Here is a 72089-nt window from a genome sequence, read left to right as displayed (position 1 = left end):
ACATGAACTTTTGCATTTTTGACAAAAACAGACAGCTATCTGAAAATAACAAGCAGCTCCTCCCTCCATCCTCTCCTTGCTTGAGCATGCAAAGCCTGTTGTCTGCATTTGTTATTCTAAATATGTCAGCCATGAGATAGGAAAACCAAACACTAAAGACAATGAAGCAGAAATATGGAAAGAACAGTAAGTTATTGATCACATTGTTGAGAAACTGAACCAAAGGTAGAAACCACCTATTTGATCAAATACCTACATGAAAAAAAATGTGTGTTACTGCCAAAAGAAAAATATACTTCTATTGAAGTCACTCTTAGTCTTTTTTAAATATAAATTTCAGCCAAATACATTTTTTAAAAAATACCAGATAAAAGGATAATATATAGCAGAATTGCTGCTGCTTTGAAAGTTTAGGATAGCTAAATAGGAGGTGAAATATCATTGGCATGGAATCAATGGAAAAGGGGAAGGGGAAGTATTTCTTGAAAAGACCTTTATCTTGTAAGAACAAAATTTAGTTTAGCAAATAAAATTCTTACATAAGAAATGATAAGCATAAACAGCTGACAGTGGTATTTTATAGGAAACTCTTGAATTTTAATATTTGGAATACTCTAAAAGTAAACACATTAGGGAATAATTTTTAAAGGAGAAGGAAAATATAACAAACATATTTAAAAACATAAACCAAATTCTGTGTACATATGGCTATCTGATGGTGAAAGCTATAAGGGGAAAATTTAATAGTAAATATTGGTTATGTGATGTTGGCAATTAATACAGACATTTACCAGCTGCCTCCACTTTTACCAATATCATGTGTTAAGAGCCTTTAAAAAAAAGTAAGAATTAGTATATTCCATTTAAATTTTGAAAACATTTGGCTGAATTCTGATTTCAGATTTCTTATTTCTAATTAATCATCCCCCTTCTCCCTTTGTGAACTTGTGTAACTATGCTAATTTGATTGTTTTGGAGTGCTTCCCTTACTATTAATTTCTACTGACATTACTTTTCAGGATTAGTTCAGTAATCTTTACTTTCTTAATTTTATAAAACCCTAAGTTTTGCATTTTTCTTTCTTTTTCTTTTTTTTGAGAGAGAGAGAGAGAGAGAGAGAGAGAATTTTTCAATATTTATTTTTAGTTTTCGGCAAACACAACATCTTTGTATGTGGTGCTGAGGATCGAACCTGGGCCACACGCATGCCAGGCGAGCGCGCTACCACTTGAGCCACATCCCCAGCCCTGGTTTTGCATTTTTCAGCCTTTGAAAAAGCTTTAGTGAAAGCAAATCTTACACACAGTTTTGTTTTTTTTTTTAATGTAGGCATTTGATCATAGTTGGGTAGTTTATATACATTTCCTATTGACTGCTTTTTAAACTGGCCTTCCTATATTTTAATAGTTGTATAGTCCTCAATTTCTAATATTCCAATTCAAATAATATTTTGTGAGTTGCTGAGAGCTGAGAGGATTCAGAGCTACCTTCAGATATACCCAAAACATCCTTTATATGTTTAGTTAACAGTTTGGATTGTGCAACTAATTAATAGCAAAAGTGTTTGTCTATCTGAAATTTGTCAGACAGAATTCTGACATGTCTTAAATAAACAAACAACCATTTTGTGTATATTTATTTATTGGAGCTGAGATTTCAACCCAGGGCTATATGCATGCTAAGCACACACTGTAGAATTGAGCTCCACATCCAGCCCCCAAAAAGCAATTTTAACATTGATATAGATACATTTTATCAAGCATCTTTATCAGACATCTGTCAAGAAAATATTTTGCATATCTGTGAAAATACCCTACTAATTTCAGATAACATAAATTATGTTTTTAAAAAATAAATATCACTATATAACACTAAAGTAATTTTAAAAGAGTAATAGAATCTAAAATTATTCTTAAATAAAAATACTCTAAATTTATTTTTAAATTATTCTATAATAAAATGCTTATTTTAAAAAATAATAAGCTAGACATGCTGTTACATGCCTGTAATCCCAGCTACCCAGGAAGCTGAGGCAGGAAGATTGCAAGTTTCAGGCTAGCCTGGGCAACTTGGCAAGACTTTGTCTCAAAATAAATAAAATAAAGACTAGACTAAGACACATCAAGAAAAGAACACTACAGAAAAATATTCCTTATGAACATAGATGCAAAAATTCTTAATAAACTATTAGCAAACCACTTTCAAAAACACATTAAACCAATTGCAGTGGTACACGCCTGTAATCTCAGCAACTCTAGAGGCTGAGGCAGGAAGATCATGAGTTCAAAGCCAGCCTCAGCAAAAAAGCGAGGTGCTAAGCAACTCAGTGAGATCCTGACTCTAAATAAATACAAAATAGGGCTGGGGAGGTGACTCCGTGGTGGAGTGCCCCTGAATTCAATACCTGGTAAACCACTCCTCCCCCCAAAAAGAAAGAAAACAGTACACTCTAATCAAGTAGGTTTTATCTCAGGGGTGCAAGGTTGGTTCAACATATGTAAATCAGTAAATGCAATTTGCCGCATACATAGAAGTAAGGAAAATAATTATATGATTCCCTCAATAGATAAAGAAAAAAATCTGACAAAATCCATGATCCATTCATGGGATAGAAAAAAACTAGAGATAGAAAGAACTTACCTTAACATTATAAAGGCTATATATGACAAACCAAAGCCCATATCATACTGAATGGAGAAAAACTGAAAGCAATTTTGTAAAATCAGGATCAAGACAAAGATGTCCCCTCTCACCACTCCTATGCAATATAGTTCTTGAAACGTTAGCCATAGGAATCAGGAAACAGAAAGAAATCAAAGAGATACATAGGGAAAGAAGTCAAATTATCTCTGGTGATGACATAGCCCTATATCTAGAAAACTATAAAACTCTATCAGAAGACTTTTAGAGCTGATAAACAAATTCATCAAAGCAAGATATAATATCAATATGCAAAATCAGTAGCTTTCCTATATTCCAGTAATGTATTTGCTTGGAAAGAAATCAGAAAAACTATCCTATAAACTCAGAAAAAATAATTGGGGGAAACCCATCTAACCAAGGAGGTGAAAGGCCTTTACAATAAAAACTATGGAACACTGAGGAAAGAAACTGAAGAAGACCTTAGATGAAAAGACCTCCCATGTTTTTAGATAGTCAGACTTAATATTGTCAAAATGGCTATATTAGCCCAAAATACTATAAAGATATAATGCAATTCCTGTAAAAATACCAATGGCATTTTTTACAGAACTAGAAAATAAATCAATCTTAAAATTCACTTGTAATAATAAAAGACCCAGAATAGTCAAAGCAATATTGAGTGAGAAGAGTGATGCTGGAGGCATCAATACCTGATCTCAAATTATTCTACAGAGCTACAGTAACAAAAAATATAATAGTATTGGCATTAAAAAAATGTGAAGACCAATAGAATAGAAGACATAGGGCCAAACTCACATAGATGGAGCCTTCTGATACTTGAAAAGATGCCAAAAACATGTTGGAGAAAATATAGCCTTTTAAACAAATGGTGCTGGGAAAACTGGATATCCATATGTAGAAGATCCTTATCTCTCACCCTGCATAAAAGTTAAATCACAGTGGACCAAAGACCTAGGAATTAAACCAGAAACTCTGCAACTGCTAGAAGAAAGCATATGGTCATTACTCCAATATATTGTTGCAGAAACATTCATCCTTAACAAGACCCCTAAAACTCACAAAACAAAACCAAGAATCAATAAGTGGGATAACATCAAGTTAAAAGTCATCTGCACAGCAAAGGGATAATTAAAAGTGTGAAGAGAGAGCCTACAGAATGGGAGAAAATCTTTCCCAGCTGAGAAAGGGGATGAATACATAGAATATACAAAGAATTTTAAAAATTAGCATCAAAAAAATCAATAAATGGGTGAACAAACTAAGCAGACATTTCTAAAAAGAAGAAATACAAATGACCAACAAATATGTGAAAAAATATTCAACATCCCTATGGATCAAAACATAAATCAAAACAACATTGAGATTTCACCTTACTCTAGTAAGAATGGCAATCATCAAGATTACAAATAATAATCAATGCTGGACAAAACATGGGGGAAAAGTTATACTCATACATTATTAGAGTGACTGCAAAGTAGTAAAACCTCTTTGGAAAGCAGTATGGAAATTCCTCAAAAGACTAGAGATGGAACCATCCTGTGACCCAGCTATCTTACTCCCTAGTATTTATCCAAAAGCACTAAAATCTGCATACTATAGTGATACAGCCACATCAATATTTGTAGCAGTGCAATTCGCAATGGCCTAGTGTGGAACCAGCACTAGTTGAATGCATGATGGAATTTTGGCATATAAACACAATGAACTTTTATTCCACCATAAAGAAGAATAAAGGTATGACATTTTCTGGTAAATGGATGGAACCAAAGACTATCATGCTAAGTGAAATAAGCTAGACTCAGAAAGTCAAAGGTCAAATGTTTCCTCTCATATGTGGAAGCAAGAGCAAAATAAGGCTAATAAAGAAGGATCCCTTTATTTTATTTTATTATTTATTAATTTATATATTTGTGGTGGTGCTGAGGTTTGAACCCAGGGCCTTGTGCATGCAAGGCAAACACTCCACCAACTGAGCTACCACATGACTGCAGTTATCTTATATTAGGCAAAGGCACACACACACAAAAAAATGTACATCGGAGAAAAGATAAGCTCTTCAACAAACGGTGCTGGGAAAACTGGAAATCCACATGTAACAAAATGAAATTAAACCTCTATCTCTCACCATGCACAAAACTCAACTCAAGTGGATCAAGGACCTAGGAATTAAACCAGAGACCTTGTGCTTAATCGAAGAAAAAGTAGGTGCAAATCTCCATCATGTCGGATTAGACCCCAACTTACTTAAAAAGACTCGTGTAGCATAAGGATTAATATCAAGAATCAATAAATGGGATGGTCCCAAACTAAAATGCTACTTCTCAGCAAAAGAAACAATCACTGAGATAAATAGAGAACCTACAGAATGGGAGCAAAACTTTACCACAAGCACATCAGATAGAGCACTAATCTGTAGGATATATAAAGCACTCAAAAAACCTTAACACCAAAGTAATAATAATAACAACCCAATCGATAAGTGGGCTAATGAACTGAACACACACTTCTCAGAAGAACATATACAATCAATCAACAGATATATGAAAAAACATTCAACATCTCTAGCAATTAGAGAGACGCAAATCGAAACTACTCTAAGATTTCATCTCTCTCCAGTCAGAATGGCAGCTATTAAGAGTGCAAACAACAATAAGTGTTGGTGAGGATGTGGGGAAAAAGGCACAATCATATATTGCTGGTGGGACTCAAATTGGTTCAGTCAATCTGGAAAGCAGTATGAAGATTCCTTGGAAAACTTGGAATGGAACCAACATTTGACCCAACTATTGCCCTCCATGGTCTATACCCAAAGGACTTCAAAACTTAACTACTACAGGGACACAGCCACATCAATGTTTATAGCAGAACAATTCACAAGAGCTAAATTGTGGAACCAACCCAGATGCCCTTCAGTAGATGAATGGATAGGAAAACTTTGATATATATACACAATGGAACATTGCTCAGCATTAAAAGAGAATAAAATCATGGCATTTGCAGGTAAATGGATCAAGTTGGAGAAAATAATGCTAAGTGAAGTAAGCCAATCCCAAAAACACAGAGGCCGAATGTTTTCTTTGATATAAGGATTCTGACTCATAATGGCAATGGAAAGGGAGCATGGGAGGAATGGAGGAACTTTAGATAGGGCAAAGGGGAGGGAGGGGAAAGGAGGGGGCAAAGGGGTAGGAATGTACTGAAAGGGGTAGGAATGAGTTAGATGTCATTACACCAAGTACATGTAACATGTATGAAGACACGAATGGTGTGACAATACTTTGTGTATAGTGACTTGAAAAATTGTGCTCTATATGTGTAATATGAAATGGATTGCATTCTGTCATCATGTATAACAAATTAGAATATATAAATAATAAAAATGTTGTATGAAATACTATATATAATGGAAAATAAAATACTGGCTTTTGAATGCTGTGACCAAAAACAAAAGGAAGGATCCCATGAAAATAGAAGGGATATCAGCAGAGTAGAGAAAGGGGATAGAAGAGTATGGAGCAGGGATGGGAAAATGGAGAATCCGCAGAACAGAATGGACCAAATAATGCTATGTACATATATGAATATACCACAGTGAACTTCACGTATATGTATACCTATAAGTACCATTTTTTTAAAAGCAATAAATAAATGGAAGATCAGTAGAGTGGAGTTAGGGAAACATGGGGAGGGAAGAAAGGAGGGAAAGAGGAAGTGCTTAGGACTAAAGTGGAGTAAATTCCATGCATGTATAATTATATCAAAATGAACCCCATTGTAAAGTATAACTATAATGTGCTTGCTGAGAGCCACAGCCCAGTCGGAATGGCTCGCCTCTCAACCATTACTTCTTGCAAAATGCCAGGGGCCATTCCGACTCGGCTGTGGCTCTCAGCATGTGCTAATAAAAAAAAAATTAAATAAAAAATAAAATGAAAAGGGTTAGGGATGTAGTCCAGTGGTAGAGTGCTTGCCTAGCATGTGTGAAGCCCTTGTGCACAACCCCTGTAATACACACATGAAAAAAGTGATAGAAGAAACATAAAAGAAAGCAGCAAAGTCCCTTTCTACTCAGGTTTTGCTCTTGCTTCATAAACAACCATGACTTTCTCATTCATATTGAAAACTTCTTTTTCTCCTTCAGCTGGTAAGAGAAATGAGGAAAAGAAATAGACTGTTGTTCACTTAAATATTTCTAGCATCTATCACAGTTCCTGGCACACACTGATAACCCATAAATATTTGTTAAATAAATGATACCACTCCCTACTTCCAAGCCTACAGTGGTTCCCCACTGTCTAAATGGCAAGATTCTTGCCTCCAGAATCTAAGTTTTCATTATCCAAACCCTGTCCCAAACCAACTAGAACAAAACAGATCATGCCTGCAATACTTTATGCCTTTTGGCTGCAGATCATGGCCTCTGCAACATTCTGACTTTCCACTTCACTTTTTCCCCAAAGATTTATATCACCTTCTTTACAAAGACTCTTCTTGTTTCTCTAGACAACAGGACTTCTTTCCTTTGTACAGTGATACTGTATGTCTCTGATGGCACTTACCACATTTTGCTTTCAACTCTTTATATTTTTGTTCATGTATTATTCCCCACTCTACATTGTAAACTCCATGGGACAAAGGATAGAGACCAAATCCTGATATTACTTCCCATGGCACAGTACACAGAATAATGAGTATATATATCTAATGCTTAGTGTTTGGACTGTGAAACTTCATTGATGTGAGAAGGAAGGTACTAATAGAAGACACATTGGATTAGAGTTGCAAGGTGTAGTGAAGGACACAATCTTTTACATCAGTCTGCAGGGAATGACTGCTGCTCAATAGTTTTGCAATCTTGAGTAACTCACATAATCCTCTAAGCCTCAATCTTCTCATTTGTAACGTGTTAGTAAGATTACCTACCTCAAAAACCGTTTGTGAAAATTAATTAAGACTAGGCTTACAAAATGCTTAGGACCCATTACAATTATTCATAAATATTCACTTAATATCATTATCATTTGAGCTTAAAATGTTTGAATTTTTTTTAATGGCTGATATGTTTGTTTTGCAATACTAGGTTGTAGGTTAAAAGCCATCTCTGTTCTGAGTAGGTCTCCAACACAAAGTGAAAACAATAACCAAATAATTTAGAATAACCAGATAATTTACACTTGGCTTGGAAAACTCAAAAAATTTCTGTGATTTTCCATGTAATTTGTAGTAGAGTCTGCAATATGTTCTTTATCATATTATTTAATATCTAATAAATTCCTCCTTAGCATAATAGTAATAAGTACCTCTGGTTGCTTAGTATTTAAAAAGCATATTAGTAAAAGCACTGCCCCACTGAATTGAACATATGAAGAAATACTTAAGCCACTGCATCTTAATAACAACATAGAATTTTGCAGCTTTCTGATTCTAAAGTAGTATACCATCAGGGCACACACATGGGTCAGCAGAGCACAAGAGCTGGGGGTAACACTCAAGGAACGTTCAAGATAATATTAACATTTCTAATTTGGAGTTCTCATAACATTGGGAAGCTTTAAAAAGTAGTATGTTTACAGGAAGGGAGTATAATAGATTTTTTTGATTTATGCAAAATGTTTATTTAAAGAATGACACATTCTATGTGCCTGCACTGATTAAAAAAACTTTATTATATAAAAAATGAGAAGTATTTTGGTGGTATTGTACTCAGAGGATTTTAGTCAAGTGAAGTCTAAATCTATACAGTATTTAAAATATGCCTAGTTGGGCAGTTATGAGGTCTCCTGCAATTTAAAATTTATAATTATTACAAGAAAAAAATCCACCAAAAATAGTTATGGAGGAGATAAAAATATACTAAACTTTTCCAGTGTCCACATTCTGATGACTTTTAGGACTTATAGCTGAAGAAATACACTCCATTCCTGAAATTGGATTCTTGCACAATGCATTATTTTAAATGTCACCCATCAACCCTGGGACATCTTTAGAACAACCAAAATTAAAACTGGAGTGAATGACGATTTAGTCCCTAAAATAAAGACACCAACCATGTAATAGAAGGCAAGTGAAAGGTAAATACACTTGTTTTTCCATCTATTAAGACACATCTAAAACATTCTTCCCATTTTTTCCTTAATATTTTATTTCCTGGCAACAAATAACAAAAATTCCCAATCAACCACAACTCCCACAATCCTTGGATTTTTGAAAAAGCAGTACTAATAATGTCATTTAGATTTCTGGTATATAAAATTCCTTTCAGAAAAGGAAATGAGACACAATAGAACACCAAACATAAACACACACACACACACACATTCCCTCATTAATCTGTATATGTAATAGATTAATAAAGAGCTATGCCATTAAGACCATGAGAATGTGTTATATAACCACATTGGAAAACAATTGGGCAATATGGTAAATTTGCTATCCCTTTTCAATTTCACACCTAGGAATTCATCCAAGAAAAACTTTTTCGTATACTCTTTCACCAGAATACAAGTTTAAGAAAATGTTCTCATTTATTTATTTTTGTGGTACTGGGATTAAGCCCAGGGGTGCTTTAGCACTGAGCTACATCCCCAGTCCTTTCTGTTTCTTATTTTGAGAAAGGGCCTAACTAAGTTTCTGAGGCTGGCCTTGAACTTGCCATCCTCCTGCCTCAGCCTCCTAAATCGATGGGGTTGTAGGCATGCACAATTATACCGGGCTCAAGTGTGAGAAGATTCTGTTGGTAATCTCTCTCTCACACATTGCACTGAGAAATTTTTAAAGGTTCATGAAGAACAGAACGGGTAACCCTAATACAGTGTGCAAATTAACTAACTGGAGCTACATGTAACAAGATGTATAAATCATATGTACAAAATTTTGAGCAAAAAAGTCAAAGAGCAATATACTACACATACATCTATTAATATATAAATTTCAAAATTTACAAAGTTAATGATATTTTCTTTATACATATAAATGTATATGGCAAAATTCTAAAGCAAAGCAAGGGAAATGATAAACACAAATTCAGAATTTGGAGTTGGTAGGACTGAGAGTGTCTCATGGTAGATAACAAAATGATATTCTTTTTCTTTAAGTACATTTTAAGTTCTTAGTTTTTCACTGCATCATGATTCTTTGTATATTGCATTTATTTAACAACTGTTCCTTTGACACTGCTTGATATTCAGTCAAAACAATTTTTAAAAAGTGCTAAACAATTATTGTCACTATTATACCTAAGCAAAATATACTGAAAGTACCTCAACCTTTTAATGACCTGCAAGGTCATTTTCTGATTATGAGATTATGGCAATATTTACTTACTGTTAAGAAAAAAAAAATGAGAAGATGGCAAAACTGGTAAGTCCAGTTTATCCTGGTATGTGAAGCTGCAAAAGGTCAAATTCCATAAAACAAATGGACAGGTTGTCCCACGCCTTTTGTTTTTGAAATTTTTAGAAATGAAATATTATCTTGAAATATCTCTCTTGAAAAAAATTGCAAAATATATTTATATACAAGGATTCTTAATTTTGTCAAGAGATAATTTTTATATTACATAATTCTAGAATAATTCCCTAAATGCAATCTAGTCTCTGAAATTCTCTCTCTCTCTCTCTCTCTCTGTGTGTATATATATATATATATATATATATATATATATATATATAGTTTTTGTATGTGCTCCAGTATGATTAAATCATAAAGCTCAAAATTCCATTTTTATATAATAAACTTTACAGTATCTTCTCCTTTCACATTTTTGCTTCTGTCAAGAAATTAGTTAAGAATAATTGGTTCCAAAGTCATTCACTTTTAATAATAGTTTATCTATTATTTAAAAGACAAACCCTTATTTTTACATCAAAATGTCAATTTGAGTGTATTTTATTTATATTTTTCTAATTATAACTGAATGTCCAAATTATACCATTAAATATTGTAAAGCATTACTAAGGAGCATTTTGATGTATTTGAAAATCCTATTACAAAATTATACCAAAATTGTAGCAACCCATTTTAAAATTCTCATTATACTTAAGTTATATTAATTTTATTTTTATTTTATTTCATTTTTCAAGGCTGGGAATCAAACCCAAGACCTTGCACATGCTAGGCAAGTGTTCTACCACTGAGCCACATCTTCAGCCCTTAAGTTATATTTAAAGTAACCAAATGAAAAAACATGTTTTTATTGTTAAATGGAGCATGGAATCAATGGTTTTGTTGTACTCCCATTTATCTCTTTGAGATAATACAGTTTTCTGTTCATCTCTATATTCTTCCATGTTTTTATTGAAAAATTCGTGCTAAATTTACTGTTTTGATGTGACATTGTTTTATAGCATCATATACTTTAAGGAAACTTCGATACAAAATTAGTTATTTTGGTTTAATGCATTTAAAAATGCATTGTAAAATTTCTACGTGAAAACAAAATCTTATGTTACTTAACTTTTCTTCATGTTATCATTATATAAATGCAACTGTTCGTGAATGCCTAAGGACAAACTAAGGATGATAAGTCATCCACCTTGAGACTAGAGGTAAAATCACTTCACAATTCTTAGCATACAGTTTATAGAGTGTGAACTTAACTAATTTCTTTAACTAATTTTCTTTTGGATTTGACAGACCTGCTTTGAGGTTCCTGCTGTATTAGCTGTTCATATATATAAACTTCTCACTGAGGCTCCTCACCATGGGAATATTGCAGGGATTAAATGAGAAAATGTAGGGATAATTTCTGACAGACAGTTAATACTCAGTAAATGTTCTTCCTGCTTCCACACCTCAGTATGAAGTAGGAAGTAAAATTTTCTCAGAATATGAAGTCATGGCAAAGAATTAGGGGCCACTTCCTTCTCATCCTAAACACTTACCAGTCTTGTAACCACTCCCCTACTGCCTCCTCCCACTCACTTCTAGAAGTGCTTCTACCCACCAATCTCTTTTATACTTGGAGTTTAGGACAAGGGAGGGAAATAGTTGTCCCAGGAGGGAACAGTTGGAGGCAACAACAAGGAGCACTGCTGTAACCACTGGTAACATGAATTGCCAATAATATGCTTCCCACAGAAATGGGAATGCCATCCTGCAGTCTTGTAAGAGACCAGGGAAAAACTTTGAGGCAGAGCATTCAGCAAGTATTTGTTTTGCATTGATTTTGCATTTATCACTATGGAAGTCTCAAGGTACCTGCTAGTTACTGAGTAAGAAAATTAAGTAATATTATTTTTCTCTATCTATACCTAGAGTTAACTTTCCTCTCAAATCCCTGTTACACCATGTGATAATAACCCATTTTAGTAAAATCAGGGACTCTGCTGTTTCACTAAGGATATATTTACATTCCATAAATTCTCCCTAGTGCAAGAGAGGGGCTGACAGGGGTGGAATGGGTTTATGTAAGACTCTCTCCAGGCTGTCATACACTGGTACTCCATCCTGGTCCCAGTGTGTCTTTTGATCATGGTCAACATTTTTTATTTTTGTTTTGTGTTATCATGCATATTTAAGTTTTCTAGTTTTCTTTCTGTGCTTCATCTAAACAAAGTTGTTGTTGTTGTTGTTGTTGTGTGTTTCTACAAAGGGCCATATAGTAAATATCTTAGCTTTTTCAGACTGTGTGTCTCTGTCACAACCACTCAACACTGCCATTGTAGTGTCAAAGCAGCCATAGTCAATAGGTCAATGAATGAACATGTCTTGCTTCCACTAAAACTTAATTGATAAAAACATGTAAAAGACTAAAGTCTTTCATCTGCATGACATTTTGGGGACTTTCTAAATCTTTCTGAAGCACATGAAGATAGTTGGGCTATCCAAGACCTGTCAGCCTCAAGATCCCATTTAGAAATGTTTTCTGTTCTTAAACACGCTGGGTAAGGATCATGATGAGATCTTATTTCTCTGTAGTATAGGACCTATGAGACTAAATTTGAATTTCAGAGTTCCCTCAACAGGGTCATTTCAAGGATCAAAGTCACTTCATTGTACATCTTGTTCTATATGAATGGTGGCACATTCAAAACAGTAAGAGGTTACAAGGGATTTTCTTAGGCATACTGCCAGTGCCTACCCTCTCATCTATCCCCAATTCTCTTGTCTTTCTCCATTCTGCACACATTTTATCTAGAATTGACCTGGGAATACTACACTGACTCAGACTAAAAAGTATTCCAGATAAATGGCATACGGCATATGTTTGGTGCAGAATCTTTCAAAGCTTAGACTTCTAAAATTCCAATAGATCCAAGCATTTGCATCTCCAGAGTTTTCTCTGTGAATAGGTAGAGTATACAGGATACAGAAATGTAGCAAGTGCTTGTTTGTGTTATGATTCCAAACTTAAGTGAAATAGTTAAAAAGATCGCCCAAACTTAGTTGTTTAAAACAATGACACGGTAATATTTCTCATGATTTTGTGGGTTGAACAGGTCGTTCTTTTGCAGGTATTTTCCAAGTCTTTTTCATAAGATTGCATTCGGCTGGGAGCTGACTGGGATCTGAGCTCAAATAGAACATCAGGAAAGTGGATCTCTCTACATGCGCTTTTCACCCCGGGCTTCTTCGTGACATGACCACCTCAGGGCAGCATCCCAAGACAGGGAGAGAAAAAGGTGAAAAATCCAAGTCCAAGATTTGGAAGCCACACAGTCTCACTTCCACCATATTTTGTTGTTGAAAGCAAAAGCATAGCCAGTGTAGAGTTGAAAAGGGAAACAAACTTCACCTCTTACTGGAAAGAGCAGTGAAGTCTCACTGCCAAAGAACATGCTCACTGGAGTGAGAGGAATTTGTAGCTATTGTTTTATAATCTGCCTCTCACTCAAGAGCAAAGTTTTAGGTGGGGGCAGTGTTTTCATTTTTTTATCATGCGGTCATCTGAAGATAGCTGGCTATCAGGGGATGGGGGTTAGCCTATTTGGACATTGGGTTATATAGTTTGCACCCTAAAGAAGAGCATCTTACAAAAGAGAAAGAATGGCTGAAATGCAGCCCAGGTTCCATTCAGCTAGCCCGATGCCCTAGAGTAAGGAGGGGGTCTTCTATTTGCTAAGCCCTGTGCCTATAAGCTGTCTTTGCCCAGTGATGACATTTTCTAATTTACAAAAAGCTCTGTTTAGGATATAGAGTTCCTGTTGGACACCATCTTTCTAGGAATCAACTACATGCTGGATTGTGATAAAGGCCATGATCTTTATTACAATGCTTAGGTAATGACGTCTTTATAAAGTTTGCAGAAGTTGGGTGTTGCTCCTTGGTTTATCTCCTCTGCTCCATGTATGATCCCTGGAATGAAGCCACATTGCTCAGACCTTTATCCCATGGCAAGGGATGTGTCCAAAAAGTTCTCAATAGGCCTTCATAGGACTTCCCACATGGATGACTCCTTTGTGGTCAACTCTTCTCCTTCTTTATTATTTTCTAAGTCCTTTATCTCCTTTCCTTGTGTAATATCTCCATTCTCGTTCCCCCCCTTTTCATAACCTACCAACTCTGTCAACAGAAATACAGAAAATCATTATAAATGTTTCAAGAGATAAATCTGTGATTGTCACAGAACTATACACAATAGCAAAGTTTGGAAAGGATCTTCATTGTCCAACAGTAAGGACTGATTCAGTGTATGCATACAAAGGGATACCATGCAGCCGTTAAAAACACAATAAATGTTCACTGACAACAAAGTGTGTTAATTAGAAAACTGTGGCTACAGAACAAGTCTCCCACGTCATCTTTCTTTTATTTTACAAACATGTCTCCACTTCTCTGTATTCACTATTCCACTTCCCCAATTTCTTCAATTAAAAAACTATCTGGAAAGATACACAATAGAAAATATCCCAAGGGCTGTGGACATGGCTCAGTGGTAGATTGCTTGCCTGGATTTAATTTCCAGCACTGAAAAAAAAAAAAAAAAAGAAGTACTGGGAGACTTGGTGTTGTAGCTCCATGGTAGAGCACAGCATTCAATCCTGTGGATTGAATCCCCAGCTCTCTCCCTATCCCCAAACATACACACTCTCACACATTAAAATACTTGTCTAGAAAGGATCTGGTAGTGTTATTCAACTTGATATGAACAATTTTGATTACTTTAAAACTAGTTTATTTTATCTTTTTAAAAATCTGTAATGAGCATACATTTCTCTGAAATTAAAAAAAAATCATTTTACAGAAAAAGAAAGATCCATCTAGGAAAAGTGTGAGTCAGGAATACCCAGAGTACACCTCAGAGGTCAATATCATGCAAGACTATTACATATTTTCCCACAAAATATCCTTTGGTGCCACTGCAAAATTTAGAGCTAGCTAGATCGACTCTTAGTCTGACTCAGCATGGCATTTCTTTTTGCTTTTATGCTAATGCTTAAAAGCTTGAAACACTGTACTCTATTCAATATATTTCATCAAATATTTATTGAACACCTACTATGTGCCAAGCATTAAGTATACAAGATTAAAGAGACACAGTTCTGTTATATTTTTATGTCAATAAGTATTCTCACAGAAATATCTCCCTCTTTGAAACTCTGAGATGGTTGTGCTGATAATATTTTTCAAAAATATTCACACAAAACAGTGTCTAAAAAATGTCCAAACTTGAATAGTCTATTTATGTTTTCACTGCTTTAACTAACACAATGTAGGATTATACTGAGTTATTATTTTTAAAAACCCACATATTTGTGGCTCTTCACTAAGGCACCACTACCATTCTCTCCTTTTGAATCAATGGCCTTTCAATACTTTTGGTAAAAATTATTTCAATCTGCTGGTCTTTGAGCCAAATCTCTCAGTCTGACTTTGAGATCCTCATGAGGAAAACTGTTTTTAAAGTCTAAGGCAGGTCATATGTTTCAAAAAGTTGCTAAGCCCTGGGTAACCAACAATTAAACAATTAACAAACTGAAACATTTAAAGTTGGAGTTAGTGAATTTGCATGATTTTATTCATTGTGTGTCACAATTATTTTTATTAATTAGTATTTCATTTCAGTTAAGTAAGTTCACTTTCTTCTTCTTTGTTGTCTACTAATTATTATTGGTATATCTAGGAAGGGTTTTGTCATTGTCATTATTTTGCACAACAATTCTCTTAGTAAAACACAGTTAAAGTGTAAAACAGCTTGGAAATCACCCTGTACATACTGGCATTTTATTTTGTGGAAGAGAAAATTTAAACCTAGAAGTAAAGTAAATAGTAGGGATATAAACTACTTTGCATAGTGCCTTATGAAATATTGGTATGTAAGAACTGGTAGATACTAAAGGTCTATCCTTCAGATTTCCAATCCATTACTTTTTAAATTATTTTTATTTTTTTTTTGTAGTTGTATATCAACAAAATGTCTTTATTTTATTTTATGTGGTGCTAAGGATCAAACTCAGTGTGCCTCACATGTGCCAGGCAATTGCTCTGCCCCTAAGCTACAGCCCCAGCCCCCAATCCATTACTTTTATTTGTAATTTTTAAAATTTAGCTAGACTGCTATGTTAAGCCATTCTTTAGACTCATAGTTTTCTCCAGACACTATGCATGTTGAATTTTTCATAGTATTTGATGGATCAATTTATTCATTTACATATATTTGTTGTACACCTACTATGTACTGGCCAGTACTACTAAATACAAGGCCATGAACTGGCTTTAAAAGTTAGCTGGAATGATTAAATAGTGAGGATTAGGCCGGGTGCAGTGGCACAAGCCTGTAATCCCAGTGGCTCCAGAGGCTGAGACAGGAGGATTGCCAGTTCAAATCTAGCCTCAGCAATGACAAGGCATCAAGTACTCAGTGAAACCCTGTCTCTAATAAAATACAAAATAGGATTGGAAATGTGGCTCAGTGGTTGAGTGCCCCTGAGTTCAATCCCTGGTAACCCCCCACACCTCCTAAAAAATAGTGAGGATTGTTTTAAATCCATGTAAACAAGCATTTGGAATCAGTTATGTGTGTTTGTACACACATGTATCTAGGTATGGGGAATATGTTTGTCCTTCTTTTTCTTACTTAATTGTCATGATATGCCAAACATGTGCTATTAAAATAAGCTCATTTCTGGGATGCATATATACACTAAGTCTCCCGGATTTTATTTTATGATAAAATGCTTATTTTATAAAATAATGCTTCATTTCATAATTTTGAATAGAATAGCACTTTCAAATTTCTTTCATCTGATTAGATTTAGGGCATTAAATGTTTCAGTATAATGATATTTTTGAGTACCTGCAGCATTTTAACTTATTGTGAAGTAGAAAAACTGTCATTAATTTTAAGACTTTGCTTCCAGAAAGATATGACACAATAGTACAAGTAATGTATGAAATAGTACAAGTAATGCCAGATTCAGAAATACTGCTTTCCTTGGTTAAATAACCTGTTCTCCATTGTAAAACTGAAGATCCTTTTTTTTAAGTAATTTCTGATCATTTTTATATGTTTTTATATATTTTTCTGTTCACTTCTCATGCAGCAGTTTGGTCCTATTTGCTTGCTCTTTCTTTTTGTAGATCTGCCCTCGCCTCTCTTTTCAATTGTTGTTTGATGTTATTAGTCTTGCTGTCACTGCATCTCAGTCTTTTCATTCCAGATTGCTATTCTATATCCATCTGCTCTGTCCTGATTGTCAGTGAAAATTGTTGCTCTTTGCCTGTTGGGACATCAAAACTCTTGGCTTCTGCTTTATGCAGAGATGGGTGATATATGACAAGAGATTCAAACTTGCTAGTTATTCATTTAGGATTTTTCACAAATTCCCAAAAGATTAACATGAACCTCCATTTAACAGCAAACAGCAAAGAAATTTACAGAACTGACCGAGAGAAAGAGAGAGAGAGAGAGAGAGAGAGAGAGAGAGAGAGAGAGAGAGAGAGAATTTATGGAGCTAATGTTTTCAGCTCTCTAGACTTAAGGACAAACACTACCATACCAAGCTAGTTTTGCAAATATCTCCTGAATTTTTTTGGAAGGAGATTAAAAATTCCTATTTTGTACTGCTATTAAAAGGTTCCTTGATGCTTGCAAAATAAACATAACATACAAAACAAATAATTATCTAAAGTGTTAAGTCCAACTCAGGACTGTTATGGCATAAAATTGTACATTGGATTCTACAAACAGTGTCATAGGCCAGTCAAATTATCATACCCCTGCTGATTCTGTACTAATCAGTGGTTTAAACCTTATTTCTAGGTCATATATAACATGAATAAATCAGTCAATAAGCAGCATAAGAGGAAGTGTCCAAATGTAGGAGGAAGGCCACAGATAATCTTTATAGAAAAATCTGTCACCGTGTAATTATGTTACTCCAAAGATTTTGGACATTTTTCCATTTACATCCCTATATATTTTGAAATAAAGCCAAATAAATAAGTTGGTAGAAATGTAATTTTAATACCTGGTTTTGGGTGTGTAATTGTTACAGCAACATAAGGCTGAAACAGAAAGTTGTACATGTCATCAAAGGGAAAACTAAGTTAAAAAATAAACTTTTGTCTTACAAACAACAGCAAAACCTAGATTGTTTCTGGAGTCTGTATTCTCACCTTCCAGAATAGATGTTGAACTTCTAAACAAACCTACAGTAAAAGCAAGCCCTCTCCAGGAAACCACAGTCTCTTTCCAAACAAGGACAGCAGGATTCTCTACTGTCGCTGCTTTCCCTCTCATCTGGCAATTGGTTTGTCTTTAGATAGCAACCCAGGAAGGGGAGGTGCGCCCCAAATTGGCGAGGCTCTGCCAAATAGCAGAGACTCTTCTTTGGAAGAGGCAGGAGGCTCCTCCTTTGGACGTGAGGCGCCCCTACCAGAGCGCCGGGTTACAAAAACGGAAACCACTAGCTGCGCTGAAGTGAGTCAAGTGATGAAATCTAGACTACATGGAAGGAAGCTCACCAACCTAACTGGTAACAGAAGCTGCTGAACCCTGCCCGAGGAAACCACATGATCCAACAGTTGCAGCCCTCATGAAGTGGTCCTGGGGGTACCGCACCCCTGTATCTGGGCGAACCGAAGAAGAGTGGAGTGTTGGGAGAACCTAGTTTTGGTTCTCCAAGGGCCAGACTGTGTGTTCTGAAGGTGACCACTGCCACCAGGTCAGTACAGAATTTCTCAAATGTACACCGCCTGGTTGGCAAGACTTTCAGAAAACCAGCCTCGTGGACTGCGGAGAGAGAAGCTGCTCTGCTGCCGCTTTTGACTGGGACGACGCCCGCGCCCCGCGCGCGCTGGGTCTTCGGTCCTCACCTGGAGCGCTCAGGTAGGGTTTGGGCGGGGCAGAAGCCTGGCGCGCAGGCGCGGGACAGGGGCCTCGCCTCTGCAGACGTCGCAGACTAAAGCTCACCTGGGAGACTCCTAGAGGAAGCGGAGCCTCGGTTCGGCCTCTCCTGGCAACGCGGGAGGCCCAGCGGGAAGGCAGGAGGCGGAGGCGGAGGAGGAGCTCGACTGAGCGGCAACTGTAGCGACAGCAACCCGAGTCTCCGCCTGCCACCACCTGCACCTGGCTCCCGGCCCACGTCCAGCACTCGGCTGGTCGCCGCTTCCCGCCGTCCTGCCCTACCTACCCGCCAGGTAAGCCGACCCGCCAGCGTAGAGGCCGGAGCGGGGGACCGGTGGCCCCTGGGCAGCTACGGGGGATGGTGGGACGTCCGCGGATCTTCAGCTAGTGGGTAGAGGGCTAGGAGTCCCGCGGCCGGTTGGAGAAGGTCTCGAGAGCAAGGTTTCAGTTGCCCCGCGGGAGAGGCCGAAAGGGGCTCCTGAGGCCGTGGGGAGGTGGCATTCCGGTGGAAGACAGGCCACTCTCTTGCTCTAGGTGTCCCCTGTCAATCCCCGTAGGGAGGCTCCAGTCGGAGCCCGGTCAGGGCCAAAGTCCTGTGGCCCCGGACTCGTCCGTAGAAGGGTCTCGGAGTCGGGGACAGGAGCGGGTGTGCCAGGCGCGAAGCAGGCGTTTACACTTGGATTTGCAGGTTGCCTGTCTCCTACCTCCCGTGTGCCCGAGAGGGACAAACCCGCGACAGGGAAGGGCACAGCTTTGCTAGGCAACTTTCCCAGCCGGACACCAGACAGTCCTAGGCTGAAAACCGCGGCCGCCCCGAGCCATTTAAATGGTTTCCGACTGGTTTGGAAAGCGCTGTGTGGTCGGGACGCGGACATCCCTCTAGCTGTGGGTCGACTCTACACTTTTCCGGGTGCACTCTCCAAGCCAGAGCTGCGCCCACTTTCCGGTTTGATCAGGAAGACTTCAGTTCTTTTCTTCGTGGCAGGAGGAAATCCAGCTGCCATGCACCAACTGCGCACCATCTCGTTGGAGGACCTGTTGACTTAAGGACCTGTATATTGAGGTTATGATTTGCCAGTGGCATATGACTCAAAGGTTCAAAAAAAAAAAAACTTTGTTTCAGAATTCTGCCACGTCTGAACCTGGGTGTGCCAGGCCCAAATTCCTGTCCTGTCTAATTAGGCTTTTCTGAAGCCTAAGAATTAAGGGTGAAACACGCTTACCTTAGACTTATTTCCTTCTCTCACAAACTCATCAAATAACTATTTCTGCTTTTGGAACCATATCAAGTTACCCATTTTCCTGATTTTTGCAACATGGCATTAAGTTAATATAACTTGCTATGGGAGTTACACTACATAATGAAGACAAATCCAAGTTTTATAGCTAAAAATCAGAAGGTTACTACATTTTAATTTGAAAATTGCTGGTTGTGAGAAAATCTGTTGCTGTTTTATTGAATTAATTTTTCTTTGAGTTTTTGACTAAAATACATGAAGTTAAAGTCACACCCTGCAATTAGATTTCATTAAATTTATATTTCACTATTAATATCTGAAATCTGCCTACATGTTAATTTTAGAAGTCTGAGCCACTTATTTGTACCAAGCAACTTCCTTCTGATATTATTTTAACCATCATTTTTACATAGAAATTTCCAACAACAAATATCAATTCCACTCCCTTAGTGTTTAGTTCTATCCTTGCTAGTTATTAACATTTATTTAAATTGCACATTTAACTTAAAGTGCCTTAGGCGATACTTGTGGTTTAAAAAAGAAGGTCAATTAAAAGCTAAAACACCACACCAATCACAGCATAACAAGACAATTACTAATTCAACCAGGACATTCTTAGTTTTCTTAAAAGAACCTTAGCTGCCTTCTTAATCTTGTTTTCTTACAAGAAATAAATCTGTTAAATACTCAATAAAAATTAGGGTAGGTATTAAAATTTGAATATTGACCTAATATTCATTGTTTATAGGCCAGGTGTTGTCAGACTGTTTTTGTTCTTATTTCCAAGGAGTAATATAATATGTTCTTGTGAGCTAGAGTACCAGTGTGCCTCTATCTAAGTCTGTAAAATGGAGTTGGTGGGGGAGGGTTGCTTCCCTACATTAAGATAATGTAGGGAATGTCTTGTAGCCCTACATTCTCAGGCTCCTCATCTTGCTTTGGATATCCAGTCCACCCATCCAGCATGTGATAGATAACCTGAAACTGAGAGAGGTATTCTCACTTCAGTTCACCTTGAAAATTCATCTAGAGATAACATTATTATTCCAGTTGCTTGACTTAGGGCTCCTGGATCATTACATTTCACCACCCACATACTCACTTATCAGAAGATGTTTATCTTTTTTTTCCTTTCATGTAATTTGTAAGGCCTTTGTAATTATAGAATAGTCAATTGTTCTTGGTCCAGCTCTTGGTTTATCCTAATTTCTTCGACTTGTCCAAGTAATGCCTGGCTTCATGAAGACTCACCAAGGCCATCATGCTCTTTTCTCATCATGATCACATGTATATTGAAGATGCCATGTGGATTGAGATTTTTAAACCTTTCTTGTTATTTCAGAGACACAGTTAATTTTTTGAGCCAACTTGGACAACATTATTTAGTCTTCTGATATTTTATTATATTGGCTTGAAACATATTTTATGAGGCAGTGACCCAGTGTCTTCCATCCATTTGTAATACTCTAGACTTTTGGTTTCAAGCATATTTACTTAACACCAGTGTTTTTTAAACATGTTTTTAAGCTGTAGTGCTCAGTTTTTTTTTTTAATGCATTTTATGCTTCAGCTGAGTACACTCTTAAGTGTATGCACCTATAAGTGGAACAAGTTTCATAAAACAATACTTAACTATATAACATGAATGTCCCCTATTATTTTATTTTTAAAAACTGGCCTCAGCATACTAGATTGGTTTTATGACAATTAATGGGCTGAAGCATATAATATGAATATGGTGCTATCCTGTTGAATTTACATTTTTTTAAACAAGGAGTACTTTTTTATATACTTTTGTTTATTTATTTATTTTTATGTAGTGCTAAGGATTGAACCCAGGGCCTCGCACATGCTAGGAGAGCACTCTATCGCTAAGCTACAACCCCAGGCCTGAATTTACATTTTTAAGGTTCATTTTTCTACAGGTGTCCCCCCCCCACACACACACACACTCTCTCTCTCTCTCTCTCTCTTTCTCTCTCTCTCTCTCTCTCTCTCATACACACACACACACACACACACACATTCAAATTAAACTATTTTTCATATAATCAAACTATAATTCTAATAATTCTAATAGTTAAACATTTCTTGGAGGACTTGAGGCACTAGGATCTGGATGTTTGATTAAATCTTTCAAATATTAGGGACTGCGTAAAATCTCATTGAACATTATTGTATTTTAAATGGGTTTTCATCATGCAGCATTGTATGTGGGAACAGAAAAAAACTAGAATGTTTTTCAGAGGATTTTGATAGTAACAATTCTCAAGTCGAAGTTTTAGACAGAAAAATAATTCTGTCCAACTTTATTTTAATTCTAAGTTTAATGGTTGATTTAGAGTTATGGGTGGAATCTGAAAAAAAAAACATAGCCCAGTTTATTGTTTTTTTAATTCTGTTAATATTTTTTATCTTTATCTTTTATTATGAAATAGATATAAGAAACAAATGATAGGAGTCACACCCTCTCCCCCAAAAAGGGCTAGTTGAGAAATTAGTTTAGATATCTAAGAGATTTGCCATGATATAGTCTTAGAAGCTCTGGTTGGATAATTAGTCTTTCATAAATGATTTCTGTTTTAACCTCCCTTCACATTCTTAGTGAAAAGAATTTTTCTGCTGAAGAATGTTACCATATTTAATATTTTGAAAATGGTTGATACCTGTATTATCTTCAGATGTTCTCAGGTCCATAAAGCATAAAAATACATTTGGAATGGCAGCTCTTTTTTGGATCTAAAAGTGATTGAGAAGAAAGGGGTCCAATTATGCATCAGTCATTATCAGAGTAATTAATATTATACAATTTGGGTAATTTTATCATAATTAATGTACTGTCGATGGCAACATTGAATTCAAATCAATTCCAGTAATAGCAAGAGACCAAAGTGGCAAAGCAAAGACAAGTAGATCCTAGATTATAGGTCATTAGTGATTATGGACAATTAGATGAAATTTCCTTAAGTCATTCTCAGAATTGGGCTTATATTTCTGGTACTAAATAAACTGTTTCCCCAGGTATACCTTTTCCCTGTATTTGTTTAAATTTCAAAATGTCTAATTTGCTTATTCATATGATACCTTTAATAATAACTGGAGATTGTACACTTGTAAACCAAGACCTTCATTACACCTATTTCAGTTCCTGATTTCTGTCCACATGTATTAATTCATTTACCATGTCCTGTCCACAATTCCACAATCAGCCTCCAAAGATTGAAAAACTTAATGTGACTCATTTGTTAGCAAAAAATCAGTTCATTTGCAGAAAACCAAGGGTGAACTGTCAGGAGATTATCTACTGAACTTGGTACTATAGTACTGAGTTTGATTGTATAATACTGCCCCAGGACTTTCTGAAGTATACTGTTATATTGGGTATGAATGCTATCACCTTTCTAGCATCTAAAAAGTTCTGGAATTTGAAACATATTTGGCTCGATGGATTTGGAATAGATTATGGATAGGAACCACTCTCCAGGTGTTGTGCCAGAAATTCAGTGGTCATATAAATGCTCTTTTATTAACTTCACAATGGCTATGGTCTGAATATTTGTGTCCCTCCAAAATTTGTATGTTGAAATTTGCCCTGATTGCATTGGTATTAAGAGGTGAGAGCCTTTGGTATTAAGAGGTGATAGGTCATCAGGATTCTGCCCTGGAGAATGCGATTAGTACATTTATAAGAGGCCTCAGGGAGTTCATTAGCTTTTGGCTTCTCCACCATGTGAGCATATGTGAGAGATGCCATCTATGAGGACTGTGTCCTCACCAGACATTGAATCTGATTGTACCTTGGTTTTAGACCCCCCCTGCTCAAGATTGTGAGCAATAAATTTCTATCTATAAATTAGATAGTCCAAAGTGTTCTGTTATAGCCAGCCTGAACAGACTAAGATAGCAATCATCAAATCACTGAATCCCTTTAAATTTTATACCTTCCCACCCCATCACAAATTCCTGACAATACTTCTCCCCAATTTGGGGTCTTCTCAACTCATTACTAGGGCTAGGGTACCATAATATAAATTAGAACTATTGTCTCCTCAGTGTGAAGTCATTCAGCAACTTTCTATAACTCACCAGATAGAACCTGTGGCCCTCAAGTGTTCCCACAGAATCTGACCCTTGTTTATTTCTGGATTTATATTTCATAAAACAAAATTTTATATCACACCAAGAGTTTATTGTTCTTCCTGTGCTTTTCTTTTGTACTCTTCCCCACTGAGAGTACCTTCTCTTTTGCTTCCCTATAAATCTTAATAGTCCTAAAGACTCAACTGAGGTCTTGCCTTCTTTAGAAAATTTCACAACCTTCCTATACCTCCGTACACATGCATTTTACATGTGATATATGATATGTGTGTGTATGTGTGTGTGTGTGTGTGTGTTGAGAGAGAGAGAGAAAGAGAGAGAGAGAGAGAGAGAGAGAGAGAGAGAGAGAAAGAGAGAGTCTGTTTCCACACCAGTCTCTGTATACAAACACACACATGCATACACACATCACATCTTTCGAATTATTTGCAAAGCATACAGGTTTTCTCTAAGCCTAATGTGAAGTAAGAAAGTGAGTAAAATTGACAGCATGAACAATGGCCTACGTTTTATCCTCAGCATAAAAAAAAAAAAATGTCAGAGAGACATCGAGAAGTGACCAAAGAAATTGGGGAATAGGAAACATTTTTTATTGTACTTATGTATTTAATTTATATTGCTCTACTCACATCTCATTCCTCTGAATTCCATGTTATTTTGGGGTATCAATTTGGTTAGTTCTAAGACCTGGTTTTTCCCATTTAGAAGTGAAATGTTAACTATGATTGAAGTATCTTGCAGGTTTTGTTTATATGTATATATTGCACAGTTGAGAACATTACTCAGAGTGAGGATCTAAAAGAGAGTAACTTTTACTTAAAGAATTTTATTAGACTAAACCAAAAGAAAATAATAACAACAACAAAAACAAACTCGCCAAATAAAACAGGGCAAAAAAATTCCTTAAAGTTAGTTGTCTTTCAAATCCCTGACTTGTCCTTTGCCAAGCTCTGTTGATTTTACCTTCTAAATAAATGGTTCTCAAATTTGTCCACTGTTCTCCGTTCCTCACATTACCATCATCTCTTGCAACAGACTATTGTAGTGGCCTCTCTATTTGTCTATCAGAACTCTTTCTGGCTTCTTTTGAGTTGATTCCTTCCACTGACATCCAGAGTGATATTTTTCAAAGTATTTGGTCATGATGACCCCCTGCTTAAAGCCCTTCTTGGCCCTTAGAGTAAGGTAACTCGTTAACATGGTGTAAAGATTGGGCGTGATTCAGAGGTTGCCCAGCACACATGACTCTCCTCATTACTGTGCTCTGCCTCTAACAGTTTGGGTTTTATTGCCATGTTCCTCTTGCCTGCAGGTCTTTGCGGTGTCTTTCTCCTACCCTGTAATACATATTTCTCTTCCATTTTGTCCTATCCAGCTAATACTCAGCCTTCACATTCCCATTTGATCTCCTTTTTTAGCACTAATTATAACTAGAATTTTTCAACTGCCTCCAATCCTAATGTAGAGTAGAGTGAAGACTATAGTATAAAGAAATAAAGTGCTGCTTATTAACCTTTAAAAATTAACATTTCTTCACAATGAGGTAGACTTTATATTTTTTAAAAAATTAGATTTTTGTTATTAGTGACTTTATATTTTTATCCAGTGTTCATATTTATCACCATAATAAGTATTGATTTTTTTGTTTACTATTTACAATGTGCACTATATGCCCAGAATATTTTAAGCAAATTAAATGAGTTAAAGCATTTAATCTTCAAAGCAACCTCTATTATTTTTCTCTCTATTTTAGAGATAGAAAATTGAGAGATTAAATAATTTGCTTCCATCGCTAAGGTTGTTGAAATCTTGGAGCCACAATTCAAATCCAAGAAAGTCTGATTCAAAATCCTGCACTTCTATCCTACTTGTAAATAAAGTAATACAAATAAAGTTAAACAGAATTATTGAAATATTTACAACAGCAACGATTCAGTTCCTCCGCTTCCATTTCCCCAGTAACATTGTTTAAAAGCAATGACTCTCACCCTTTTAGATGTTTCTTCCAGTATTTACCTTTTGAAATAATATGCTTATATTGCTGTTTCTTAATGCATCAATATTTGGCATTGTCTACTGACTTCACATTCAAGTAGATAAATATTTATCTCTTTTACACATACACCTCTGTCTCCCTTTCTCAATCAATATCATTCTTACATTCTTTGGTTTGCATATTAATATTTATTTACTATGATTACATAAATATTGTTTGCTACAGAGCCAAATAAGCCAAAAAATGAAGAATTTTTATTTTGTTTGTCTTTTTGGAGGCATGGTTTCATTATGTTGCTCAGGCTCATCTAAAAGTCTGGGGCTCAAATGATCCTCCAGCCTCAGCCTCTCAAGTAGCTGGGACTAATGGTGCATGGTGCATACCACTGTGAGTTAATAACTAACTAATTTAAGAAAAATTAATTGCCTAATTTTCCCATATGTTTATTGGCATATATATTTCTATGTAGTCTAACATGTCAGTTTCATTTCCCACATAGTCTACCCTTTCAGATTTATTGGTCCCTTCTTGAAGCTCTCCATTCTCTTGTTTTAATTTGGACTGCTGCTTTCTAGGCCTGTTCCATAGCTTCTTGTGTTTCCCTTTGCTGACATCTCTGATGGACTCTCATTCCATAGACACTATGACTTCTTATTTAATCACTCCCTCATTTGGATGCAGTACATCTTCCACTGGCTTCCTGAGAAATGGAATTAAAAAATTCAAAATATCGAATGCATTAAAAATCTTTTTCCTACCTTTACACATTTTTCTCTGTTTATTTATTTTAGTAGTTTTTCTATTCATAGGGTTCAGATTTCAGATGAAAAACATAAGTCTTTCTTTCACTGTTGCCCTCTGATACTCAGTTTTTCTCCCAGAGAGCACTGCATTAGTAAGTCCTTTATAACAAGTCAAGAATACTTCCTGTACACACATCATAACCTAGCAACCTCCCCTGCCCCGACATTAATTGATTTGCTGAGTTCAACTAACTGTACCTCCCAAATCCCTTTTCTAAGCCTCCATATCCCTTTTACCCATCTCTTTCCCAGGTTACTTTTAATACTCATTTTTGCCTCCAGTCCCCTATCTGCACCCCATACCCAAATTCATATTCAGTACAACTTCAAGAATATAATCATTCTAAATTTCCCTTTGGATTAAGTCTTCACCTTGCTTAAAATCCACCAGTGCCTCTCTCCTTTGCCTGAGAAGTATAAGTCATGTGCAATTAGGTAATCCTTCCTTATTGTTTGGAACTAGGCATTTGACATATTTGTAATAGGTATCCCTGTTTCTGGTATTTGATGATGCATGGTTCTAAGGAAAATTACCCTGCTTGAGGTTAACTGCTGAAAGAAGAGTTAAATTTTAGACAGAGACTGGTTTACTTGCAACTTAAACCTGTATATCAAAGGAGACTTTTCATACTTTAACTGTGAAGAGTGGGCAATGTAGAAATTTCGGGGGTGGTTGGACAAGTAAAGGAATAGTTTATATTTAAAATTAGGCACATTTACAGCCTAAGCTTAAAGGTTGGCACTGTTTTTATGTTTAGCAAAACTAATTTGATGTTGTAGATGATTTGTGCAATGTTTACTTTTATTGTTTTACATCTAGGGAGGTAGCAATAATAGGGAAGTGGTGGTAAGGACTGGGAAATTTAAAAGTGTTGAAGTTTAAATCTTAGAATTTCTAGAGTAGGGATTGGGAATTTTACAGCCCTTGGGAAAAATTCCAGAGACACTTGTTTTTGTAAGCAAAGTTTATTTGGAACACAACTATGGCCATTCATTTTTATATTGTCTTTTTTTTTTTTTTTTTTTGCCCTACAACTATAGAAATTAATAGTTGCAATAGACACCAAATGGTCTGCAAGCAAAAAATAATTTGCTGACTGGCTCTTTATGGAAAGTTTACTGACACTTTTTCTACAAGGTATTGGAAATTGAGAGGTGTCCAGGATGTTTATGTACTAAATGAGTGGTAGGTAAACCTGTAGGAAGGTGCTTGTGAATTAACAATGATTGAGCAGTCCTATTCCTTTGCTCTCCCACTTCCTCATTCTTTAATATACGTGGGGCTTCAAAGGGAGAATTAATGGACAGAAATTGTCTTCTATTTATGAGTTTTTTTATTCCTTCAAAAAAAGGAATGTTTGATTGGATTTGTTTAGTGTAGCCTGAATGCCCACCCTCAAATTACATTCCATAAAAAAGGACCAGTGGACAAACCTTTCACTAAGATTTTGAGAAATACATTAGCGAGGGAGTCTTTGCATCTGTTTTTTTAAAAAAATGCTGTTGCTTTCCTTTGTAGGTCATTGAAATTGCCTTCCTGATTTCAGTGGAGATAATGGGATACCATAGTAGCAGAAGACAAGTGGCAGCAAGCATTTAACCATCAATGATAGAGTAGGTACATCTTTTAAAATGGAAAGCAAGAACATAGAACTATCAGAGGGCACCAGCCTCTAGATGATTCTGGTAGCCAAGATACTGGCTTTCGCAGAATCATCATGGTAACTAATGAATAAAATAAAATAAACAGTAATTAGAGTATCACTTATCTAACAGCAAAAACTCTTACTATCTCTGGTTGCAAAAGAAAAAATTGAAGTTGTTATAGCTAAGAGTCAGCCTCACATAGTTCTAGATCTATGTCAACTCACAGACCCAGCACTCTTCTCCAAATGGACCAACAACTATCTACTAGCATCTATGCTTTGGAGAAAAGGAAATACTCTGACCTTTCATATCAAGTCTTAGGGAACCAAAATATCAAAGTGAAAACCAACAGTAGTCAAGCAATAGATGGAGTTGGACTCACAGTGGGCCCAGGTAGTCAGCAAATCCACCCTGTGCTTATTTCCTCAGTTCCTTAATGGAACTTACTGGATAACTGGAAAAAATCTCTATACTAATTCAAGTGAGGACTTTAGAACCTGCCCTCCCTTCTAAAATAACAAATTAGAAGTAATACCATAGCCCGGAGGAAATTGTTTATATTGATGGAGGGCATCAGTCATAGAAATCACATTCCCATTTGGCTTGTACAGAGGTTTAGTGAATCTTAGAAACTGTAGACTATCATAAAGCTAATCATTGAGCAACTCCAAATGTGGCTGCTAACCCAACTGCAGTGCCTTTATCAAATTACACAACCCCTGGAATTTTGTATGTAATTATGGGTTTGACTAATAACCTTTTTCTCTATGCTAACTTAAAAGGACCACCAACAGCAATTTGTATACCTTCACAGGCACATGTATACCTTCACTGTGTGAATGATGTCATCTTGATTGGATCTGATGAGCAGAGAATAGCAAGTCCTTTAGATGTCTAGTAAAGCACCTGAGAACTAGAGGGTGATAGATTATTCCCACAAAAATTTAGAGGCATAGCATTTCACTAACATTTCTAGGCATTCAGTGGTCACTATACCTGATAGGTCTTTTATGGATTTTGGAAAGATCATAGACCACATTTGAATATGTTACTTCATCACCTACCTACAGAGAACTCATTAGGCTTCCAGTTTTAAATTATGATCAGAGCAAAAGAAAGCTAGGCAGAAAGTCCAGTACACAGTGCAAGCTATACCACCACTTTGGCTTTTGAGGCTAACCAATCCAAGATTCTCTTAGTCTCTGAAGCAAATAGGCGCGCTGGGTGGAATGGAGGCTTTGGAGAGCACCAAGACCAGCATCAGAGTAAACATCTCTAGGATTCTGAAGCAAACATTTCATCTCCAGATAAATGTTTACCCTTTGACAAACAACCTCTGGCTTGCTACTAGGTAGGTAGTAAATGCATAACCATGGGTTGTCAGGTGGACTGAGCTTCCTATCATTAACTGGGTGTTGTCTGGCCTAGTTAGCTGTAGGTTAGCCATGGACAGCCGCCATCTATCATCAGGTGAAAATGGCATATGAGACAGAGCCTGGGAAGATCTGGAAAGTGCATGTCCACGTGACTCCAGATCCTTCAAAAACAACTTGCTGTTGCATTGCCTTGTGTGATCGTCAGTTTTCCATTACTGTGACAAATACCTAGGATAATTATCTTGGAAAAAGAGAAGGTTTAATTTGGCTCACAGTCTGGGAGATTTCAGTCCATGATTGGTTGGCTCCACTGCTTTTGGGTCTGTGTTGAGGGAGCACTTCATGGAGACAGTGTGTGGCAAAATTGTTCTACTCGTGGCTGGGGCATGAGCGAGAAAGAGGAAGGAGATGGAGTCCTTCAAGGGCATGCCCCCACTGTCCAGAAGACCTCCCTCCAGGTCCTACCTATTAAATATTCCACCTCCTCTGAATAGTGCCATCATACGTGGACTGTCTTTAACTCATGGACCTTTGGGGGATATTTAGCCAAATTATAGCACCTTGTTTCCTTCAACCCATGTTGAAGGCTTCTTGGTATTTACTTAAACTCATTGATAGAGGAAAAAAAACCTCAAGCCTGATTTACAGATAAGTCTACATCATATTTTCATACTGCTTAAGAGTAGAGAGCTGCAGAACTATATATAGTCTTTGCATGGGCAATTGTGAAGTACAGTAGAGATAGAAAATTCCCTCAATAGGCAGAAATTTGAATAGTAGATCTGTTTGTCCACTGTGCCTGAAATGAGAGATGGTCCACAGTATTAATCTATATTGGTTGATGGGCAGTTGCTACTGATTTATATGGTCAGGGCCTTGACTGGAAGACTAGTGACAGGGAATATTGAGGTTAGATAGTGTGGCCTTTCAAAATGTGCAGACCCTGAAAATATTTGTGTCCTATTGTAATGCCCACCAAAGGATTTTTACTGGAGAGAAGGCTCTTAATCAAGTTGACAAAATGGCACACTCAGGATGTTGATCAGACTCCCTTCCCAGCTACCTGAGAGTGTGTTCACTGTGTCTATGCACAGTGGCCTTAGTGGCAGGAATGGAGGCTAGGTGTGCACGTGCTCAGCAACATTTGACTTTTCTAATGTGTCCTGACTACTACTGGGTTCCTCATCTTGAATGAACAACATTGAGCCCCTGGGGTGGATCAGTGAAGCTGAATAGTTAGGGTAGATTATGCTGCTTATCAATCTGTTGTTTCTGTCTTAAAGTTGTTAGCCTGTTCCGCAGTAAGGAAGCTGGACCTTGTAAATATTTTTACCATGCCAACTGGCATGATGTTAAATCCTGTCAGCAGAGGATACTGAAGGAACACTGAGGGTTAAACACGGTTTTCTTTCTAATTTCAGAGATACTCACTTGTCAGGCTCTTTCTAGTCATATTTTTCCTCCCTTGCTCCAGTCCTCACATGGTTTTCTCCAGTGCTGGGTACCTGCAGGGCATGGCTTCCTCTGAAGATGGCAAGCTTCACCCTCTGTATTTTCTCCACAGCTGGATTTGGGCAGTGGTAGTGTGTCCTGGAGCCACTGACATTATGGACCTGCTCCACAGCCCAGGTCACTGCTTGCCAGACATTCTTCCCAGATCCACGCATGTGCACACTGGAGGTTCCACTAGATTGGTTGTTGCCCAGGGAGCTGGCTCCCTAACCTTTAATTCCAGAAAGTCAGAGCCATCTTGCTCCCAGCTGCACAAGAAAAGTGCACTTAAGTCCTGCGGAGGACAGCCTCTCAGACTTCAGCAGTCAGCAGTTTTTCTCATCACCTAGCTAGTTCCGGGGTTCTATGCCCTCTCCATAAATGGCTTTTTCTGAGACTCCTGAGGGCAGATTTTGAGCAATTCCTGCATTTGTTAATTTTGTCACTTTACCCATTCATCTCCTCTTCTTCCCGTTCTCTCAACAAGTCAGATTATTTAATTCCATTTCCTGCTCTTCCTTTCTACCTTCTGGTGCTCCTTATCTCTACAGTACCACCTTTACTGAAACTGAAAAACTTTGTAATTTTTCTAAAGCCTAAATTTGATTATAATCTATTCTTAAAGTTCATTCAATTATTTTTTATTTCATCCATCTAAAAATTATATGGTACATTCCAGAGTCACTGGAAGATGTACCAGGTTCTCCATGAACTCCTCTTAACCTCTGAGCCTCATCTCCTGCCATTTCCCACCTCTGATTTCCACTACTGCTAACCTAAGGGACTGATCATGTCTTTTCTGGCTTCAGTGACTTTACATCTTTCATTCCTTCTCACTTCACCTTTTTGTTCACTTACCTAAAATTTGTTTACTTTTCAAGAGTCTATTCAACATTATCATCCCTGGGAAATTTTCCATAACATTTCTTAGCCCTCCATGTTGCTTTCACAGACTATGTTCTCAGCTCATATGCCCCTGGTTTGTGATTGCCTGTTGACTTGCTGTGTTTCATATTAGTCTCTGTTTCTTGAACCTATGGGCTATCTTTAGTTTTGTAGCCACAGCCTAGAACAACATTTGATTCTTAAGAAATTACACAAATATAATTGTGTGGTTCTGCAGCTCCTTATATGAAGTTTTCAAACACAGGAAAAGAAAAAAAGAAAAATTTAACAAGTCACTCGATTCTTCACATAAAGTTCTCAAAGCAATTGAAGCTCAGAAACATTGGCATATCACTTTTACCAGAAATATACATCAAAATTTCAGGCATCTTTAGAAGTCAAAGTTTTAATTCCATACTGAAAAGAATATACATAGGCAGTACAGTTAGAAATAGTATATAGAACTAAGTTCATCCTATTTTGTACATTCATCTTAAAATTTCTTGCCAAAGGTCAGAGGATTTCATTTTAGAACTTGGTTTTCTTATTTTAAATTTAGTTATAACTTTAGAAAAGAAGCTGAATAGTGTCAAAGTTAGAACATTTCCTTAGAATTGGGGTTGTGGCTCAGTGGTAGAGCGCTTGCCTCTTTTGCTTGAGGTACTGGGTTCATTCTTCAGCACCGCATAAAAATAAATAAAATAAAGAAATTGTGTCCATCTAAAACTAAATAAAATTTTTTTTAAAAAGAACATTTCCTTTGAAATATGTTTAGGCTTTAGGGACAACAGGTATTTTCCCTTCCCTTTCTCCTGAAAATTACCTTACTGGATATAATTGTGCATATAGTATGCAAGTGACTGAAATTCCTTCACATTACATTTTTTAAACATTGTGAGGAAAGTCAACCTTCACTGTGATTCAGTCTGTCATCAATGTTCTATTTTCTTTCCTTCTTTTGCTTGTGGTGATTCCTACGACAGTTTAGCAAACTTGTAACCATGTTTTTACAATCAACTACAGGCAGTATTCCATCAATCCATATTCTGCCTTTGGAATCCTGGAGACCTTCAAGAGAAGATAGTGTATTTTCTTTTTGCTATTAGATTTTGTATTTGTATGAGGTATTGAAAATAGCTGTTATGTAACAATGAAATTAAATATTCTTAATTTTCTTACCCTTACAGGGAATGTCAGGATTCACAAATATTATCAGGTGAACAAATCTATGAGAATACCAACTTAATTATTGTCAAAGCTGCTGCATTACTCTGGCTAGTTAGAGTTCGACGGTTAAGGGCAAGCTGTATAAAATGAAGCCATTATAGGTATCAGATGCCTGTTAGGAGCTGTCAGTATACCTTGCTTTTCTATGGATTCTCCCCTCCTAGAATTCCTTAATGAAGCTCTTTGACTTCTTCGTTATCTGCTTAATATGTTCTTTTAAAATAAAACTCAAAATATATTTGTAAAAAATAATCTTATGCAAATAATATAGTAGATGTTACCACCAGAGTTAACAAAAAATATGATTTTTTTTTCCAAAGAGAAATTCTTAATGTTTTTCAGCTCCAATGAATTGTAGCTAATTATAACAATTGTTCTCTTTCAAAAGTGTAATTTGATTGAGGGCAGAATATCTTTGTATTCTTGTTAACCATAGAGTACATTGTTTGTAGCTTCAGTTCAGTTGTTTGAATGAATAAATTGTACTATGCTTATAAGGAATGAATAGCTACTAATAACATCTATCATTTCTATTTATAGGTTTTACCATTTAAAGAAACCTTCTTGCCAGCAAATCTATGATAAAAAATATAAGTAACAGAGGAAACAATAACTATTATTTGTCAAGTAACAAGCATTTAATGTCAGAATGGCTCACCTAAAACGACTAGTAAAATTACATTTTAAAAGACATTACCATAAAAAGTTCTGGAAGCTTGGTGCAGTAATTTTTTTCTTTTTAATAGTTTTGATTTTAATGCAAAGAGAAGTAAGTGTTCAATATTCCAAAGAAGAATCAAGGATGGAAAGAAATATGAAAAACAAGAACAAGGTGTTTGATTTAATGCTAGAAGCTGTAAACAATATTAAAGATGCAATGCCAAAAATGCAAATAGGAGCACCTGTCAGGCAAAACATTGATGTTGGTGAGAGACCCTGTTTGCAAGGATATTATACAGCAGCAGAATTGAAACCCGCTCTTGACCGCCCACCACAAGATTCTAACGCACCTGGTGCTTCTGGCAAAGCATTCAAGACAACCAATTTAAGTATTGAAGAGCAAAAGGAAAAAGAACGTGGGGAAGTAAAACACTGTTTTAATGCTTTTGCAAGTGACAGGATTTCTTTACACCGAGATCTTGGACCTGACACCCGACCTCCTGAGTATGTTGAAGACTATTTATTATTTACTCTTTATTACGAGGGTTTGAAGGGGAGAGGCATTAGCTAAGGCATTTGCTTATTCTTTAGCCATTCTGAGGTGGGAAATCAGCAAATACTGTTTTTTTTATTGATTATTTAAAACATTACATAGCTCATGATATATCATCTTTCATACATTTGACTTAAATTGGGTTTTGAACTCCCATTTTCACCCCAAATACAGATTGCAGAATCACATCTGTTACATATTCACATTTTTACATAATGCCATATTAGTGACTGTTGTATTCTGCTACCTTTCCTATCCCCTACTATCCCCCCTTCCCTCCCCTCCCCTCCCATCTTCCCTCTCTACCTCCTCTGCTGTTGTTCAATTCTCTCCCTTTTTTTCCCTCCCCCTTGCCCCTCATAACCTCTTATAATTTTATGTATCATTGAAGTTCACCTACCATTTCCATATGCTTTCCCTTCTCTCTCCGTTTCTCTCCCCCCATTCGTCTTTGTTTACTGTAGTCTTTTCCTCATGCTCTTCCTTCCTGTTCTGTTCTTAGTTGCTCTCTTTATATCAAAGCAGACATTTGGCATTTGTTTTTTAGGGCTTGGCTAGCTTCGCTTAGCATAATCTGCTCTAATGCCATCCATTTCCCTGCAAATTCTATGATTTTGTCATTTCTTAGTGCTGCATAATACTCCATTGTGTATAGATGCCACATTTTTTTATCCATTCATCTATTGAGGGGCATCTAGGTTGGTTCCACAGTCTAGCTATTGTGAATTGTGCCGCCATAATCATTGATGCAGCCGTATCCCTATAGTGCGCTCTTTTAAGGTCCTCAGGGAATAGTCCGAGAAGTGGGATAGCTGGGTCAAATGGTGGATCCATTCCCAGCTTTCCCAGGAATCTCCATACTGCTTTCCAAATTGGCCTCACCATTTTGCAGCCCCACCAGCAGTGTACAAGTGTACCCTTTTCCCCACATCCCCGCCAACACTTATTGTTGTTTGACTTCATAATGGCTGCCAATCTTACTGGAGTGAGATGGTATCTTAGGGTGGTTTTGATTTGTATTTCTCTGATTGCTAGAGATGGTGAGCATTTTTTCATGTATTTGTTGATTGATTGTATGTCCTCCTCTGAGAAGTGTCTGTTCAGGTCCTTGGCCCATTTGTTGATTGGGTTATTTGTTATCTTATTGTTTAATTTTTTGAGTTCTTTGTACATTCTGGATATTAGGGCTCTATCTGAGGTGTGGGGGGTAAAAATTTGTTCCCAGGATGTAGGCTCTCTATTTACCTCTTTTATTGTTTCTCTTGCTGAGAAAAAACTTTTTAGTTTAAGTAAGTCCCATTTGTTTATTCTTGTTATTAACTCTTGGGCTATGGGTGTCCTATTAAGGAATTTGGAGCCCGACCCCACAATATGTAGATCGTAGCCAACTTTTTCTTCTATCAGACGCAGTGTCTGATTTGATATCTAGCTCCCTGATCCATTTTGAGTTAATTTTTGTGGATGGCGAGAGAAAGGGATTCAATTTCATTTTGTTGCATATGGATTTCCAATTTTCCCAGTACCATTTGTTGAAGATGCTATCCTTCCTCCATTGCATGCTTTTAGCCCCTTTATCAAATATAAGATAGTTGTAACTTTGTGGATTAGTCTCTGTGTCCTCTATTCTGTACCATTGGTCCACCTGCCTGTTTTGGTACCAGTACCATGCTGTTTTTGTTACTATTGCTTTGTAGTACAGTTTGAACTCTGGTATCGCTATACCTCCAGATTCACACTTCCTGCTTAGAAATGCTTTTGCTATTCTGGGTCTTTTGTTTTTCCATATGAATTTCATGATTGCTTTGTCTATTTCTACAAGAAATGCCGTTGGGATTTTGATTGGCATCGCATTAAACCTGTAGAGAACTTTGGGTAATATCGCCATTTTGATGATGTTAGTTCTGCCTATCCATGAACAGGGTACATTTTTCCATCTTCTGAGATCTTCTTCTATCTCTCTCTTTAGGGTTCTGTAGTTTTCATTGTATAAATCTTTCACCTCTTTTGTTAGGTTGATTCCCAAGTATCTTATTTTCTTTGAGGATATTGTGAATGGAGTGGTTTTCCTTATTTCCATTTCAGAGGTTTTGTTGCTGATATACAGGAATGCCTTTGATTTATGCATGTTGATTTTATAACCTGCTACTTTGCTGAATTCATTTATTAACTCTAGCAGCTTCTTTGTAGACCCTTTTGGGTCTGTTAAGTATATTATCATGTCATCCGCAAATAGCGATAATTTAATTTCTTCTTTTCCTATTTTTATGCCTTTAATTTCTTTTGTCTGTCTAATTGCTCTGGCTAGTACTTCGAGAACTAAATTGAATAGAAGTGGTGATAGAGGGCATCCCTGTCTTGTTCCAGATTTTAGAGGGAATGCCTTCAGTTTTTCTCTGTTTAGGATGATGCTAGCCTGAGGTTTAGCATATATAGCTTTTACAATGTTGAGGTAAGTTCCTGTTATCCCTAGTTTTTCTAGTGTTTTGAACATAAAGGGATGCTGTACTTTGTCAAATGCTTTTTCTGCATCCATCGAGATGATCATGTGGTTCTTGTCTTTAAGTCTATTGATGTGGTGAATAGCATTTATTGATTTCCGTATATTGAACCATCCTTGCATCCCAGGAATGAATCCTACTTGATCATGGTGCACAAGTTTTCTGATATGTTTTTGTATTCGATTCGCCAGAATTTTATTGAGAATTTTTGCATCCAAGTTCATTAGAGATATTGGTCTGTAGTTTTCTTTCTTTGAAGTATCTTTGTCTGGTTTTGGGATCAAAGTGATGTTGGCCTCATAGAATGAATTTGGAAGAGCTCCTTCTTTTTCTATTTCTTGAAATAGCTTGAAAAGTATTGGTATTAATTCTTCTTTGAAGCTTTTGTAGAACTCCGCTGTATACCCATCTGGTCCAGGGCTTTTCTTGGTTGGTAGTCTTTTGATGGCTTCTTCTATTTCTTCCTTTGTTATTGGTCTGTTTAAATTGTGTGTGTCTTCCTGTCTCAATCTGGGCAAATCATATGCCTTAAGAAATTTATCGATATCTTCACTATCTTCTATTTTATTGGAATATAGGGTTTCAAAATACTTTCTAATTATCTTCTGTATTTCTGTAGTGTCTGTTGTGATATTGCCTTTTTCATCCCGTATGTTAGTAATTTGAGTTCTCTCTCTTCTTCTTTTCGTTAGCATGGCTAAGGGCTTGTCTATCTTATTTATTTTTTCAAAGAACCAACTTTTAGTTTTATCAATTTTTTCAATGGTTTCTTTTGTTTCAATTTCGTTGATTTCTGCTCTAATTTTAATTATTTCTTGTCTTCTACTACATTTGCTGTTGTTTTGCTCTTCCTTTTCTAGGTTTTTGAGGTGTTGTGTGAGTTCATTTATTTGTTGGTTTTTTCTTTTATTGAGGTAAGAACTCCAAGAAATGAATTTCCCTCTTAAAACTGCTTTCATTGTGTCCCATAGATTCCGGTATGTTGTGTCTGTATTATCATTTGACTCTAAGAATTTTTTCATCTCCTCCTTTATGTCTTCTATAACCCATTGATCATTCAATAACATATTGTTCATTTTCCATGTGATGTAGGATTTTTCCTTCCTTCTTTTATCATTGATTTCCAATTTCATTCCATTATGATCAGATATGGTGCATGGTATTATCTCCACGCCTTTATATTTACTAAGAGTTGCCTTATGGCATAATATATGGTCTATCTTTGAGTATGATCCATGTGCTGCTGAGAAGAACGTGTATCCACTTGATGATGGTTGATATATTCTATATATGTCGGTTAAGTCTAGGTTATTGATTGTGCTGTTGAGTTCTATAGTTTCTTTATTCAGTTTTTGTCTAGAGGATCTGTCTAATGGCGAGAGCAGTGTGTTGAAGTCACCCATAATTATTGTGTTGTGGTCTATTTGACTCTTGAACTTGAGGAGAGTTTGTTTTATGAACGTTGCAGCTCCATTGTTTGGTGCATACAAATTGATGATTGTTATGTCTTGTTGGTGGATGGTTCCTTTTAACAGTATATAGTGTCCTTCTTTATCCTTCTTGATTAACTTAGGTTTGAAGTTGATTTTATTCGATATGAGTATGGCCACTCCTGCTTGCTTCCGAGGGCCATGTGAGTGGTATGATTTTTCCCAACCTTTTACCTTCAGCCTGTGTATGTCTTTTTCTATCATATGAGTCTCCTGAAGGCAGCATATTGTTGGATTTGTTTTTTTGATGCAGGTTACTAGCCTATGTCTCTTGATTGGTGAGTTTAGGCCATTAACATTTAAGGTTACAATTGAGATATGATTTGTACTTCCAGTCATGCTTCTTTATTTATTTTAGTTTGGCTAGTTTTACTTTTTGGTTATTTTCCTCCCCCTTTACTGAGATACCTCCTGCTGTTAGTTTTGGGCACTATTTTTCAATTCCTCTTCTTGTAGTGTTTTGCTCAAAATGCTTTGCAGAGCTGGTTTTCTTGCTGCGAATTCTTTTAGCTTTTGTTTATCGTGAAAGATTTTAATTTCATTGTCAAATTTGAAGCTCAATTTTGCTGGATACAGTATTCTTGGTTGGAATCCATTATTTTTCAGCATTTGAAATACATTGTTCCAGGATCTTCTCGCTTTCAAAGTCTGTGATGAGAAATCGGTCGTTAACCTAATTGGTTTACCCCTGAATGTAATCTGCCTCTTTTCTCTCGTAGCTTTTAATATTCTCTCCTTGTTCTGTACGTTGGCTATCTTCATAATTATATTTCTTGGAGTTGGTCTATTATGGTTTTGGATGTTTGGGGTCCTGTAGGCTTCCAGGATTTGGCAATGCATTCCATCTTTCATCTCTGGGAAGTTTTCTAGAATTATTTCATTTAATATGCTGTCCATTCCTTTGGTTTGAATCTCTGTGCCTTCTTCTATCCCGATGACTCTCAAATTTGGTTTTTTTATGACATCCCATATCTCTTGAATAGATTGCTCATGGGATTTAAGCATCTTTTCTGTGTTGACTATATTCTTTTCAAGTTGATAAACCTTGTCTTCATTATCTGATGTTCTGACTTCTACTTGATCAAGTCTATTTGTTATATTCTCGTTTGAGTTTTTAATTTGGTTTATAGTTTCCTGCAATTCTAGGATTATTGTTTGATTTTTTTTAAGATCTCTATCTCCTGGTAGAGCTCGTTCTTTGCCATTTGAATTTGTTTGTTTAATTCATTTTCAAAATATACTTTTATTTCTTGGACTTGCTGTCTCATGTCTTCTCTAATATTCCTTTCCATTCGAGTTAGGTATGCCTTGAGTTCTTTCCCTATCCCTGCTTCTGATGTTTCTATGTCCTCCTGTAGAATTGAGTTGTCTTGCATTGTTTGTAATCCTTTTTTCCCTTGTTTTCTCATGTTGTCCACGTTACTTTCCAGCTCTATTTGATTGTCGTGTTTCTGCTCTCTTCTATAGATTTGTTTTGTTTCTGTATTACTCTGATGTCTCTCCTTTGTGTTGTTAAACTATGCCTGCTAACGTGGATTCCGCTGGGAAGGAATTCCCACGTCCGAGCTCCAGTGACAACACTACTTTGCTATGACGGGCCCCAGTCTCCTTGCCGGGGTGTCCTAATGGGGGGGTGTGACTGGACTGTCTCTGTTTGGTTTCAGCTCCCGGTTGCTGCAGGGGGGCGGTCTCCAGCCGCCCAGTATCACAGGCCACAGGTAGGTGATCAGTCGCCAGCGGGCGGGCGTTCTCCTATTGCCCAGTTACGCAGGCAGTGGGTGAACTGTCGCCGGCGGGCCTGCAGTTTCCAGCCTCCCAGTCGCGAGGGCCTTGCCTCTAGTCCCCTGGTTTCTCCTGCTAGTCTTGGTTTCTCCTGCTAGACCAGAGTTCCCCTGAGTGATGGTTCTCGGCAGTTCAAACTGTACTCTGGGCCTGCCGTTTGTTGGGTGTGGAGGGTGGCTATTGGGAACCCCGGTACTCTATTGTTTTGTTTCCCTTGTGGGGGATAGAACTGTACCGCTTCCTTCCCCGTCTGAAATCCCGTACTCAGCCCGGGGGTCAGTGCGGGCTTGGCTGGCGGGATTCCACAGTGTCGCAGCCACTTATCTCCCTGCTTGCTAGTTAATCCCTTCTCTGCAGTGCCACACCTTCTGTAGCCGTGGGGCAGGCCGCGTGAATCAGACAGCCTGGATCTCCGGGGTCACACAGTTGGCTTTTGGAATCCCCGGCACTCTATGGTTTTGATTTTTTCTGCTTGCCCCTCCCCCAGCGCTGGCTAGACAGGTTTTGTTTTGGCTGCTGATGGGAGGGGGGGTTGAAGGTCAGGTGCCTCTAGTTTTCCCTTAGTCTTTATGCAGGCTCACTCTGATACTCCCTCCCCTGGAAAGCCTAGGAGAGATTTTATGCGAAATCCCCCTATGTATGGGGGCTGAGCTGAGTGACACACACCTGTTTTGTTGTTGCAATCTCTCGGAGAGTGGCGGTGGATACTTCAGCTCTCCAAGATGGTGGCCGCTGATTGCCTTAGTGGAGTGTCCCTTGTGGGGGATGGGACTGTACCGCTTCCTTCCCTGTCTGAAATCCCGAACTCAGCCCGGGGGTCAGTGCGGGCTTGGCTGGCGGGATTCCACCATGTCGCAGCCACTTATCTCCCTGCTTGCTAGTTCCAAATACTGTTTTTTTAATCTTTCATTTTTTTTTTTTGTTTATAACTATTAAGGATAGCTACCCATATCTCAGCTTGGTATATAGAACAGACATGAAAAGTTATTAGCTTTTAAATTAGAAACAGAATTCTAGATCTGACTTCTTTATACAAGGAAATCCTTCATTCTTAAATGCTGTGAAGGAAATATTGGACAGTTTTTATAGAAAATGTAGGAGGTTGAGAAAGTTTGTTCACTTCTCTGTGTGCTGCTATAGAAAAGAAATTTTTAAAAAATGTGCCAAGATTTTGTAGCTACTAGATAATATTTTATGGATTTATAAACTAAACCTCGGACTTCATGGCTGCTTTGAATGTTTAACTAGGTTTCAGAATGCCCATTTTTTGGTATGCTTTCTCTTAAGTTATTTTAACAATTATTAGTAAAAATATTTGTCCATAATTTTTTAAAGTTCTCATATCTATAGGGTTGTTTTTCTTTAGATACTAAGAGGGCAAAACTCATTCAGTCACTTTGTTTACAAGTTTTTCTCAAGCATAGGATATTTTGATTAAAATTTCTCTCTGGCACCTCGTGTGCTTTCTCTGTGTCCTTAGTTTTGTTATCAGTAAGGTACTATTCAAATTTGATATATGAATTGCAAAGGCCAAAATGAATTTTTGAGAGTACTTGATTGGCAAATAGCAATCAAACAATGACCACCTATTTTGCTTTCCTGTTACAACAGATTATTTTTGGTTGTGAACCTGAAAGAAAAGGACTTTTGTGGGCTGGTTTATTGCTTTATTCAGGTTTTTCTAGATTTGTAATGTTGATAACCTGCATCAACTATAGGAGTCCCTTAATGTTGAATTTGTATAGATTAGGCTTCTGTCACTTTGTGGTAATCTGTGTGATCCAAAGTGAAATGGTTCATTTTGAAAAAAAAAAAAATGTGAAAAGAAACAAATGAATGACTGTAAAATATTTAGTTATAATATGCACAGCTCCTTTCTCAATAGATTCAAATGCAGTATTACATTTTACTGATTTGGAGAGAGTTCTTGACCAAAAAGCAGTCCATACCAAAAATCAATAAGCATGATTTTTATTCTTTGAAATGATGATATTAGCTCAAGATGAGCTTTTTAATTGCAGTCTTACAAGGCTAGAGTAATGTTTGTCACTATTAATTATTAAGTGAGTAAAAAGCAACTAAGCACATTAACAGCATTTTTTGGTTATAATAAAAGGTTTGTTTATTTATTACTTTGGAAAGGATTTTGTGGTGGTAGTGAAGATTTAATTGTTTCTTAATTTGAAAGTCACCTATATCCATAAGGAAGGTATTTTCCATTCTCATTCCACATATAGATCTAGTCTTTATTAATATGGATAATCATGTGACTAATTTAACCAAGTTTCTATATGCCCAATTTTTCTAATGGTTAACTAGAAAAATGTAGTCACTTTGATAAATTATTTTTTGCACTATTTTAAATAACATGTGAAATGATTTTTAAAGGATGTATCTAACATAAATTGTTTCAAACTGAATAGAGTTTGTAAAATCGCACTGTGGAATTTTATCATTTGTATTAATGGTAAAATATGATGTTTTACTCTGGCTGCTCTGCCTTATTTTTTTAACTTCTAACTAATATTAGTAGTTATCAGTTAAGCAAATAAGTCCCTAGCTTAAATCAAAGGAAATCCTTGTAAAATTAAGTAATAACATTTTATTGGTGTGAATGTTTGTGCACATTTATACTTTATATCTTCAGTTTTTTATAATACTTGATTAATATTGTATTAACTAACTAACTGCATGGCAAATAAAGTTAGGGAAAAAATTTAATCCCCAAATTTGACTTTCTCTCTCTCTCTAAAATATTTATAAGACAATAAATCATGAAGTGCTTCTTTTCCTTCTTCTTCCTTAAAATATAAAATACTATTTCATGGAACTTTTCAGGATTTTTGCTTATTATTTATGTAGGTTTATAAACCTTTATGTGTTAAAATATGAGCTCATATTTAGTCATTTATTTCTGTGTAATTATTATTCAAGAGAATATATAGTTTGTTTTTGAACTTTATTTGTAATTGGTAGTTTATTCAAAATTCATCTCAGAATAAATACCTTGCTTTTACTCTAACAAATGAGGAAAAATGTGGTGCTTTACTTCTGACCATGCGCTTGTGTGGTGCTTTGAAATCGTGGAAGCTCTAGAGAGCCGAACCACTTTCACTCAGCACCACTCTCTCCTTTTCCTCTTCAGTGCTCTTGACACCTCCTCTTTGTATTTCACTCCCAACCTAATTCCTTTCTTATCACTATAAACATCCCACTCTGTGGACCTGCTCTTAGAAAAGGCTAAAGACATTCTCACTCAGGTATGGTTCTAAAGTCACTAATGAGATAATGTGTGGATCCTTTTAGGGTGACTTTCCCAGGCCTCTACTGTCAGGCTGGAGGCTACAGTGCCCCCCTATCCTTCAATGGCCCTGGAAAGCAAATGAAGTGTGTTGGGCTCTTATCTCCAAGAGTGAATGGTTTACTTCCTTATCTTTGGTTTTGAGCAGCAGTGTTTGCTTGAGTTCACACACTGTATTCCTAGTGTGGGAGGATTTGACTGGGTAGGAGGATTTTATAGTCTGTTGTCCAAAATTGTACAGCCACATTTGGTATTTAAGTGACTTTAAAGATGCAGTTGCTTTGTTTATCTTTGCCACAGTCCACACATGGTTTGTTTTATGTGCCAGTGTTTTGAAGCCCTCCTCCTCCCGCATGTTAGTCACTTTAACTTCACCTCACTTCAGCCGGCTAGCCGCTGTGATTATCCCCACTTCCATCTCAAAGGCTGGAGGCTGAACGTGGCCACCCAGTGACTTAAATAAAGATTATTTTTTCTGAGGAAATCATTGTTATTAAAATGAATTCAAAATCCATACATAACTGATGTTGTAATCCTCAGAATTACTTGGGATTTTTCTTCCTGTGCCTATCACATTGTAGACAGAAGCACTGTCTTATAAAATGGACTTATAAAATGAATTTTGGTCTTTTTTTTTTAACTCCTAAATATGTCCTATTAAAAGAAAATTTTTACATGCAAAAGTAGAGTACATTATTGGAGCAAAATCTCTAAAACACGTAGGAAATGGTGTTAAGCATATGTCAAATGATGATCTACGTAAGATCTTAAGTTTGTGGTAGGCTGTCTTCCCCTTTTGATTTCATATGTTGATTAAAGTGATTAAATAAACTTGATAAATAGGAAATGCATTACATATTTATGAAAGTTTCTAATAACTTTTTAAAAATTGAGTATTGGATTAATAAAGTTGCAAATAAGAAAAATGGATGATTTCAGCAAGAAAATAGAGAATTTTTTTTTTTTTTACTTGAGCAATTACCAGGATTTTTCATTTTACATGTTTCTTTTTTTGGAGGAGGTACTAAGGATTGAATTCAGGGGCACACAGCCACTGAGCCACATCCCCAGAACCTATTTTGTATTTTATGAGACAGGGTCTCACTGCGTTGCTTAGTGCTTTGCTTTTATTGAAACTGGCTCTGAACTTGTGATCCTCCTGCCTCGGCCTCCTGAGCCTCCAGGATTACAGGCGTGCTCCACCATCCCTGGCCATGTTGTTTCTTTTATATGTTATTTTTTATTTAAATGTTATTTGTTTTTAAATACTATACTGTTGAGAGGCATATAATAAGAAATTGTAGTTTGTATCAGTGGACATGATCTCTGGGTGACTAATCTGCTTGTAAAAATATGTTGCTATCCATTTACACTGATATAGCATTAAGATTATCTTCCATAGAGAGTATTTGCTGTCATTTTTTTGTAGTAAACATTAAATAATGATAATTTTAGCAGCAGTATAACTGTGAAGTAACTAATAAAAGTCTTAATTGCTCTTCTACTTTTTTGGCTTCTTCTAGATGTATTGAACAAAAGTTTAAGCGCTGCCCTCCTCTGCCTACCACCAGCGTCATAATAGTTTTTCATAATGAAGCATGGTCCACACTGCTTAGAACTGTCCACAGTGTGCTCTATTCTTCACCTGCAATTCTGCTGAAGGAAATCATTTTGGTGGATGATGCTAGTGTAGATGGTAAGTGAGTACATTCCAACTTGATCGTTTTCTAAGTAAATCCATGTGGTGGTGTACAAAGTCTACTTGCTTATATTTGCTTTATGTATGCCATCTAGGAACTGGAATATAATAGTTTGGATGGTGTGTATGATGAATGCAAGTAGAATCCAAGTATGTACATATTCCAATATTTTGGAGTGCGAAAATATATTAAATGGCATTATTCATAACATTCTAGTTCTCAATGTGTGGCTTTTATTTTAAGGCATAGTGGTTAGGAGCACAGACTTGAACCTGGAGGCAGGTTGCCTTGATTTAAATTCCTGTTTTGGTTCTAACCAACTATGTAATTTGGGCAAGTTACTTAATCTCTTTGCCTCCATTTCTTTATTAATAAAATGGGGATAATACCATATTTATCCAATTTATTATAACATATGTCATTGGTTTGTAAACCACTAAAAGAAAAAAACCCACAGTCAATTAAACTAACATGACAATGAGTATAAGAAGTATCTAATTTTGTTGCTGATAATTGGGGAAATACAGAACTAACACATAATACTATGGTTGTTTTGAAAAATCAATGAGTTAATATAAGTAACACACCAATTAATAAATAATATAAATCAGTAATTAAAATCAAGAAAGAGTCAATACATCGTGTTTTACTTTGGCTTTTTTTTTTCAGTGTTGATATTTAACCCAAATAGTTAGTTGTTTTCTTATCTATAAAATGGAAATAATACTCTTTTATCAAGTCCAAAGCACTATCATTATTTATACCAACATTTCTTACATATGAGAAAAGAAAAATGCTTATATTCTATCAGTTATAAAATATATCCAGATTTCAGATATGGTAATAAATGAAATTATTAACTTGGCTTATTTCATCATTCTTACATACAATTTTAAATGTTTTTATAATTTCAAAATTAAACATTTTGGTAAAATAGCATTATATTCTCAAGATACATGAATATTTAGGCAGAATAAAGTTATTTAACACCAGAGGTTTTTGGCCTGCATGTGAAACCTCCAACTCCAAAAATTGGAGCTTTATAATTCAAGTCCCTGGATTCAGATTATATGTTAGAGAGCTCTAGTTTTCATCTCTAATACCTTTGACCAAGTTAATTTGCCACTTAACCATGATTCACTGGTTTATTTACTACTGGTTCTGTTCTGGTTCCTTATTCTGTCTAGTTGGACTATAGTCCATGGGTTTCAAGAGATGTCTGATTGAGTTCTGCTGACTTGCATGTTTTGCCTTTAGAACAAGAATAACAACAAACTTGATCGTAGAATCTTATTCTTTGGTTTCTTCAATGTTTTCTCTCAGATGACTTTTATTTGGATTGATTTTCCAAATAGTGAGAAAAATAGGGACACTGTAGGTTTACTTTTAGTAAGCCTTCATTTGAAGGTACCATTTTTATTTAACTGCACAAAATTTAAAAACTAAAGGAAATCAGAATGAAAAGATAGGTACTCATACATAATCTTCCTCCTGTTTCAACCATTTTAATCTTTTCATTTTCTTCTATAATTACATCTAAATAAACATATAATGTTTATCTTATTATATCCATGCCGTAAATGTGATTTTGAAAGCTGACATTTTCACATAACTTTGTTTATTTTACCTTCAAAACTTTTTTTTTCCATGACAGTGATGGACAGATGTTACTAACCATTCATCTTTCCTTCACACTGTAGCATTACTGTGTCATATGGCAGTGAGTAATATCCTTGAGCCTACATCACTTTACTTCTTGTGCATTCTACCTTTAGATAGTAAGTTAGGAGAAATAGGACTGCTTGGTCAAAATATCTGAATATTTTTATAATTCTTTATGACACTTGACAGGAGATATGGGACAGTTTTCTTAGTGAAAGTTATCTTTGCACACTAGTGTCATTTGTCATTAACTCAAAGAACTATCCAATGAATACTACTGTGGGAAATATGTTCCTCTTTGCTGTAAAGGAGCCTGTGAGATAGAAACTAGCCCTTGATTTCAATGTATTTAGAGAAAAGAGCATAAATATGTAGATAGTCAGGTAATAATAAAATAGTTAAATCCCTGGGAGAGCAAACAAAAGAGCATTTTTAGAACATAAACCATATCTTAATATGTATTTAATGCTTATTAAATACATATTAATATATCTTAATGCTGTATTTGTGCATTAATCTCTCATTTTATCCTCCCATCAGTCTACTGTTGATGAGTCCTATTATCCCCATTTTATAGATAAGAATGTAAGGTACAGAAAGGGTGAACCAGCTTGTCCAAATTCACACAACTAAAAGTGATTGTGCCTGTAAATTGAACCCAGGACATCTGGTCCCATATAGCTTTGTGTGCTTAATCTCCAAAAAGAGAAGTATGGGACTAAATTTAGGGAGTATATAAGAATTTATATAAAATTCAGAATAAATTTTTAAAAGTTTTTAGTAAATTCAAACAATGAGAGTCTATACTGAAGGGATTATAGTCACTCCTTTTTAAAATGTCAATTCCCATTAAGATCTTTTAAATTTTATAACTCCTTTAAAGTAGAATATATTTATGATTATACACACACACACACACACACACACACACACACACACACACATATGCATATGTGTGTGTTTAATTCTACTCTGAGATAATAGTGTTTAGATGGGTTAAGTTTACCATAAGGGCTGTTCATGAAGACTCACCTCCCTTAAGAATGCTTAAACTTTAAATTAGCAGCTCTCTTTTCTGTATCCCCAGAGAACTGAAAAGACATTTATATTCCCAGATAAAGTCAATGTCATCTGTACTTGCTTTGGAAGTATGGCAGAAGCAAATATCTACCCCAGGATATTGTTGACTTTTTTTGTATTTCTAAATCTTTTTGAGGCTATGATATAGGCCCAAGAAAACCACTTGAAGAACTACATTATGTACTTAATGAGGAATCAAGAATTTAATGGCAAAAAGAGTAGGCTTGAGATGTTGTTTAAAAATATGAACAGCACTTGATTGACTTGATAATGGATTTTTCTTTCACCTACTGTCTCAACTTTTGCTTATTATGTATCTCATCCAAATTGGAATATTGAGTACCTCAAATTACATACCCATCATTAAAGTTCTGCCTGTATTTTATTTCCTGATTTACATGCTCCTTTTTACTTCTATATTTTTGCTGGAGAAAAATCTGTCAGGAGACTCCAAAACTTCCAAAATTTTTCTGCTGAGTCTTTGTAGAAATGTTCCCAAAATGCTGTGGCTCTGGACTTTACTACTTTCCTTTTTCCCTCAACATTCTGTTCTTAAATTGTTTTGATCATTGCCTAAATATCAGAAAATCAGTCCTTTTTATGCAGGTGATTTTTCATTAAGATTTCCAGACGTAAATGCCAATTTTAAAAATCACTGAATATCTTTTTGACCTAATTCCATTTCTTCTACTCCCATAGTCAGTCTGTTCTGAACTCTGAGTTTGTTTGTTTGTTTAACTCCTGGGGTCCACAACATTTAAGTCTCTCACTTTCTCCCAAACACACTGTATTTATTGTTATGAAGTGTTCACCATAAGCATGTGCAATAATTTTGTGTGTTAGTTATGATTTGGGTATAGAAATCCCCTCCCCTTTTTCCCAGTAAAGAGTTAAAATAGACTTTTTCATTTTACTGGAAGAAGACATGCAACTATTAACATTATGAATTTGGAGGAGTCATTGTTGTTTCTTTCGTTTTAATATAGTATATATAAATTTAGAAAGCATTAATCCTGATTTTATTTTTCCCTACAGAGTACTTACATGAAAAGTTAGAAGAATATATAAAACAATTTTCTATAGTAAAGATAGTCAGACAAAAAGAAAGGAAAGGTCTGATCACAGCTCGGTTGCTAGGAGCAGCAGTAGCAACAGCTGAGACGCTCACATTTTTAGATGCTCACTGTAAGTATGTGTGTAGATGGAACATCTTCCCTTTCCTTCCCTTCCCTTCCCTTCCCTCAAATTTAGAGGTTAATTTTATTTAGCTGTCTAATTGCATTATCTTGAACAGCATTTTCAACTGATTATAGCAAAGATAAGGGCTCTGCCTAGGAACTTCACTTATATAGCTCTTAGCTCTTCTGTGTTCAGGTCTCCTCAACTTTAATGTTGCCATGACCAACTTTCCCAGTGTGGTATCCTTCCCTAGGATTCTCCCCCCTCCCCCCATGTGCATTCTGTCCCCCCCAAAAAAAAATTCCTTGTTATTTTTGAATCCCTACATATTAAAATGAAAATTTATTTAAGTCTAACCAATCCTGTCATTAAACTTTGTCCCAACTGAAACATTTATATTTCAGTTCTTTTTTAAGACTTATGAACTCCTTCTTATGCCAAGTTATGGGTACCCCTTCCCAACGTCTTTTTCTCTCTCTTCCATGAATATTGTCAGTTTCATCATTTTTTGTTGCTATTAGTTTTTTTTTGTATTTTAATATTTTTCAGTGTCAACATTTTGTTTGTATATTTTGCTTTATGTTTTGGTGGTACTGGGATTGAACACAGAGACTTGCTCATGCTAGGAATAAGCAGTATATCACTGACCTACATCCCTTAAAAATAAAAATACATTTTTATTTTTAAAAGTGTCAACATTTTAAAAATATTTAGAAAGTATACTTGGACCCAAATGTGCAGTGGGCATGATAAATATCAATAAATGTTATTTAGTCACTTGCATTATATACTTAGTGAGTTTTACTTATTATATGAGTGTTAATCTTTGAACTGGCCAGCCTATAGGTTATGTTTGACCCAGTGACTGATTTTGTATACATTGATTGTTACAGAAGAACTTTTGGGTTTGCTTGAATTATTTAGAGATGTTGTATCCTGTATTCTCTGAATACTGGGCATTTAAAAGATGAAGAGAGATCTAAAGATGCCTTTGTAAAGGAAAACACCGTTCTCTAGCATTTCTCCTTCTGATCCAAATTTTAATGTGATCCGACTGGGCATTCTTACTCTTCTGGAGAATATGTCTAATAGCCTTCTGCACAATGACTGCCAAATATTCCTCAATGGGGATCCCAGAATAGAACTGCATAGGTATTGTTTGGCTTTGCTCAGTATGTGGGACAGCCTATCCCATGATGAAAATCTACACCTTTCATGGGACTCCATGGCCCCTACTGTCTTGGTCTGGGGCAGATTTGAATGGCTCTTCTTCAACTGCTAAAATCAGAATATTTTGACTCTTTCACTTACTTTTTCTTAAGCCCTACAGAGAGAAATGAAGTTTTCCAAAGGGACAGGTTTAAATTAGAGTACTTTGGGGACTAGATGGAAAGGTTATCTTTGATTCATATCCTCTTTTAAAGGGACACATATCATTTGAAGCTTAAACACATTAGTATCATTTTGCTTCTTCTAGGAGAAAAAGACCATCTGGAGGAAGATTTTCCTAGCCATGCTTGATCTTCCTTTACCCTTTTCTTCCTGTTCTCCTCATGAGAGACATTTGGAAAATACTCTCTTTGGGAGATCAATCATACAACATTGTGACTATAGTATGAATATACTGTGTACTTAAATTTGAAATGATTATATCTTAAATATTCTCACCAAACACGCACATATGAGATGATGGATATTTTAATTAGCTTGATTGTGATAATTATTTCATGAGTGTATATATATATATATATATATATATATATATATATATATATATATATAAACTTGACATCATAAATACATAAAGTTATTATTTGTCTATTATAACTTATGAAAGCTGGAAAAAGTAAATCACTATTGCATGCATGTTCAAAACATAAGTTATTTTCTTATTCTCATTTCTCTATAAATTTTCATGACTAAAATGAAAATTTTAATGACTAAAGAAAATTAATGACTAAAGAAAAAAATCTTCAGTGTTCTCACTGAATTAACTAAACTTCTGTCTTCTTTAGGTGAGTGTTTCTATGGTTGGTTAGAACCTTTGCTGGCCAGAATAGCTGAGAACAACACTGCGGTGGTGAGTCCAGATATTGCCTCCATAGATATGAACACATTTGAATTCAACAAACCTTCTCCATATGGAGGTAACCATAATCGTGGAAATTTTGACTGGAGCCTTTCATTTGGCTGGGAGTCACTTCCTGATCATGAAAAGCGAAGAAGGCAAGATGAAACCTACCCAATTAAGTAAGAGGACTGCTCTCAAAGTCTTATATTCATACTGTAATATCTTATATTAAATATGTATGGACTCTGTATTTGCAGCAGTTGCCTCTGAGGTAATTCATACTAATAAAAGCAAAGAACACAATTCTGTACATAGAAAATAATAAAGTAATTTACTTAGGCACATATGCATGATATTACTGAATAATAAGTTGGAAGTAAAATTTATCTCATATCTTCCTCATAAATCATCACTTAAGAATATTAAAACAAGGTTAGGAGAAGACACTTACTAACCTTAGCAAATACACTGAGAATTTATTTTTCCTCCAAAAAAACTTGACTTTAAAGACAGTATGTATAGGAAAAATTTGAAATTGTAATATATACCTTATAAAGCTAAGTTCTTAAATAAGCTACTTAATTTTGTTTCGTTTTTATAACAAAGTTTGACAATGGATTGTTTTTCAGAACACCCACATTTGCGGGAGGCCTTTTTTCCATATCAAAAGAATATTTTGAGCATATTGGACGTTATGATGAAGAAATGGAAATTTGGGGAGGTGAAAATATAGAAATGTCTTTCAGAGTAAGTTTAGGAGACTAAATACAGCACACATGTTAAACAATGAAATGTGTTATGCTCTACTTGGCTGGTACAGATTGTTATAGATGTATACAGTCTTTACTTCTTTTGCTTTCTAAGTTTTAATTGCTGGAAATTTTGAAATAAGAATATTTCCATTTAAATTGTAACTTGATATATTTATTCATGGTTGTCAATGTAACAAGAGGAATTGGTTAAAATCCCATGTCCAGGCAATAACACCAATTAATGCACTTGTAGCTACTGAATTCCAGCCAAGACAAATATAATTAAACCTAGTGCTTCAGGAAATGAGTTGATTATCAAGGGAGTCTGTGGAAAAACATTTGTGTATACTTTTAAAGTATATTGAACTTACCTCTTTGGATTAAATGAGCTATTTTTTAAAAAATATGTATGTTAAAAGTTAATATGAAAAATCAAAATGAAGATTTTGGATAGTCTCTACATCTATCTTATGTATTCATTTTCATAAGCTTTTGTTTTGTTTTGTTTGCTATGACCTTATCATTCATCTATTATCCCTTAGGCTGGAATGTACTGAAAAAAGAAATGAACTAGTTTTAAGTTTGGGCTGTGGGTTCATCACATACTGACAGTGATGATTTTAGCCCAGTTTGGACTGCTTAAGGCCAGGGGTCTTGTTTTATTCATTTCAGTGTTTTCAGCCCCTAGCCCTTGTATTTCAAGCATAATTTGTCGAATGGAACATATCACTGAGTTTTCTTATTTTTGTTTAAAGAAGAAAAAAGTGTATGTGATCACTTTCCTTAGTACTAGCGTTTACTTTTAAACATGACTTCTTTTCAGATATTTTGCTTGCAATTATATATGGCAGAACCAATTATTAAGACAGTTGAGTGAAATGTATTCATTTCATGATTTTCTGTTTTATTTGGAATTAGTGCAAATAAGTATAATGACCAACTACTTTACAAATTTACGAGACCATATTTCAGTAATAATGGCTATTTTCAATTGTTTTGCTTTTATATTATCAAATTTAATATATAAAAGATAAAAGAGTCGGGGTGCACTTATCCCCAGATTGCTGGCTCATGCCTTAGAAGAAGCACTGTGGTTTAAGTGAAGTGACCATGTAAGTTGTATAAGATGGAAGCCAGTGAACAAGAGCCTTTGTTCTTCTGCATATACTAGAGAACTTGCATGATTGTTTGCAAAAAGTAATTTGGGAATTAATTTTTATGAAAAATCCAAAAATCATTATTTTATTTACCTACTTTCTGAAGATACCCTTTTGTTGTCTTTAGGGTTTATACTGTTTAATGAAATTATTCTTTACATTTACAGAACTTATGTTGAACTGGCAGGGAACAGAGACTATTTGAAATTGGAGTAAACATCTTCTTTGTTTTGTTTTTATTAATATTTTAAAGGTGAATTTAAAAGCAACACTTTGATTTTTCCCCAAATACTGTAAATTTAAACAAATATCATTAATTATCAGGTATGGCAATGTGGTGGGCAGTTGGAGATTATGCCTTGCTCTGTTGTTGGACATGTTTTTCGCAGCAAAAGCCCTCATACCTTTCCAAAAGGCACTCAGGTGATTGCTCGCAACCAAGTTCGCCTTGCAGAAGTCTGGATGGATGAATATAAGGAGATATTTTATAGGAGAAACACAGATGCAGCAAAAATTGTTAAACAAGTAAGTTAAAGCTAAATTATTATGTTATGATAAATAAAAAACCTATACCAATGTCTCATATTCTTTTGCTTGATTGCCTCAAGTACAAAACATTTTGTCAAAATTATTTTTGAAGCTACAATTTTAACTCTTAAAATGTGTAACTGAAGGATGATCATTTTCTCTTTTAAGAAAAAATATTAAGCAAACTACTTTTCAAAATTTCAGACATTCTGCTTAATATTATCATTTTTCATTTGAAAGATATTTTGTGACAATCTTGTTTCAGTATTTTGCTTTTAAAAATTAGATTAAGTAAAAGTGCTTTTTACTGGTTTTGGGGGATGTGATTGACAACTAAATATTGGTTTTAAGTGCTTTTTCAAACTGAAGGTAGAAAAGATGTCTCAGTGTGATGCGAGGATGGACAGGAATATCAAGCCTTTTCCCCTTGAAATTTCTGCTACTCTCTGGAGGTGTACCTTGGCAGAGCCCCTTTAGGAACATACGGTGGGGATGGCACTTCATAGAGTGGTGTCTGGGAGCTGGAGGTGGAGTGTGTGACAGGTCTTTTCCTTTCTCCTTGCCTGACTTAAGGGATGGAATACATGCCTTGGCTCTTCCCAAGAGTAGCTGTGAAATAAGAAGATGATAACAAACATACAGTGACTGTGTCTCTAACCTGTCAGAGATCACCTAGTCAGCAAAAACATAAGGCTTAGCACATTAGAGCTGAGTTCCATCTATATGAACAGCAGTATGAAAGCACTGGGTGTGGTATAAATTAACCAGACAGTTTCAGAACATGCTTCAGTAAATGGCACCCAAGCCTGTTTTTGTAGGAAACAGCTCTAATTTGAGGTGGTGGTGGTATTTATTGGGAGTCAAGGACATCAACATTTTGAGTGGTAGTAAAGAAAGATTTGGTTAACTGTATGTTCTCATTGTTCTCTGATGTCTCCCTGTAACATGTCAGTAAGATGCAAATTTAGAGCACTACTGGGTTAGACTGCAATCTTTTTAACTCAAGACCACTAAGACAAATTAGGTAGATTATGTACTGCACAAGATTACTTGGCTAAGGCAGCAAGTGGATGCTAACTAAATGAAGCTCTCTGCTTGTCACCCACAGAGGGGTGAGTGAGCCATTAGGCACCTCTTCTTACCATAAAGCACATAAATTTACTTGAGCTAAGCAGAATCCTTAAGAGTTCATGACATTGAAGTTGGGATGAGAAAATATTTTCCTTTGTTGAAATGATGAGTATTTACTTTTTTGTCATACAGTTAGATATCAAACATAATTTATCTGTGAAAATTTGCCTATTAGCCCAATACATTTTCAGTTTAATGATTTTTCAAAAGAAAGTTTTCTTTTTCTACTAAAAATCTAGTTTGGAATATTAAGAGTAAAGCTCTTACACTAGAAAAAAAATGTATTCCCAATTGTGCTGTTTTGTAGTGGTTGTTTTTGTGTTCTTGACAAGGGGATGGAAGTTACACTGTGTATACTGTTTATGTACTCCTACTTTCTCTCACCTTGCTCTACAGACAACTAAGTATAAAGTTGGGATTAATTTAGAATGCTCCCACTGCCACTCCTGTGCCCACAGAATTTCAATAGAGATCTTTGTACTGTATAAAGAAGTTTGTGGCACAAATGAAGAATGAAATACTGTCTGGTCAGCACTACAATGATACTTGATTCTCCCTGAAGCCAGGAAGGATTGGGCAGGCATGCTCATTGCCTAAATGAATGGCAAATGCTGTTAAGATGTGTCTTGTATTTTGGACCACAATTTTATTTTTTTCTTCCTAAATATAAACACAAACAGGAGCTTTGAAGCCCATTAGTAGAGCTATTTTGATGAAGCATTCCTTCATTTCTCATCCTTCTCTAGAAATCGTTCGGTGATCTTTCAAAAAGATTTGAAATAAAAAACCGCCTTCAGTGTAAGAACTTTACATGGTATCTGAAAACTATTTATCCAGAAGTGTATGTGCCAGACCTTAATCCTGTTATATCTGGATATGTAAGTATTTTCCTGTTCCTTTATTCCTTGCCACTAATATTTATGTGGTTTAGGGAAAAATGTTGGAATACTTTCTGGTATATTCCTTTTAAGATTTTACATTTACATTTACAGTTTTACAACATTACTTCCTAGGAATTAATTGGAAAATGTAAACTACATAGATTAATTTTTATGATTTGAAATTTTCCCTTTAGATTAAAAGTGTTAGTCAGCCTCTGTGCCTGGATGTTGGAGAAAATAATCAAGGAGGCAAACCATTGATTCTGTACACATGTCATGGACTTGGGGGAAACCAGGTGAGTGTCAGAAATCCTGCCTTCTCACTGGCAACTACAGATACAACTAAGATGTTACTTATTTTTCAGATGTCCTAACTCATCTTTTTTATTCCAGTAAGCTAGTGTGTGACATATTTTTAGACTGAGACTGATGACTGATACTGAAGTTGTAAAGTATTTTGCCTTGGTTTCCAGTCTGGCTCTGAAAATAATTTGAAGTTGCCTACCCATTCAGTAAAAAGGAAAATGGGAAAATAGCAGAGTACATGCCTTTAGAAATGTTTAGAACATGATCTTTTATATATTTTTTTAATGTTTTTGTGACTCTTGACATGGTGATTTAACAAGATTATAAATAAGCCCCTGTTTAACGGGACTTAATAGCAAATTATATCCAGTGGTAATAACAACACAGCTACATTGAAAGCTCTTTTTGTGGGCCATGATATTATTTCAGTAACACCCTCTGCTCTCCAAAAATGTATGTTCTTTATTCACTTTAGTCAGATCCCAGCTTGTTACCATCTATCTTACCAGTTAATACTAAAATGCTAAATGTTACTATCTAGCTCTATGGGTAGGTAACATATTACATATTAAGTTTCTGTATTTTATCTTCCTTTCTTTACCATTTTCAAGTTAACTCCCAGAAGGATTCAATTCTCTCTCTCTTGTTTATCATTAATCAAATTCACTGAGTGATCCCTGCATGCCAGATACTCTGAGGGGCTTAAAACCATTTAGATTCTAACTCCTTCAGGAAACCTCTTTCAAAACTGGCAGCTATAGTCAGTATGAAGGGTTTGAGATAAAGCATTTGGAGTGCTGTGGGGTTTGAATTAGACTGGGTACCCATACATTTTCCTGGGAAAGATGACACTGGAAACATGTTTTTGAAGGGTAAGTAGGAACAAGATAGGTAGCTGCTGAAAATGAGAACAAAATGAAGACTGTGAAGAGAGATTTAATAAGAATTGGAGCCTGGAATGTGTGTTTTCTGGGAACAGAAGGTATTTTGATGTAGAGTCCAGGCTATGTGGTTAGGAGTTTTATAGTATTAAGTACTCATAATATCCTATTTTAACACGATGTAACTTTGAAGTTTTCAGTTTTAGGAAGAAAGGGTCAATTGTTCTGTTTTCTTCCATACATCTTTCTAATCATTGGGCTTTGCTTAATCCAGTTCTGATCTGTTTTCACCTGAAGCAATCAATCCACTGAGGGTAGATTATATAGATACCAGAAGCCAGTGCCAGTGAACTGGATCTATCACTGTATGGTCAAGGGGTAATTCTGAAATGGGGTGGAAATACATATAGACATACATACATATATTTACATCTATGTGCAAATATATCTTCATGTGTGTATATAAATACATATATATGTATATATACATATATTTTTTTTAATTTTTTTTACATGAATAATTGCAATCTTTTGAAAATAACACTAAACTATGAGAATAAAAATAAGGTTTTAAGCAAAGGGAAGTATTTCCTCATTTGTTAAAAACAAGTCAATAAATGTAATTACTTAATAAATTTCTCTAGTATTACATTTATCTTCTCTTAAATTGAAGATATTAGCCTAGTACAGTGGCGCATGCCTGTAATCCCAGTGACTCTGGAGGCTGAGACAAGAGGATTGCAAGTTCAAGGGCAGCCTTAGCAGCCTAGTGAGACCCTACACAAATTGGCAAGACCCTCTCTCAAAATAAAACAAAAAAGGGCTGGGGTTAGCTGGGCGCAGTGGCACACACCTGTAATCCCAGCAGCTTGGGAGGCTCAGACAGGAGAACTGCAAGTTCAAAGCCAACCTCAGCAATGGTGAGGTGCTAAGCAACTCAGTGAGACCCTGTCTCTAAAAAAAATATAAAATAGGGCTGAGGATGTGATTCAGGGGTTGAGTACCCCTAAGTTCAATCCCTGGTATCAAAATAAAAAAGAGGGGCTGAGGATGTGGCTCAGCAGCTGAGTACCTCTAGGTTCAATCCCTGATACAAAAAAAAAAAAAAAAAAAAAGTTGAAGAGATTTTGTATATATTGTTTTGTCTATTTTTCTATTATCCTTGCAACAAAGATATTTTTATAATATTATATAAAATGATGTTAATTTTTTTCAATAGAATATAGCTAGCTGCCTTTTAAAAATTTTGAAATGGAGAAAAATTAACATGTTATTTCAACAAAAACTTATTTAGAGCCCATAATATAACTGGCACTATTATAATAATAAAAAGGACAAAGTCCCTAACTTTTGAAGCTTCTGTTCCACAGGAACATTTTTTTCCACAATAAAAGAGAAAATAAATACTTAAATTTGGCTATAAAGAAAAACAAAGTGGGTCAGGGAATAAGTGTGTGGTAGATTTGCAGGGTGGGGTGTCGGGTTTCAGGCAAGAGAGGACTTTTCTGGGAAGGTGACCTTGGAGCAAGGGCCTGAATAAGTTGAGAGAATAACCACATTCTGGGAGAAGAGCATCCTGGAGGAGGAATGGGAAGAGTAGAGGCCCAGTAGCACATTCACAGAGACAGCAGAAAGCTGTTGTACCAGAGCAGAATGGTTCAGACAAGGAGAGGTAGGAAATGAGATCAGAGATATCAGTAAGAGAGCTGTCATATAGAACTTTGCAAGCCCCATTAAGGAACTTGGATTTATTTTTGAGTTCAACAAATGCTACAAGAGGTTTTCAAGCAGGAGAACAATGTTGTCTACTTTATATTTTAAAATGACACTGGCATCTGTCATTCTAATTCAAACATTGATTTTATTTTGGTTCATATCCTATAAATTTTATTTTCAATGAAACATTGCACTTTACTTTGCAAATTAATTTTTGAGTATTACAATTTTGAGATATACTATCACTTGAATATCTTCTCATGTTGCCTTCAATTTTAAGCAACATAATAATTTTTATAGCATCACTTCTATTGTAACAACACTTGTATATACTAAGTAAAAGTAAGCATTTTTATTTATGTGACTGAACTGGCCAGTATTCTGGTAAAATATGGTTTAAGTCATTACAGCTTTATGGCATTTAATGCTTTTCTTCATTCACTTTCTCCTACAGGATATTTGGCCTGAATCTAAGTTACAGGTTTCTACAATTTTCTCAGCTAGCTAATTACATACTTTTTTTTTTGTTACTATGGATTTTCAACTATTTTCTATTCTTTATTAGAATCATTTTAATGACTTTTTATAGTGAGGCAGAATACTAGACAACCTTTGTTACCATCTTTGGGATTCTAAGGTTTACCTTTCTTGGCTAAGTCTAGTTAGAATGCTATTTCCTGTCAACATCTAAATCCATTTTATTCCAATGTTTCTACTGGAAGAAGTACCAGTTACAAACATGGTTGATGTTTTATTTGTAGGAAAAGAGAAATGAAGCCTGAGATCAAGACCAAGGGCACTCATTCTGTTCATGTTTATAGAGTGCCTATTCAAATACATAAAAGGATTAACATAGTATCTGCCCAGTACATCATAAGGACTCAATAAATATTGGTGTTAATATTATTTATTTCATTATTGAAAATTAATTGTGCTAACCCTTATTACCTTTAGAATGTCAACATTATTAAGTATTTGCTCTATAATGGGTGTTCTAAGTAGAAACATCAGCTAGCCACACACACAATTCCAATAGTATACTATAGAAAGTAATCTCTAACGTATGTGGAAGCCTTGGAAAGGTGAAATTTTGTACAATAGGACAAATTCAGGGAGTACCAAAGAGGGAAGGTAATATTCTAGTTGGTTGCTGAAGGATGAAAAGGAGTCAGGCAGGCAAAAAAGGGTCAGAAGGGCTTTCCAGACATCAGCACACTGCAAAGCAAAGCCACAGGTTATGGATGCATGTATTCTGCACTGGTAGAGTTGCATGAAAGGAGCAGAGTATACCACTGGGGCAATCGTTGATGCAAGATTGAAAATTGGCCATTTCAGGCACCAATTAAGGAAGATGGAGTTTATCTTAGCAACAGCAGTAATGCATTTAAGCTGGGCCAGTAGGGGATCAGACCACTGCTATGAAAGACCAACTGACAGCAGGTAGGATTGCTCCATTACAGGATGAGAAATTGGAGGTAGCTGGAGGCATTGCAGTATAAATTTTTATGGTCTAAGAAAGAAAAGAACAGAACAGTAAGAATGGACAGGATGGTAACATCTGAGAGGAAAACTCAGAGACTAATTAATTGGGTGCATCAATAATAGTAACAACAGCTTAAAGTGAATCAGCTGCTTACCACTTCATAGACTTTGTTCTAATCCATTTATCTTCATAATCCTGTGGGAGGAACTCTTAAGTTACTCACTTTACAGTTGAAGAAACAGATACAGCGTGCCTGTAGTTTCTAATTTAGTGCAAGTGCCTTTGATTGAGACGAAGGAGTGAAGGAAATTTTTGAGGAGAGAAGACCAGTCAAGGACTTGATGAGCTTCAGAGGCCCTTTTCTGCAGTGTGCCTGCCTGTGCTAGTCCAGCTCTACTTGATGACTTAGTTTCTGGTGTGGAGAGAAACACCTTGTTCATTAAGTAACCACTGTTGATGATAGACTGAAGGAGGACTGTAGTGTCTCCTACCATAAATGCTCAGCTTATGTTTCTGATAACTTCTTAGTATAATATTTTGTTGGGGGCATGCCTTTATTATTCCTTGACTGGCTAATGTTGTTTTGCAACCAAACACACCAGGTGCTTTTATCAGTAACAGCACTCTTTTTCCACAGTACTTTGAATATTCGGTGCAGCATGAAATCCGGCATAACATCCAGAAGGAACTGTGTCTTCATGCTGTCCAAGGTATCGTTCAGCTACAGGCATGTGCCTATAAAGGTCACAAGACAGTTGCTGCTGGAGAACAGATATGGGAGATCCAGAAGGTACCTCAATGCAGTTAATTCACCCACTACTTTAATGATTTTGATGAGCTATAATTGCTTATCTAGGAAAATGCATGAAATATAGTTCATTGTTATCCATTAGAACTTTTCTGCCTTTATTAACTTTCTTATATGTTTCTACCCATGTGATAAGAGAATATACCTATGAATTAAGTACTCCTAGGAACAAAAGAATCATAAAGTTGCTTGATTAAAGCATAGTTTATGTATCTCAAGATCTTCTGTGAATTATTAAAAACAGTTACTCCATTTTTATGTTTTAGGGTTACTTACAATACTTTTTGCAGCAGTCACTATTTTTCTTGGCATGCATAGAGAAAAAAATGTTCATATTTTAATGTGAAGTGATTAATTTTTCTTCTCCATTTTAGTAGTTTTTCATTAATGTAGGATTGAGAGGTTGCATGACAGATCTCTTGTTTTAAAACACATCTTAAGGTTTGGCTAGACTATACCACCACTTAACTAAAAAATATTTAGTGTAATACCAGAATATTGTAAGACTGGCTTTTATGATTTATGATTTTTAGGAGTTTCTCACATGTATATATCAGTGGACTGTTTTTTGCTTGAAAACTTGATTCAGACCTTGCCCTGGATACCTCTCTTTTCATTTAATGCCTTACATTAGTTGATCAGTAGTGGTATGCAGTGTTGTTTACATCAGAAACCCATAATATTTTATCAAACATGATTCATCTTAGGCAGATTTAAAGTTAAGAAAGATATACATTTGGAATGCAATTCTCCCTTTAGCTTTAATAAGACCATAATGTCATATTGGTATTGATCACTTAGCTATGAGTCTTGAAACTTAACGTCTGTTGTGTTTTCTTTTATTGCAGGATCAACTTCTATATAATCCATTCTTAAAAATGTGCCTTTCAGCAAATGGAGAGCATCCGAGTTTAGTGTTATGCAATCCATCAGATATACTCCAAAAATGGATTTTTAACCAAAATGATTAAGTGTTCCTTAAAATTAAGGAGTTGAAAAGGAGATATTTTTTCTCATAAAACTGTGACTAGGCATACACTGTAGTTTTTGAAAATTATGCAAAAGCAGCTAATTGTAACTTATTTCCAAGTGCATTTTTCTTATTTATATTCTAAAATGTCTATGTAGCACTGCTACAGAAATCCCATAATTCTCTTTCAAAGCACAATAGCTAGTGATACCAAAGATTATTGTCCAGATATAGAAGAAATGTTTACAGTGTGATGAAAATAATCTTCCTAGGAGAGTGATGTTTGTGTTCTGCACACTTGAGGGTCTGCATAGCTACATTCACACACTCAAGACTTAAAATATTTCCCCTAGTTTTGTGGGGTGATGGAGAAAACTTTGATACTGTATTTTTTTAACTACATAGAAATGGATCAATGAAGGCCAAACACTTGCCTTTGTATGCAAACCAGGAACTTTTTGTAGATCTAGAATTTGTAGATCTGTTATTTTAAAATGCAGGTAAAATGTTTCTGTCTTTGGTTTACTTATCTGTCAAAAATAGTACATGAATTTGAATAAGGAGAAAAATATTTTTAACACTTAAATTTCTTGGCAAATTTAAAACTATTTTGTAATCTGAAGTCTACTCTACCGGATGCACTTAAGTCTTCCCTAAATAGCTTTTCCTAAGTAACTATACTGTGTGTTTTCCCATTGTAATTTTAAAAAACTTCACAGATTATTATATGTTGATAAGGTGTCCTTTTCCTTCCTACTAGTCTTTTTTTATGTTACCAAAAAACACTAATCTTGAAGATTCATGATATTGAATTTCAAATGCAGAATACTTGACTGACTTAATGCTAAATTTTATGTTATTGATTTATTATAGATTGTTTTTGTAATGGATTTTTTTGTCAAAAGAGCCTTATTTTTATCTATGTGGAAAACACAATAAAATATCCAAAACACTATTGTAATCACTTGTTTAAGTTTTTTTCCTTTTCTAGATAAAATATGTAATTGACAGAAGGCAGGGGGGGGAGACAAAAATTTTTATATACTGAATTTCTAGGCCCCTATTATTTGTAGAGCCATCATATTTTCTTAAGAAAAATTCAAATTTTTGATGGGATTGGCATAAAAAATTGGAGAATGGAGAAAATGGTGTGTTAGGTATTTAGAAAATTTTACATGAATTTTTGATAACTTTGAGCATCCAATAGAATGATGTTTTTTACAATATTTCATGCTTACTTAAGACATGAAACACTTTTTTCTTTTTGGTAATTTTATATAGAGATATCTTATATTCTTATTCCACAGGTGGAATTTGATTGGCTTTGTATTTTAGGTGGTTGGCAGCCAGGCAGAGAATCAACTGTACAAAAGAAAACACTTCTTGATTATGGGTTTCATCTTCTCATTTATAACTTTAAACTTGCATGAAAGTCCTGCACTATTTGACTACAATGCCACCTTTTATTTCAGTTCAGCTAGCACTTATTATTATGTGTCTAACTTGGATCAGGAGTAAACATAGCAAGTCTTGTCTTTGCCTTTGAGCTGTGCCTCCTGGGGCAAAACTAAAGATAAATAATTCTGAAATAGTGAGTGCCAGTATGAAGTTACATTTTATGATGCAAATGGCAGCTCTCTATTCATATTTGATATTTCATTAATAAGCAAATATATTTCTCTATTATAGCTCATAATAATCTATGTTGTTAAATGAGTAGTAGGGCCCACTTACATGTGCAATTTTTATTTCTCTGTTGGTTATATTAGACATAAACATCCACTGCCAAATGCTTCTTATAAAGCTTGTTATGTCTCCAGAAATAATACAAAAAAAACCCCAATTTTTCAAAGATATCTTATAAATGAACTTAAGTAAAGTGTGTTTAGAACAACAAAACCAACTGAGGTCCTTCCATGTATCAGTCATATGTTGTCATATTGTGATCCAACTGAAATCTATTTAGATTAGTTGATTTTATTACGGCTGAGTTAAATGCATCCACAGGGAAAGTTCTTACCTGATATGGGAGCCTCAGGCTGTTGCTCAAGTGTCATATCAGTAATTTCATTAAAGATTGGCCCTTTGGGGTGGGTAGTGGCCTTTTTTAAAGTCTGAGTTTTGGAACAGTGCTAACAGGGAGTTATTTATGGAGCCTGGCTGCCATCCAACTGAACAATTTGAATGTACTCAAGTGTGAAATTGTGGAACTCTTGCTCAATTTGAAGCTGCCATGGCAAATGGTCTAGTTGCTACAGAAGACCTGGCACGTTGCCTTCATTCCAGAGCACCAAGTCCTCAGATCTCTGGGTGAGTAAGAGGCACTGCCAAACCTGCTCCGGTCAACCTGATGGGCAGTCTCACTGAAAGCTGAGATGTGACCACACAAATAGCCATAAGATAAAATAAGCTGCATGATAAAATTGGCTATTACTATGATCGATGATGACATATTTTAGGTTCCTTTTTTACTAGAGAATGGTCTTCATAGTTAAATAACAAAATATTATGTAAACCATCAAAACATAAGTGCAGCCAGGTGCCATAGGTTGAGTCAGGAGGATTGCAAGTTTGGGGTCAGCCTCAGCAACTTAGTAAAACTCGAAGCAATTTAAACCCTATCTCAAAGTAAAAACTTAAAACAGAAAGGTCTGGAGATTTAGCTCAGTGGTAAAGCACCCTGGTTCAATCTCCAGTTACCTCCCCACCCCCAAAAAAATGCAAAAAGGAAGGGAGCTTCTATTTCTGATAAAATAAATTTGAATAAGTTTGAATTTGACTTTTTAATTGAAATAAAAAACTTAGATTCTGAACTGAAATTGCTTTACAATTCACTTTAACGAAAACAAAAATAAATGCATCTTTAATGCAGGAAAGATATAAATTATAAATGATTCTTAAACTTTATTGTACACACCTGAAGAGCTTATTAAAATGCAAATTCTAATGATTAAGCCTGAGCGGAACTGATAATTCTGTATTTCTAATATGCTCTCAAGTAACATCAAGGGTTTGGTTCTGGAACCACATTTTGCTGCCTTCTGAATCAGTGCCTTAGCTTCTTTGAGACTACAGTGACTCCTACCATGCTTTGTATTCCTTATTACTTTAGGTATCACTGCAAGTTAATACCTATCATTCTTTATTGTCATTATGGTTTCCTGGCAGTTCCTACATCCTTTGTATATACTTAATTTGATAATTCCACTACTACAGACAACAAAAAAATAAGTCTTATAAAGCCTCATATGACATTTACATTCCAGTGTACCCTTACACTTAATAATAAGTGTAGTAAGTATAGATTTCTTGGTTGGAAATAAATATGTTGAAGGCCTGACTCCATCATTTTCTAAATCACAGTATTGAAAACTCTAATCCATTGATGATTCTTGATTCTTGGTTATTTATCATTATTTTTTTTTCTCTCTCTGAGTACTCACAGATCTTCTCTTTGCCCCAATATTCTGAAATTTCACAGGAAGTTTCCTAGTAGTACCCACATTACTATGCTCTTTAAGTACCCATGTCTTTAAATTCTGAAAAAAAAAAATTCAAATAGTTCTTAATTCTGTCTCTTTTGTATTCTCAGTATCTTTCTGGAAATCTTATTATATCAGCTCCCAAATATGTTGATTTACTATTCCGTTTGAGATGGGTAACTTTTCTCACCAATCTTCCATATCTTTGTCTTCTATTCCTATTTTCTAGGAAAGAAAATAAGGTGTTTTACATTTTTTTCCCTCAAAGCCTTCTACCAAATTATGTTTATATCATTTATAATTTCCAAGATCTCATTCTTATTTTCATAGTGCTTCTTGTATACTATTTTGCTATTATATGGACATATCTTTCTTTTTTTTTTATTGGATGTTCACAACTTTACAAAGCTCATGACAAATCATATTTCATAAATTAGAATCAGTTGGGTTATGAACTCCCATTTTTTCCCAAATACAGATTGCAGAATCACATCGGTTACACATCACATTTTTACATACTGCCATAATAGTGACTGTTGTATTCTGCTACTTTTCCTATCCTCTACTATCCCCCCTCCCCTCCCCTCCCATCTTCTCTCTCTACCCCATCTACTGTAATTCATTTCCCTCCATGTTTGTTATCCCATTCCCCTAGTAAACTCTTAAATGTAATTTTGTATAACAATGAGGGTCTCCCTCCATTTCCATGTGATTTCCCTTTTTTTTCTCCCTTTCCCTCCCGCCTCATGTCTCTGTTTAATGCTAATCTTTTCTTCCTGCTCTTCCTCCCTGTTCTGTTCTTAGTTGCTCTCATTATATCAAAGAAGACATTTGGTATTTGTTTTTTAGGGATTGGCTAGCTTCACTAAGCATAATCTGCTCTAGTGCCATCCTATATGGACATATCTTTCTTATCTTTCTAAGGATTTTAATGGTTATTTTCTTTGTCCTAACTTTCCATCTACTTTCATAGTTTGTTTTCTCCGACTGGTTTTTGTTTGTTTGTTTGTTTTTCTTCTATTGGGTTTACTCTCTGTATTTCAAAATGGATCCATTTCTCAAATGTCTTGTGATTCTTCATTGACTAACAGAGGGGCCTAGCCTACTTGATAAATCTTCTTAGATTCTCATAGTGTGGGCAGAGATTTTTTGACTGTGGTCTTCCCAAATAGTGACCAGATTGGGTCTCTTGTACTGCAAAACTAAATGACAGGTTAAATCCCCAGAGAAGAATCTTCCAGTCTCCTGCCTAGTGGGTATAAGCCTACTGTCATTGAACTGGGATTCATTTTCAGTATGTGACTATTGTCCTCCACTATGCTGCTGCCCCATGCTCTAGAGAACCTGCTTTAACCTCTCTGGTGAGAAAATGTCTAGGTTTCTGCTTAATGTAGAAGAATGAGGATCTATCAGTCTATTATCAGTAAATAGACTGATAAGCTAGTCATCCTGCCCAAACACCCCACTTTCTCTCTCACTTTCAGAGGCACCGGGTACCACCAATTCTTCATCCTCTCTGAGGTCTTGCAGTGTGAAATCAATTTCTGCTCTGCTTTCTCCACTGCTGACTATGGGTTCCTTGTCAGCACTCACTGCTGATTTGCTTCCTGGGCTTCAATATGGTATGGTCATCAAACTTCTCCTGTTCTTTTTCCCTATGGATCTATCAATTTCTCCCTGTATCTTCATGTGATTTTGGAAAGGAAAAGTAAAAATTGAGAGTAGGATCTGGTATTCTTGATGGAAAATCTCCACTCATTCTTCAATGACCTCCTTCTACTGTCATTAACAACTTCCAAATTGCCACATCCTGTACCCCTACCTGCTCTCATTTATGTAAGCTCTGCAGCATTTGAAACTGACTACAAGTTCACTAAATTTGTGTAACTCTCAGGAGTCACAGCACTACAAGTTTACATCTCTGTCCTGCTTCAAGCCATCATTATATCTCATGGGTAGCAGACAATCTTGTAGCTAACCTCACTGCTTCTTGTCCATTCCTTTAGCTGATATATTTTTAAAGGCAACTCAAGTTAACTTTTTAAATTAAAAAAAAATAAAATGTGCATTGTTCACTTGCTTTTGTAACCTTCCAGTGGCTCCCAATCATTCCTAAAATAAAATTCACTCTCCTGGCTACAGCCTCCACAGCTGCGCAACCCCATCAGCCTGCGGCATATATTTCCCCTACCTCTCCTCTAGGGCCACTTTTCCTCTGGTTCATTGTGCTCCAGGCTCAGCAGTTGCTTTCTGTATTTGTCTCCTATGTCAACTTTGTTCTTGCTTCAGAACCTGTACTTTCTTTGTCTGGATTCTCCTTGTAACAACGTGTTTTACACTTTTCAATTCTCAGCTCAAATAATGTTCTCAGAAAAGACCTTTCCTTTATAAAATAACCCAATCACCACTGAATCTCCATGTTTATTTCCTTTATGACATTTGCCACTACCTGAAGTTATTGTCTTATTTTATGTGTGAACTTGTCTTTCATCTCCACTAAGGTCACCTTCATGAACACAAGATAAGAAACAATGACATCCACACCACATTACAATTTAGGTAGATTAAGTGTGTCTTTTACACAAACCAACTGCATTTGTTTAAAGATGCTAATATTAAGCACAGAAGGGATGCCAAATGGATTGAGGGGTGATGAGGATTGGATTGAAGAATGAAAAGGTAAAATTGTTTTAAAAAAAAAAAGAATAACAAAAACACAAATTTTTCTTGGACTGATGAACAACTTTTAAAAATTTTTGAATGGATGCATTATTTCTTCAAAAGTTATGTAATGAAATACACAGATTTAATTACTAATTCAAAAGGATAAGAATAATGGAACAAAAATAAATGAAGCACTAGTTCACAAAACAAATATTGAGTCTATGGGAATTCATTACCTGAAGTGTTCATATAGGTAAAAATGTTGAATAGCTCTAAAATAGAGTCAGCAAAATTGATGGCTGAGAAATTCACAGTTAATAGGAAAGGTAGGATGTTTAGCATGTCTCCAAGCCTTTCAGAGTAATGCAGCAGATGACAGCATCTCCCAAGACATTTCCTTGAATACTACCATCAGTCACAGGCAGCATGTTCCTTTGAAGATTAGTTCTGAGGTTGTTTATTTCTATTTAATGATATGGTAATTTTATGATATTCTTTAGAATCTCAGCCATCCGTTGTACAAATTTTTAGAGAACTCTAAATTTTTCCAGTGGGTCTTTTGAAAATCTTTCCTCTTTAAAACATAGCATTAATTGTAAAAACATTTTTCTTTGAAAGTATGAGTGGAATTCAGGGTGTTAAAAAGGTTAGTTTTAACAAGTTTTTTTTTTTTCTTTTAGAGGAAACCAAATAATTCTACTTACTTGTAAAAGTTTTGTTAACTAAGAGGGGCATTGTTTCTGTTATTCTGTATCAGAGTACATTTGTTATTTTATTTTTCCATCAGAGTATTTATTGCCAGCAGTAGAAATTAACTCTGGATGATTTAAGAGGAAAAGGAGTTTGTTGAAAGGTTATTGAGTCCTTCACAGAATAATTTGAAACACCATAGAAATTGTTAAAAAGAATTGGGCAGGCAGGATTAAGCAAGTGCATGGCTTTGAAGCCACAGTTATGCTTTAGTCTTGTCTGGTGAGGATGCTGTTTCTGCTGCCATTGGGCACCACATGAGTGGTTGGCACTGCTTCCCCCCTGGCATGGGCATTGCCCATTGCTGACATTGGCTACTGGATGAACACCCCTCCCCTGCAATGGCTATGACTGGATTCTCGAAGGTACTGCTAGTGTTGCTGCCAAAAGGAGTTCACTGCCAGTTTCTTTTCTCACTAGCTTATAAGTACATATTCTATATGGTTGTTGATTGACTGAGTCTATTCATGTGCCCTGCCTCAAAACAATAGAGCCTATGGAAGCATTATATGGCTTTGAAGTTCCTGCAGTTGAAAGTGGAAATTTTAGTCTATGAAACTTCTAGGAAAGGAATTCAGATGCCTAACAGCTAAAGACTAATGACTTTAGTAAAAAAATCTGGGTTTGTAAATTATAGTGTGATCTGTATCCTTTCCTATATTTTCCTTTAACCATAAAAGCCAACATCTACAAATGATTTTGATTGGCACAAAATACTATTCATGGTAGGTACTCATTGTGAGCACATTCTTTATGCCCTACCTTTTGCTTCTTAAGTAGCTCAAAGATTTTTTTTTTAATTTTTGTATTCTGTAGATTTAGACAGTTTATTGGTCCATTTACTGATGCTATAACAAAATACCAGAAGCTGGGGAAGAAAAGAGGTTTATTTAGTTCAATATTTTAGAGGCTCAAAGTCTAAGATCAGGTAGCTCTATCTGTTCAACCTCTGGAGAAGGTTTCCAATGCTGGGCCACAACATGGCAAAGAAGTGGGAAAGGAAATGGCTGGGTGCAGAAGAGCTCACCTAAGACAGGAAACTTGAGTGGGATTCAGCTGCCAGGCTGGCTCTTTAGTAACTCATCCTCCTAAGAACTAATTCCATTAGACCAGCATTAGTTAGGGTGGTACTCCTAGTTACCTAAGTACATCCATTAGGCCTCACCTATTAAAGGTTTTACCACCTCTTAAAACCACCACAGTGGGGACCAGTCTTTGGACACATGAATCCTTAGAGTAATAAACACATCTAAACCTTAGAAGATAGTGTATTCATAGTTCCTTTCCATTACAGAAAACATTATTATTTTGTTTTTTAAAATTAATTTTTGTTGGGGGGTTGAGGATATAGCTCTGTTGATAGAGTGCTTGCCTCACATGCCCAAGGCCATGGGTTCCATCCCCAGCACCATGAAAAATGATAATAATAATTTTTTTTTAACATAGAATCGATGTATACAGTACACAACATAGATCTTACGGGTTCAGTTTTAGGAGTTTTGACTTGTATATCTCCTTATATCTGCTACCCAAATAGAAATAGATTTCTTTCTACCAATACCAGAAAGTGTCCTAGTGTCTCTCTCCACTTAAATTCTCAACCCAGGAAGCAACCACTTTATGATTTATATCAGCATACATTTGTGCTTGTAATTCTTCTGTTTCATATAAATAAAATCATATACATTTTATGCTTTCTGTTTCTGGTTTGGTTATTTGTTATAATGTTTTACAGATAAATCAGAGGTTTTTCTATGTGTAGACTTTGTTTGAATTGCTGAACAATATTGCACAAACCATTGCTCCAAAATACCACAGTTTGTTTATCTATTCTTCCACTGACAAATATTTGACTTGTTTCAGATTTTTGGCTATGTGGAATGTGGATGCCATGAACATTCAAGTACAAATATTTTAGTGAACATATGCTTTCACTTTTTAAAAACAGACATGAATGAATTCACGGACTCCATGTATGTTTAGCTTTAAAAGGTATGTCATGTTTGTCACAATGTTTTTTTTAATGGTATTTTGTATTTTTTAAAAAATTTTACTTATCTGATAATGATGTTGAGCACGTTTTCATGTCCAAGTTGTACAGTTGTACTATTTTTGTAAAGTATTTAAATATTTTATGTTTGTTTAATGGGTATATTTTTTATTGTTGATCTGAAGATGTTTACACATTCTAAATATAAGTCTTTTGTTAGACATCTGTATTGTCTGAAGCTCAACCATTTATTTTTTAATAATGTCTTTGGATGTGCACATTCTTATTATGGATAAAGTATAACCTATCAAGTTTTCTTGTATATTTGTGCTTTATATGTGCTTTCTAAGAAATATTTGTCTACCTCCTGCATGTGAATATATTATTCTGTGTTGCTTCTAGATGCTTAAATGTTCTAGCTTCTGTTTTGGGTCAATAATCTGTCTTGAGATGGTTTCTGTATATGGAATGATATGGGACATTAAGATTTATTTATTTAATTTTCCATAAAGATATCTCATCATCTCAACACTATCTTAGAACTTTCATTCCCCAAGCAATTGCACATTATATGTCTGTGTGTGTCTACTTCTGAACTCTTTTGCAGGTCTTGCCCTACTCACCATTGCTAAGTCTTGAGTACTTGACTTCCATAGGAGATCACCTGGTCCATAAAAATGCCTGTTTTTCCACCTACTGAGATATTCAATATCTTATAACAGTGTTTTATGGTTTACTGACTATATATTTTGCATTTTTTGTTAAATTTATTTCTAAGCTTTTATACATTTTGTTGCTATTATGAATGAAACTTTCTTAATTTCACTTTTGGCTTATTCATTGCAAATGTATAGAAATAAATTGATTTTATATGTTGACCTTGCTTTCTTCAGTCTTTTGA

The 72089-nt window shown here is 35.7% G+C and overlaps 1 protein-coding gene across 1 annotated transcript; it reads left to right on the top strand.

The window, feature by feature from the left end:
- Nucleotides 1-34362: 34362 nt before the first annotated feature.
- GALNT3 (polypeptide N-acetylgalactosaminyltransferase 3) lies at nt 34363-62303 on the top strand (the record flags this gene model as incomplete). Its single annotated transcript, XM_081260860.1, has 10 exons — nt 34363-34877; nt 45521-45693; nt 49475-49624; nt 51634-51868; nt 52319-52436; nt 53923-54123; nt 56004-56135; nt 56333-56434; nt 61162-61314; nt 62181-62303. The coding sequence occupies 10 exons, from the start codon at nt 34363-34365 to the stop codon at nt 62301-62303; spliced, it is 1902 nt and encodes a 633-aa protein (XP_081116986.1).
- Between the last annotated feature and the right edge of the window lie 9786 nt (nt 62304-72089).

The sequence above is a fragment of the Spermophilus citellus genome (assembly GCF_964194105.1).
Source record: "Spermophilus citellus genome assembly, chromosome: 11".
Taxonomy (NCBI): domain Eukaryota; kingdom Metazoa; phylum Chordata; class Mammalia; order Rodentia; family Sciuridae; genus Spermophilus; species Spermophilus citellus.
Note: the sequence above shows the minus strand (reverse complement) of the source record. Positions and strands in the feature narration are given on the sequence as shown.